Source organism: Carassius auratus, chromosome 28 (genome assembly GCF_003368295.1).
Source record: "Carassius auratus strain Wakin chromosome 28, ASM336829v1, whole genome shotgun sequence".
Lineage (NCBI taxonomy): Eukaryota > Metazoa > Chordata > Actinopteri > Cypriniformes > Cyprinidae > Carassius > Carassius auratus.
The window spans coordinates 2,017,198-2,089,286 of NC_039270.1; the positions used below are offsets into that span (position 1 = coordinate 2,017,198).

Sequence of the window (72,089 nt, forward strand, 5' to 3'; positions counted from 1 at the left end):
TTTGAATAGCTGCCTATGAGGGTCAAATTGACCCGCTAACATCACAAACGTAATAGTAATTTTGCTTGTATATGTCAAAAAACACCAGCATGTTGAAACTTTGCATGCATGTCCATGATGATAAATGAGAAAAAGTCACAAAATATCAAGAAAAGGAAAAAGGTTTAAATATTATTTCAGGTAGCTTGAAAAAATAAATGATAGGGAATTTTTACCATCTGTGGCTGACAAAATATTTTTCTGTATTGAAATAAGTGTGGAAATCCTCATTTTTTTAGCTTCATAAAGAAGTAAAAAAAAATAAATAAATAAAGAAATGTTACTATTTTGGGTCAGTACAGTGGCCTTAAGAGTGTTAAAATACGCGGGTGAAATTGACCGGCAAACATCACAAACGTAATAGTAATTTTGTTTGCATATGTCAAAAAACCTCAGCATGTTGAAACTTTACATGCAAAGCTAGTCAGTAAAGGAAATATAACTCAGAGAGCAGATTCTAAATGAGTTCAGTGATTCAGGTCAAACAATGATTTCATTAAAACATAATCGTCATCACCCAATGACTTTTGCTCTTGGCTTGTCTGTCTCTTATAACTCTGCTATACCAGCCAAACAAAATGTAAAATTTAAAAGAGTCTAGGGTCAAGATCCCAACTAAAGCAAACACTGACCACTATAATGGTGACACACAAATTGTTATTTTCTCGTTTGGTTATTCTGCTTGTTAATATCAGGTGTCTTCAAAAATGGTCAATCATGACTCGGTTAATCACCTAATTATCTCATTAACTTCAACACTGCTTCAGTGTTACTTTTAACACTGCTTCAGAGTTTATATGAGTCCACACTCAGTGTTAACACTGGAGATTTGCTGTGTATATTATAAAAAATAAAAATAAGGTACAGGTAGCCTCTGATTGTGGTTTAATATGTACAAGATAAACCTGACAGGGTTATACATAGCATGTAAAACCATGAAGGAGGAGTGCTGGCACTGACCTGAAGCTCTGAGGAATCTGAGCAATCTCATAACAAACAGACCAGCAGCAGCAGAATGGAGACGCACTTCTGCATTCTCTTCATGTGGGGTGAGAGATTTCTCCATAAGATACAAATCATCCATTAGTAAATAATGTTTAAAATAATTTGTGTTCATCTAGACGTTTTCTTACATTTACATTAAGTTAGAGCGGGGCTGAACGGCTTGTGTTCTGCAGCCAGAGCTTACTGAACTGTTTCGTAATGCTGCTGTTTGTGTGTTATCCTGACTATGATCAGTGTCAAACAAACACTGCGCATCCCGGCCTTTGTGTGAGTAATGCAGCTGTTCTGTTATTAAACCGTTCACTTCAGCTGGAGAGATTCTAGCTCTCAAATTCACTTGTGAAATCTCTTTCAGTTTTGACATCACTCAGAACAGAACAGTTTATTCATGCACTGGGTCTCTCTCTTGCAGCATGTTGATGATTGTGATTGTTTCATTAGTTTAATATCAGACTGCAGATGAATGATGCTGATGTCTGTCTGTGCACATCTCTAGATAGACAGAATGACTGATTCTCTGAAACCAGAATGAATTTCTAGGCTGGTTTGTTTAGCTTAGCAGATGTCAAAAAAACTACAACAGACAGTCCAGACTGCAGAGAAGATTATCGGCTAAGGTTTTAGTTTAGGGAACACTGAAAACCCATTCATTACTAACTCTTAATTAGTGAATTGTGTTCTCTAAAGGTTTTCTGAGTATTGTTGCTCCTGCTCGCCCTTCAGGAACTGAACACACCCAGAATAAGAAAAGAGGTCAGGGCTGCCTCACGAGCGGGGCTTTTCCTCTTTGATCGGCTTCCGGACACTGAGAACCAGAACAGCCAAAAACAACAGTTTCTTTCCTCAAACCATCAACCTCACCAACAGCTACATGCCCTCGTTTTCTCCTCATTGTGTGAATGAACACTATCTGCAAAACCAAACTCAGTGTTAATATGTAATAAAACACTACACCTCTTATTCCCTCAGAGGAACGACTCTATAAAGTTGCTGGGTTAAATATAACCCAGCACTGGGTTAAAAAGGGACCAACCCAGCGGTTGGGTTATTTTGAACAGAGGTGGGTAGTCCAGGGGCCAAAGAGTAAAAGTCCTGACATTTTTTTTGCTCCACTCAGGAACTCGGCAGCTGATTTAGCCTGGGGAAGGAACCAAATCATTCCTTCCAAGTCACAAACGGGCCTCGTTGTGAATCGTTAGAAATTTTCCGGTTCTGGTTCCACCTAATGGTTCCGGTTCTGATTCCGGTTCCATTAAAATCATTAAACAATTATTAAGAATTAGTGGTAAGGAAAAATGCACAATACTCAACTACTCAATGCTCAATACTGTTGTATTACTTACTGTCAACTTAATTGAAAGGTTGGCAATGTCAAACTGCAACATATATTACAGTGTAAAGATCTTCATAAGTGGGGTGGGGTATTTTTAGAAATGTTCTGGTTCGGCTTCTGGTTTCATTTAAATGAACTATGTTTTTTACTATTTTACCTTCACTGAATGTAGCGTTGCTGGAAGGGGGTAAGTAATGTTGAGTAATGCTAGTCCATCAATCAGCATGTGTTTCAAAGTTGATGTTTTTTACATTATCAATAACGTTTCGCTTTTCAAGCAGGAATAAGCTTGTTGGCCAAATAGTCCCTTGAGGGCTGAGACACTTGTTAATTTCCCTTAATTAATGAAATATAAACCGTTAGACTTATAAACATGTATACACACTCTCCATAAAGTCACTATGTTACAAATAATAACGCAGTCAGGAGATGGTGTGATGCAATGAGTGGTTTCCACATTTTTTAACATTTTTAAATGCATTAAAATAAATATTATCTATCACTTTGTTTATCACTCTTGAAATGACCTGTACACTAAATAATCTAACCCTCATACTTGCATAACAATAGCAGTCTATTTATTTAGTGGTCCAAGTTGAAGCCAGTATGTATATTAATGACAATATGGGACAAATATAATGTCATTTAGTGGCGGCAGGTGCTGCGGGCTGCTGTTAGATGTACAGTCAGACAAAACGATGTGCACAGTTTCTCTTTGTTAACACACCCAATTCAGATAATCAGCTCATTAGAAATGAACTCCGTGCATGAACAGTGTTCCAATTGTTCATTGCTCCCTACTCCCTGAGCAGGGGAAATCTGTTGAAGTTTACCTCACATCGAAACATTCATTCATGATTTGTGCTGTGCAGCGTCTTTAAACATGGACAACTGTGACATACCTCTGTAAATCAATACAATTTAAATTCAGGTCTTGTACACTTCAATGCATTTTGATTGGAACATATAGCTATGTACACTTCGAACTGGAATCATGGCTGAATATCCTGTGATCTCAACTTCGCAGGCCACTTATGTTCGAATAGAACAAATGTCTGAAGCGCAGACATTTGTGCAGAGCAGTGGGGCGCGAGGACTGCAATTGAGAACCGCTGCTTTATGAGAAACTAGAACACCGGCACAAGGCTGCTTACAGCGCTTGGTCACGTGTTGCACCAGAACCGTTTTCGGACAGAGTTAAGTTAAACTTGTATATATCAATCAGTGGTACTATTTAGAGATCAGTGATGCGCACACGCTTTAGACACTTTGTTTTTACTCCGTCCATGTAATAAATGCACATCCTTGAATAAGCCATGTTGTAAGCGTTTTCATCCCGTAAGAAAACCATTTGCCTAAAGGAAAACGCTTAATATGGCGTAATGCATTAGTGTGTTTTAAAAAGCCTAAAATAAATTTTTAACAAAGCATTCTATTTACAGACAAGTAGGCTATGGGAGGCAAATGCTTAATGCGTAGGCTAATTAAATGCATTTCATTCATATTCTAGGCCCATATCTGCTTGTCTCTGAATGGAATGCTTTATTAATTTGTTAACTGAATCTATTTAAAACACTATTTTAATGCATTTAAGCCATGTACTTTCACGTTGAGCGTTTTAGAGTTTGATCAGAGTGATTCATTTGTAAAAAGGACTGGTCCAGAAGATTAAACCTCATGTACCTACGCCTATGAAAGATTATCAAACCAATCAGAGTAATTGGCGTGGAGAGACCGGATATAAGCCGGAGCACGACAGAGAGAGAGACAAGCTGGGACCTCGTGGGCGATACTGGGAGTGACAACGACCAGAAGTCTGAGTTATTTGAGTTATTTGAGTAGTATTGTGCAAGGGCACGCTGATCGCACTTGATGCGCATTATTGTTTATTGTTTTATAATTAAAATGAGAGTCCATCAAGCCGACCCGTCTTCTTCCCTCTTTATAATAACCGTGTCGAATCTCATCACAATATATATAGTGAATTAATAAAATAATAATACACATAAAAAAAAACTACTGTACTATTTGGACACACTCAAACATCAAGAACCAGTATACGAATCTCAACAATGGTGATGATCAACAGAATGCTTCATGATGCAATGCATGCTGGGTTCATGTCTGAAAGCCTGAGCTGATATAGCTTTTATTTTTTTCTTCAATATTGACACATTAAGGAGGCATTTGCTTAATAGACTATAGAAATGTTTGCTGTGAAACAAACTACTTTGAATTATTAAAAGAGTCAAGAGACTAATTAAACGCACACAAGACGCCACCATGATGTTGATTGTTAACAGCAGATGTTCATCACTAATGTGCAATCATCATTTAATTAATCACTTAATTATCTCATTAACTTTAACTCTTTGAGGACTAGTGATTTGACTTCAGACTTCATTTGTGACTTGAAAGGAATGACTTTGCTCAGTAGTGGAGCAAAAATATGTCAGGACTTTTAGGGGGCTTTCACACTGGCAGTTTAGTGTGGAACAGGGCACAGTTTGCTAATGTGAACGCTGTCATCAGACCCTGGTGCGCACTGGGGTACCGAACCAGAGACTACCTGGAGAAGGTGGTCTGAGTTCGGTTGCTCTCGAACTGTGGTGCCGTTCTCCTGAATGTGCAAGCAACACAGACTCGGGTGCGCACTTGTTCAGGAAGTAAAGTATCCTGCCCATGCGTAACACTGTCAATATCATTGTTTCCTCAAACAAGAGAGAGCCGAGGTTGATTCCACACAATCCTCAGTCAAAATTAAATAAATTAAAATTAAATAATTACAATTAATTACTATGCTGTGCATAATAGCACCGAAATAACTAAAAAAATTACTATGCTCAGTCGCGTTGTGTCCTCCATGCGTTTTCCGTGTGCGTTTGCGATGACGTAAGGTGACTGCAAACACACCTGGGTTTGATAAAACTATTGAGTGTGAAAGCAGTCCAATGCTACGGGCGGCGCCGGGAACAATAGTGCTCGGACCACAGCAAACGAGCCCAGTGTAAAAGCCCTCTTATATTCTTTGGCCCTCGGACTACCCTCCTCTGGTCAAAATAACCCAACTGCTGGGTTATATTTATGAGGTTATTTATCAAACAGAGATTTTTGTTTGAGTCTCCTGCTTCTCACACTTGTCTCCTGAGAAAAAAAATCTAACACTCTCCGAATGATCTCCTTTAAAGCTTTAGAAGACATTTCATTTTCATCATCATCATCATCATCACACAGTGCTCAGACTTTTCTCCTACACTTGTCACATTTGACTCCTCTTTATTTTCAGAGGTGATCTCAACAACTTTACAAAGCGTACACCAAGTCAAGTGCTTGATATCTAATAAATGATGTAAAAACAACCCATAAAATCAGAGTTTAAGGCTGTATTAAGATGTGAAATTATGCAGAAATAAAGTTATGTTACTCACTTATGTTACTGTCAATTGTTGACACAGTAAGAGAATAGAGCTGTACAGGTTACAGTGCACAACATCTGTTGTTAGAAACAGTAATGTACCCAATGACTTTATCAAAACTGACTCACAGAATTCTTAAAATCACAATAAATGTCTTATGAATTAATCTTTCACTAATTGGATTATTAACACATCATATGATCGAAATGTTTGAGCTTGTATTGAGACATTTGGCTTGGTGCACACTTTGTAAAATGGTTGACACAGTCTTCTGTCTTTCTGTCACTGTCTTCGGTGAGTGTTGTGTTTCTTTGGTGCCATGTGCTTTGTCCTGTCTCTTTTCTTACCCCGCCTATCTTGTTACCTCATTATTGTTTCAGTTGCTACACCCGTGCTTCTCCCTTGCTCCCGGACTCGTTTACCTTAACTCCGCACACCTGTCTCTCAATCACACACACAGCTGTTGCTCATTGTCATGGACTATATATTCTCGTCTCACACACCACTCTGTCTGGCTGTATTATTCGTTGTTTGTCTATGCTGTGGTTCCTGGTTTTGTGTCTTCATGTCGGCTGCATCCACTTCCCAGTGTTTTGTTTGTTTTGTTTATAATTAATAAATAATAATACTGTGCTGTTACAACTTTATTAATTCTCAATAAGAGCTTCTCTAGATGTCCATAGAAATAGAGTTTTTTAAATGTTATATTTTCATTTGAAATCACCATCACGGAGAGCAGTGTATCCTTTTATAGTTGTCTTTGAAAAGAAATACGTAGCTTTGGAGCTGCTGTGACGCTGTACAAATGCTTGCAGTGTGAAAACCGTTTCAGCCTTGACTCCTGCTCTTGTTACTCTGTCTGTTTTTGGATAAGCCTTTAGGCTGTGATTTTTGCCCTGTTGTTATTGTCTGGACTGATAACCTGTGTATATGATTTGGGATTACCCATTGTCTTTGGATCTTCTACCATTGTGTCACTGTGCAGTTCATGATGGCTGCATACTGTACACATTGCTGGGTAATGAAGAGAAACTTAGTGTTAGCTTTAAACTGTTACTAGATTAAATATCGACATCGAGGCTCAACTGCTCCTCAGACAGCTTGAGTTTGAGTCTGACTGAAGGTACTTTCCGGTGAGTCAGTAAAGAGATCTCCCATGTTCCTCACACCACATTCTCAAGACCAGAAAGAATAATTTAGAAGAAGTCTCACAAGCGTCTCCTGATGTCTCAACAGTCTCTCTCTTGTTTCTCCAGCATCTCTTTCAGAGGCCTTCAACATCGACACTGAACATCCACTGAGATTTAACGGCACGCCGGAAGATTTCTTTGGTTACAGCGTTTATCAGACTGAGTTTGGAAACATGAAGCAGTGAGTCAGACACACGTTGGTTGCTAGGGTGTTCTATGTGGTTGCTAGGTGTTTCCTGATGGTCTTGAATGTCTGATTGGTTGTGTTTCTCAGGATCATTGTTGGAGCTCCATTGGAAGGAAACTCAACAGGGGAGATGTACAGCTGCACAGCAGATCTGCAGTCCTGCAAACGGCTGCAGCGTCCAGGTATCAGCATCACAGCCATCTCTCAGTGACTGCTCTGGACTTTCACTGCTTTACAGGTGCTGGTCATATAAGTAGAATAGCATCAAAAAGTTGATTTATTTCACTAATTCCATTCAAAAAGTGAAACTTATTTATTGTATTCATTCATTACACACAGACCAGTGGTCTCAAACTCAATTCCTGGAGGGCCACAGCTCTGTAGAGTTTAGCTCCAAATCACACCTGCTTGGAAGTTTCTAGTAATCCTGAAGACCTTGATTAGCTGGATCAGGTGTGTTTGATTAGGGTTGGAGCAAAACTGTGCAGAGCTGTGGCCATCCAGGAATTGAGTTTGAGACCAATGACACAGACTAAGGGTGTACTCACACTAGGCACGGTTGCCATGAACCGGGCCCGAGTACGATTGTCCCCCCTCCCCACTCCCCCTCTGGCCTGCACTCACATATAGGGTTTCAGCATTCGTGCCGGAGCACGCTTACGTCATTATGGTGCAATGGTTTCGGGATAAACAGGAAGAGCGGTGCTCTCTGAACACAATGGAGTGCATCGCTCTGTTTTCTTTGTGGATAATTTTGTGTCGTTTGGTCCACAGCCCTCTCACAGCCTGTTGTTAAACAGATGTGTCGCCTTAGTGGTGTGAAAATTTTCACGTAACCGTGCTGCTCGTATGAGGATGTTTGCAGCTGAGGTGCCAGCTGAAGTGCAGCAAGGACTTTGCAGTTTTTAATTTTTATGCGTTTTGCACCTCTACCGTAGATCAACAGCGACCCTTTCCCTGCCATGTTGGTTTTGGAGCGTCGCAAAACCGTGATGCAAAGCGTCCTTTTCCGTGCTCTGGCACGGTTAGCGCTCACACTGCATGCGAACCGCGACCGAGTCCAACCGAACCGTGCCCTGGCCCACCTCTTCCAAGTGGGCCAGGGCCGGCTAATCGAGCCGCGCCCGGGCACGGTTCGGAGCATTCACACTAGTCAAACGAACCGCGCTTTGGTGGTCAAACGCACTCGGGCACGGTTCAAACTGGCTAGTGTGAGTACACCCTAATATATTTCAAATGTTTATTTCCTTTAATTTTGAGGATTATAACGAACAACTAAGGAAAATCCCAAATTCAGTATCTCCGGAAATTACTTAAGACCAATAGAAAGAAAGGATTTTTAGAAATCTTGGCCAAATGAAAAGTATGAGCATGTACAGCACTCAATACTCAGTTGGGGCTCCTTTTGTCTGAATTACTGCAGCAATGCGGCGTGGCATACAGAACTGAATACTGAATACTGAATACTGAATTTGGGATTTTCCTTAGTTGTCAGTTATGATTATCAAAATTAAAAGAAATAAACATTTGAAATGTATCATTCTGTGTGTAATGACTGAATATAATATACAAGTTTTACTTTTTGAATAGAATTAGAGAAATAAATCTACTTTTTGATGATATTCTAATTATATGACCAGCACCTGTATACTGAGCCTCTCTCCCTCTCTCTCTCTCCCTCTCTCTCTCTCCCTCTCTCTCTCTCTCTCTCTCTCTCTCTCTCTCAACAGGTTCAGAGAGCGTCCGCTTCTTCGGCATGTCTGCTGCTGTGTCTTCTGCTGCTCTCACTGTAAGTTCAGAGTCTCTGACAGTCAGACCTCCTTCATGAAATGCTAATGATGTGTGTCTCTTTCTCAGAGCTGCAGTCCGTATGTTCCTCATGAGTGTGATGGAAACTCGTATCTGAACGGTGTTTGTTATCAGTTCAACAGCAGCTTACAGATTGTCTCTAACTTCACCGCCGCTTACCAAGGTCTGAAGAGTCTCACACAATCCAAGGCTTCATTCAGTTTAACCATCTCAGACTCTAACACTGTAAACCCTGTGTTGCTTTATTTCATTTCTATCTATTAGATCTATTAGTTGATAACTGAATTAAAGATTAAATGCATGATATTGTTATACTTGTTATATTAGAAGTAACAGCAGAGTTTGTGTATGTTGTGGTGTTTCTGCAGAATGCACCAATAGAGAAGTCAATCTGGTGTTTCTCTTTGATGGATCCAGCAGTATGAAATTCCACGAGTTTGAAATGAACAAAAATTTTATTAAAGAAGTTATGAGAAAACTTTCTAACTCATCCATAAAGGTAAAATAATACATCAGCTAATAATGTGAAATACCACCAAAAATCTGATCACTAACCAGCAGAATCAGCATGTGAATGTCCATATTATAAACATGTGTAATGAGGTGTGAACATTACGTCTAATGATGATAATGTTGTTGTTGTTTGTTGTCAGTTTGCTGCTGCTCAGTTTTCAGGAGATGTACGAATTGTGTTTGACTTCAACGATTATCAGAACGGCTCCGCGGAAGAGAAACTCATGAGAGAGAAACACATGAAATCTCTTTCAAATACACATAAAGGAATCAACTACATTCTGTGAGTGAAATCTTCATATGATTATGAGCATTTACTGAATTAAACTTGAAGAGTTTTTAATTGTTGCCATCAAAAATTTTTTTTTATATATATTTCTCTGTCAAATACTGTTGCTGAAGTTGTAATTTTGTCATCCTTTAAATTAAAAGTAAAAAAAAATTATAATTTTCATGCAGACACATTGACCCTGAGGCTGAAATCTGTTCATATGTTATGATTTATGATTTATTATGTCATCAGAAAGAATCTGCTGAATAGCGTGTCGTCTGGAGCCGATCCCTACGCTCAGAAAGTTCTGGTGATCATCACAGATGGAGATCCCAGTGATAACAATGATGATTATGATTATATCCTCAAGAGATGTGATGAGCAGAATATCCTCCGTTACGTCATCGGGGTGCGTTTCTCTAAAGCTCGAGCATGTCATTTATTCTGTATGTTCAGATAGTTTGGTGATTTTGTGTCTCTAGTCACAGAAATGACACACTATACACTGTTTTTCAGGTGGGAATTGTTCATTTCACTCAACTCACTCAGATGGCATCAGAACCAAAACAGAACAACACATTATTAATTCGAAACTACACTCGACTCGAAGGAATTCTTGACAACCTGCAAGAAAAGATCCACAATATTGAAGGTACGATGTTCATGTACAGAAAATGGACAGTAAATAAAAGTTTTAAATAGAAGCAGCTAATGAAGAGTCCACAGATGATTGTAAGATTTGTTCTTTTGTGTTTCGGGGTTGATAGAAGCTCACAGAAGAAGTAGACAGAGAGATTTATCACAGAGTGGATTCAGTGTCGTCTACCAGGAGGTGAGAGATATGAATAATATAAAGGACATTTTAACTATTTATTTTTTTGTTGATTCAAGATCTCCAGAGCTATAGTTTGTGAGCCTCTGGCGGTTCTTGAGGGGACTGCAGGGGGTTTGTGAGAACTGTGAACATGAATTTGCCATTTGCAGTCGTGAAACATCAGTTTCAGCAGCAGTTCTCTCCACAGTTTTGAAAATGCTCAGAAAGTGGTTTTTGTTGAGTTAAAACCATGAACCATGAGCCAGTTGAAAATCAGTACAAATACGTGAGGATTCAAATCATTTGAGATATTATAAGATGATATAAAAGAGGCACTTATGGTTGCTCAGAAGAACATTGATGCTAGTCAGCTCAGCAACATCTGACCGAGTTGTACATTCAAAAGACGAAAGGTGATAACACTGAGTTGGTTGACCAATTTCTGCTGGTCAAAAAGGTGAACGTGGGAAGAGAAAACTGGCAGACAGGTGGGAGTCCATGCCCAAGGTAGTTGCGCTGAACCCACTGTCACATTTACCGCATACATAGCACCAAAACAGATCAGGATAAAACTGTTCACCGCAACTTGCTGTTACAAGCAAATTTCCTTCCACTTGAGTTTGAAGAACCTGAATCATCTGAGGATAGTGGTGGATGGCAGTAAAAGTGTGTCAATGGATGTTGTTGGTCCTGCATCTGATTTGTGTTCTTTGTCTGAGCATGTCGTCAGTTGGGTAGAAAAGACCGCAGTTACTGACGACCCTCAGCAGAGGTTGTCCTGCAGATCTGAAAGTGTTGAATCATTGAACAGAGTCCCTGAGTCAACCGGACAGGAACAATTTGGTTCAAGGAATGATTGTACCAAGGAGAAAAGCAGTGTAAGCAGTCCAGATGAAGAATTCTCGCGGTTCTGTTTCTGAAATAGTCTGATGGAGAACATGGCTCAATATATCAAAACTCCTGAAACCAGTTGATGGGGTTGTGAGATACTTATTGAGATGAGAATGTATTGTATTAAAACATTTGTTTTTGTCATTTTGAGTTCTAGAATACAGCACACATGAGTCAATGTATTTCAGTTTGTTGTTGTTCCAGATCAGAGATGAAGTTTCATCAGAGATGAATGGTTTGACTGGTATGTATAATTAACTGACAATTTAAATAGCTTTCTTTACTTTCCTATATAGTATTCTATATATATATATATATATATATATATATATATATATATATATATATATATATATATATATATATATATGCTCTTTAACTGCTATAAATTGTTTCATAATAAGAAAGGGTTAGGGAACGCCACAAAATTTAAAGGTCCCATGACATGATTTTTTTTTACATTTAATATGAGTATCCCTAGCCTGTCTATGATCCCCCAGTGGCTATAAATTTTGATAGATGTAAACCAAGCACAGGCAGACTTTTACGATACTGATTCGACAGCACCGCCTCAAACAGTGAGTAACAGTGTTCATTAATGCCTGATCTGTGATCAGTGATTTCTGATGCGTAGCTAATTATTCAAGTTCACACACAGACTTCCTTTCTAAATCGTTTAATACTGTTTATGCATCAGCGAATCAAGCCAGTGAATAAACAATCAACTTCATGTTGTTTCTCTTAGTAGCATGAAACAAATCTGTTATTTAAATTGTGATTTAACTACAGAGAGCGATTTAAAGAAGCTCCCTTTATATTGTTCCGAGCTGTCAAACACACATCGCGAGTATATCTGCACACTTACCCAAACTGCCGTTATAATCAATGATGCTGTTATGCTGCACAGCGAAGCTCTTACTGTATTCATGTCGATATTGTGTTTGCTGTTAGTTGTGGTGAAAGCATTTTGTGAGAGAAAACATGTTGCAATGACAAGATCACCGCATTCACTCGATAAACAGACTCTGTCTATTCAATGCTCATCACTGCAGCCTTTCATGTGATAGGAAAAGATAAAAAAATAATGCTTTAATCAACACTTCCACAATTCGTTAATCTCGACAGTTGTAATAGTAAAAAAAAACTACCAAAAGTATTTGAGAGGGGTTCACAATCTCACAGCAGACACGCCCCTTCAAACAGAGCATTCAAGTCAGAGGGCTAAAATCATGATATAAAAACGCCTTTTATTTCTAAATTTTAAATTTAAAAATCATACTAACAATATGCAGTAGGTGGCCATCCAAAATGCCGGTTCATCTGTAAAGTGCATTTGCAGCTTTGAACCGCTGAGTGGTGCTTTAACCACAAGTTATTAAACAAGCGCATCAAAGCACATTTTCGCAAATAGAAGTCAGTTTTGCCTTATCTATGTGTTACATTTGACGGCTGCAGTCGGGGAAAATGAAAGAAAAACACTATATTTAATATATTTAATATATTCACAAATGAAAGTTTGGTACTTATGAAGTTATGTGCATTTATTAGAACAAATTCAAGCAGGATAAGCAGTTCCTGAGCCTGAGATTATATTTTCTCTAAGCTACATAGTATTAAACCATATTTTAGATTTGACACATTTAAAAGGTATGCAGTATTATTTATATTATATTAATTATGTGTTATATTATTCAAAAGAAATTGTGGTTTACTTTGCATCGGATCATTAAAAGTGGTATTTTAGTGAGCTAGGCTACATGGATTAATATGCAAAATGTAAATATTTTCATATATTAGGCCTATCGCTGGCGCCGATACAGGATGGCTGCCTCTGTGACGTGCTCTGCAGTTGTTTTTGTGTTTTTTGTTAGTTTATCCTGTCTTTGCCTAGCATCAGTTGCCTAGCATCCATCTGGCAAATCTCCGCTCTCTACCCAACAAACGGACGAACTGCTTCTGCTTTCCCGGAGAAATAAGGATTTTTCACACTCTGCTGCTCTGTGTTTCATGGAAACTTGGCTGAATGACGCCATACCGGACAGCGCGCTCCATCTGCCGGGCTTTCAACTGTTCAGAGCGGACCGGGACGCAGAATCAATGGGAAAATCGCGCGGCAGTGGGACGTGCTTTTACATCAATGAACAGTGGTGTACAGATGTAACTGTGTTAAAGAAGATGTGCTGCTCAAATCTCGAAACACTCTTCATTAACTGCAAGCCGTTCTATTCGCCGCGGGAGTTTCACTCATTCAATCTGGTGAGTGTTTACATCCATCCTCAAGCGCATGTGAGCTCAGCTTTACAGAAACTCGCTGATCAGATCACAGAGAGAGAACAACCACACCCGGACTCCATTTTAATCATTCTTGAGGACTTTAATAAAGCCAGTCTCTCCCGTGAACTGCCAAAATACAGACAGCACATCACATGTCCCACAAGAGAACGTAATATATTGGATCACTGTTATACCACAATAAAGGATGCATATCACTCTGTTCCAGGAGCAGCTTTGGGACGTTCTGATCACCTTCTGGTTCATCTTATACCGTCCTACAGGCAGAAACTAAAATCAGCTAAACCTGTATCAAGGACTGTAAAAAGATGGACTAATGAAGCAGAGCAGGATTTACAATCTTGATTAACTACAGGCCTATTAGCATATTGCCTATTGTATCAAAAATTCTTGAGAATGCCATCATAGAACAGCTAACCGATCACGAGACTGTAATAATTTGTTGCACCCCATGCAGTTCGGATTTAGACGTAACCATTCCACAGACGCAGCCTGCTGCTATTTGATAGAAAACATAAAGGGCGACTTGGACAAGGGGGGCACGGTGGGTGCTGTGTTTCTGGACTTGCGAAAGTCTTGGATTCGGTTCCAAACCCCCTTCCCTGCCGGAATGAGGGTCTTCTACCGGATGGAGTATGCATGTACAATTCGGCTATAGAAGCGGTGCGAGACATGGCTGAGAGGGGATTACCTTTTGCCATAGTCAAGCAGCCGGAGACGCTGATGGAGAAAATCCAGAAGATGACGTGGTCTACAAGCGATCGAAGAGGAAGAAGCAGTTACAGAAGAGAGAACGTAGGAGACGAGCAGATCAGTCAGTAGTAGAGAAACTCCAACAATTCAGACATGAATCCGCGGGAGAAGGTTAATCCTTCGACATGAACGCAAAATGCCAGAAGATCATGAGTTCATTGTATGGACTGATTTTTGTCTTCCTATTCAATACACTTTGGATAAGTGTCTGTTCCACCGGTTTCTATTTGTTAATAATTTTTATTTTTCGTAAAGAGAACCAAGATCCGTCTGTTAATGTCTGTTAAATTAAGAAGATATAGTAAAAGAATAACAGGAATTGAGTGCAATTTTGAAATGGAGACCAATAAACAGAAACTGAGAAGTAAGAAAAGTAAAGATTCAAATAGCTCTTATAAAAGAGACACATTTAAGCGAAACTGAGCATTTAAAACCTAAACAAGGGGGGTTTAATTATCTATTTTCAGCTTCTTATAAATCTGGACCTAGACGGGGGGGTTGCGATTCTTAGATCAAGTATCTTACGATCATTTGTCAGAAAAGAAAGATAAAGAAAGTAGATATTTCCTCATTAAAGGGAGGATAAATGGGTTTTTAGTAACTATACTTAACATCTACACCCCTCCGGGTAGTAAATGGTCATTTTTCCAGCAAATATTTAATATGGTATCTACAGAATCTGAGGGCATACTTATAAGTGCAGGAGATATGAATATTCATTTGTCAAAATTGGACTATTCAGGGAAAAATCATGTTAAGAGAAAGTGGTATCATTGATATTTGGAGAAATTTTTATACAACTGGAAAAGATTATACACATTTTTCAGCTTCACATTAAACATGTGCTCTCCAAATTAAACATTGGGCTCTCCAAAAGGAGATTCCCCCATCCTGGAGGGAAGCTACAATAAAAATAATTCCTAAAGATGCAAAAGATAAATTAGAGTGTAAAAACCATCGTACAATTTCTGTTTTAAACATAGATTATAAAATATACACATCGATTTTGGGTAAAAGACTGGAGACTGTATTGCCTAACCTTATTCAATTATACCAAACAGGGTTTATTTGTCAGAGACAGACACAAGATACCATTAGATGAACATTGCACAACTTATGGCATATATAGCATCACAAGATAAATTCTGTGGGATTAGATGCTGAAAAAGCGTTGGATACAGTTAGATGTCTGTACCTTTTTTTAAGGTATTAGAAAAGTTTGGCTTTCATAGCACTATTGCTATGATTAGATGCTGAAAAAGCATTTGATACATTTAGATGGCTGTACCTTTATAGGGTATTAGAAAAGTTTGGCTTTCATAGCACTATTATTAAAGCATTCCAGGGACTATACAATAAATCTACAGCAAGAATCAAAGTTAATGGAAACCTTTCACAAGCCTTTATCTTAGAAAGACCTTGTAGGCAGAGATGTCAATGTTCCCCTCTTTTGTTTGCTTTATTTTTAGAACCTTTAAGCCAATATATAAAACAAAATACAAATATTAAGGGACTAGACATAAATGGTGATGAACAGAAATGATCATTTTTCACAGATGAAATATTAGTTTATTTAGGTCAACCAAACAAATCATTAGAAGTCTTGATGGAAACATTAACTATGTTTGGAGATTTATCAAGCTATAAATTAAATGTCAAAAAAAAAACAGATCTTAACTTTAATTGCCAAATATCTAGTTTAGGGGTTTATCTAGTTTAGGGGTTCAAATACCCAAAGATATCAGAAGACTATTTGATGTGAATTACAAACCACTGTATTCTACAATCATATCAGATTTGGCTAGATGGATGAGTATACTTCAACAATTTTTGTATCTTTTCCATTCTCTTCCAATAGAGCTAAGCAAACAAAACTTTATTGAATGGGATAGATTGATATCACGATTTATATGGCAAGGAAAAAAAATAAGAATAAAATTTAGGACACTACAATTACAGAAAGAAAAAGGAGGTCTTGCCTTGCCGTGCTTAGAGGAATAGTATCGTGCAGCTCAAGTACGACCTTTATTATGTCTATGCAATCCAGATTTTAAAGCCAGGTGGAAAGAAATAGAAAATGCTAACCTGAAAAGACCTCCAATCCAAGCTACAGTATAATGGCAGATGGACACTTGAATAAAATGAATATACATGAATTTAAACCGTGGACAACTAACTTATTAAATAATTGGCAAGATACAAAAAAAAAATATATATATATAATTTGATAGATTTGATATCAATCTTGAGATGGCCTGCCTATGTTTCAACATTTGCTCCAAATACTGTAGACGATAGCTTTAAAGCTTGGACTAAACGAGGCCTCACAGCATACTGTACGTTTTTACATAAAGGGCAAGTATTGTATTTTGAGGCACTCGAACACAAACAACTGTTGTGTCATAAGGATTTCCATAAGTACTTACAAATAAGACACAAACTTAATAATATTATAAGGGAACATAATGACAAGGAAAATAATAAAAATATTTATTGCAATACATAAAACGGGGGGCATGACAAAAATAGTTACAAAATTTTATAAAAGTCTACAAAACCAAAAATGAGAAAATACCCAATATATTAAAAATAAATGGGCAATGGAAGGAAATCTGAATATCCTAGAGAAAGATTGGGAAAGTTTTCTTAAATCACAGAGAATTTGGTTGGAAAAATATCACTAGATTTTTCCTCACCCCTGAGCAGCAGAGATACCAAAGCAAAAATGCAACCTGCTGGAGATTGTGCTGCTCAAATCAAGCCAACCATAGCCATATATTCTGGGAATGCCCTAAAGTTCAGAAATATTGGCAGGAAATCCATAAGAGCTTAGAGAGTATTTTCATTTAGTTTCTTAACTCTATACTTTGGTCTTAGAAGTCTTAAATCAGAAGACAAATCTGATGAATACTTAATGAGAATTATGTTGGTAGCTGGCAAAAAGGTTATAACCAGAAAATGGTTGCAACCTGAAACACCAGAAATTAGCTGTTGTGAAATTGGCTGGAAACTGTGAAAGAAATTTACACAGTGGAGAGATTAACAATGATTCTTCGGCTACAGTCTGAGAAATTTGTCAAGATATGGGGAAAATTGATAGAGATATATTCGCCAACTAAGAGAGTATAGAGATTAAGATATTTTAAGGGAAGAAGGCAAAAATATTATTGAATAAAAAGAGAAACAAAAGATATAAGGAATAAAAAGGCAATGGTAGGAAAAAAAATACCCACATTGGGAATGAGAGTACTTCTGGAGTAAAGTGTATTGTCCTCAAGGAGTTTTTTTATTATTATTTATTAGGTTTTATCTTTCTTTTTTTTTTTAGGAAAAATAATTTGATCAAATTCTTTGCAAAACTGATCAGATCAGGTACCCAAACTACTGGCAGGGTAATAAATATAGAACTATATAGTTGATTTAATCACAAACGGCTGTAATAATGTGTTGGCTGAAATTGGCTTGTTACTAACTGAATTGGTACAACAAATTATGTCTCTTATGTTCCTTTTATGTGTATTTTATTACTGTCTCCTACAATAAAAAAAATGCTAAGGAATAGATCTTCAATGAACTGCAAAAAAACTGAATGTAGTTAATTGTTAGTCAGTGCTTTAAAAGCGGAGCTGGTTGAGAGACACTCATGGCTTGTGCTGAACGTGATGCGAATTGTTGACTGCCAAGAGCATAAAACCAATAGAATGAATGAAATCTTTGGAAACCTGTCACAGTCTTGCCATTGCCTTAAGCGTGGGACACACTGCAGGAGTTTTGATCGTTTCAGATGAAAGATTGGAATCGTGAAACAATTATGGCGATCTCTGTAATCCTGGCTCATAATCGATGGTCATGTGTCTTACAGTGAGAGAGGTTCAAAGACGGCCATTGTCAGGGTCTTAATGGTCAGCAATTTTAATGTAGATAATATGCTTGTTTTTAAGGACTTTTTTTTGTTTATGATACAATCTAATAACTAACACTTGGTCTCTGATGTTAAATCTGATACTGCTGTAAAAATGATTTGAGAGATGATGTGGTTTATTTTCTGCTAAAAATCAAGCCAAAGCTCAAAGAGCTGTCACTAACCTCAAACAAGTGCTGCGTGAAAACCGCTGAATCAAGATAAATCTGTGCACACTGGCTCCTGGAAATGTATTAAAACAGCCAATCAGATCAGAACTGCTGTTTTCAGATGTCTGTTTAATGTAGGCTGTGTAAAATGCTAATGGTTGGTGTTCTTTATCTGCTGTGACTGAAACTGAGACTGCAGTGTTTGTTTCAGGACTCTGTGATCATGGGTTCAGTCGGATTGAATGACTGGCGTGGAGCTCTGTATGAATTGACGGGATCAGGATCTGAATTCAGACAGACAGAGATCCTTGGTCCAGCTTTAAATAAAGACTCGTACATGGGTATGTTGGAGTTTTTGTTTGTCCTTTTGTGATGTGAAGAGTGTGTGTGTGTTTTAATGATGGTGCTGGTGTTCAGGTTTCTCTACTGTGCTGGGGATGAGACACGGCGTCTCTCTTCTGTTCTCTGGAGCACCGCGGGCTGAACACAGGGGTCTTGTGACCCTCTTCACCAAGAATAAAAGCACATGGACAGTGACGAGCAACATCAATGGAGAACAAGTCAGTGAAAAACCCTCAGACACAATATTATCTCTCTCCACTGGTGAGATCAGGGGCTCCCAAACCTACAGTCCACTGAGAAGATCAGCAGACCCTTTAAACACACACTATAAAAAGTATTATTTACTCAATTTTTTGGTGAAACATTTTTACACTCAAAAAAATTGAGTTAATTTTAAAACTGTGAAATCAGTGAAATATACTGTTTAAATTGAGTAAATGTCAGTAAAAAAATTAAGTAAATCTGAATAACTGAATTACTTTATATATAATTAATTTTATTTCTCATATAATCAAAATCATAAAACACCACAACTGTAATTCCATGTCAAATAAACAAAAAATATTGAGTAGATATAATTGAAATATTAGATTAAATTTAACCAAACAAATGTGCTATATTTACTAAATGTAAAAGTGAATTTAACTTAATATTGGACTATAAATTATCAAAATGTTGCATTCACTTTTTGTTTTACACTATTTACCCTTTACAATGAATATAATAAAACAAAATAAAAGAAACACATTTTTAATTAAACATTTATTTGTCAATTAAACATTAGACAAAATCTAAAATCAACAGACAGTTGAAGGTTGCCATTGACTTCAATAGTAGGAAAAATATATATATATACTATGAAAAATCAATGACAACCTTCAACTGTCTTTTAAAATATCTTATGAGTTCAACAGAAGAAAGAAACTCGTACAGGTTTGGGACAACTTGAGGGAGAGTACATTATGACAACATCTTCTGTTTGGGTGAAATATCCCATGCATACGTGACTCCCAAAAGATAGCAGCAGGCTCTGCTGAGATTCCCAAGATTGCTGAGGACAGTGATGCCCTGAATCACAACTCCTACATCGCTGACTGCCCCATCATTGTCCCAAAGGATGTCGATTTTTATGACCTCCTCTGCCAACTCTGCTTGTACGAAGACGGGTAGATCAGCTGAATCCTACAGGCAAATTGCATTAAAATTATGATGTAATATAATTATAAATAAACTAAATAATATATGTACATTTTACAGAAATTACCTGTTGGATTTTTATGATTTTTTTTTAACATGACCCACTCAAAATATCACTTAAATGATTTCAAAAGATTTTATTAAGTTAATATAGCTCTTTATTTTTGTGAAATTTACTAAGCCACTGAATATTTTTTTACAGTGCACACACACACTCATGAGATTTAGTGTTCCACCAAATTAACCAAATAAATTATTTGTATTCTGTACATATAAACAAATTTTGATTTTGATGGCTGCAACAAACTCCCAAAAAGTTGGGACAGAGGCATGTTTAACACTGAGCCACATCAACATTCCTTATAATTACAATGTTTAAGTTTTGGGGAATTGAAAATACTAATTGTTTAAGTTTTGCAAGCAAAAATTTTTCCCAATCTTGCTTGATACAAGACTTCAGAAACTCAGCAGTCTGTGATAGTCATGGTGTGATTCTCCTTTTCTTTACTGGTCATACCCTTTCAGTAGGAGACAGATCTGTGCTGCAGATCTTGATGGCAGTATCTCTATAAAATCCCAATATATGCGCCCATGTCAATGGTACCTTCACACATATTGCAGTCACCCATGCAGTTTGCTATTGCGTCTATCACTGGTGAAAGTCTGGATGATGTCTTTGAGACTGAGAACTTGATGTCAGTCTTTCCTGGTGGACTCATCTGAGCACATTACACACTTTTTGACTATCAAAGATGAGCTCTGGCCAAGAGAAGCCTGCGTCATCACTGCATACAGCTGATGTATTGCTTTCTCCTTGAGTAACAGAGACTCAAGTCATTTCTTGATGCAGCAGCAGACTGTGTTAAGTGACAGCGGTTTTCTCAAGTGCTCCTGAGTCCATTGCTGTGTCTGAAATCGCTCACTCATTCACTCATTCACTAATCCCTATATAGTGTATGGCAGTTGAGTTCACTATACCAGGAAGGAGTGAACAAATAAATAAGTGAACGGATTCGGACAGTGACGTATAGCCTACACTGAGCGTGAGACTTGGAGCTGTTGCAAAAACATTGCCATATGTATTTTAATATTACATGTACCTAATTTTTGAAAATAATACTAATAGCAATAATACTCAAAATTACTTTATATTGCAGTTATACATACCTCCGCGTCAGCTTTGTGGTTTCATCGATGGTATATAATTTTTATTTTTATTTTGTAATGCTTTTATGTTCATAACCATTAAAGGATATTAAAATAACTTACACACATAAACACGTTCATAATTATGTATTTATTATTTTTAGTATCTTGACACTCGCTCAAGCAGCGTTTTGAGCTCAGATAAGATGGTTGTAGAGCGTCCTCAGGCGATCGTTAATTTTACATCAGAATACATACCTGTTTTTAACAAAAAAATTGAAATTATCCACCAAATTATCATCATTTTTGTAAGTTAACAACCATGCCACCTCAGTAAATTAGTCAAATATTAAACTGAGTTATTGATTACATAACATATTTCTATATAAATAATGTAGGAAAAACATTAAAACAGAAATAATAAAGATGTAAACGTCATCTCTCATTCAAACTCGCTCGCTCCCGCTCACGCTTCCAGCTCGACGCTACTCCGCATTGGATTGTGGGAAATAGTGCTTCAGCGAGTGTACATCGGTTGTGCACTCGAAATCAGAATGAATTGTGGGTAAAAAGTAGTGGACAAATGTAGGGAATGAAGCAGTTCACTCAGAATTCGGACACGCTACAAAATGGCTGACACCCCATATAGTGCACTATATAGTGGATAGGGAGCGGTTTCGGACACAGCACATGTGGCTATATTTCACAGGACAGCATGACGGTTTCTTATGCAATGCCATCTAAGGGGTCAAAGGTCAAGCACAATCACCTAAGGTTTCCTGTCTTGCTCCACACAGACTGAGATTTAACTGGATTCCCCTAATCTTTTTACAGTATTAATAACAATATTAAATTGGTGAAATATCTAAATGCTTTGCTATTTTCCATTAAGAAATGTGAAATGTTGATATTCAATAACCTTTTAACATTTATTTAGCCTCATTTTAGTTTGTCAGTGAAAACATTGGAAATCTTTTCATTTTTTGCCAATTAAATAAGTTAAAGAGAATTAACAAATCTAAAATTCTTGATTTCACTGCGTTTTACAAAATGTCCTAACTTTTTCTTATTCTGGGTTGTAAGTTTTTAAAGACCTCTTCAGTTTCTAGCCAGTATAATGTGACGTTGTGTTTGTGAAGCAGAAGAACATGAAGTTTTCATTTCTTCTATAAAAATCAGGCTATAAAAGCATGTGCTAGAATGCAGTTTCTGTTCATTTTGATTGATTTCTGGCATCAGATTGGCTCATATTTCGGAGCGTCTCTGAGTCTGTTGGATGTGGACTCGGATGGAAACTCAGATTTCCTGCTGGTTGGAGCTCCATTATTTTACCAGTCTCAGCCAAAGGCTGAAGGGAGGCTGTACGTCTACACTTTATCAGACCAGGTACACACAGATTCATGACTATTATTATGATCTTAATGAACAAGCTTCTGCCTGTAACTGGAAGGCTGCTAGTCGTCACCAGTGTGTTACTCCATTGGGATTGCTGTTGTAATAGGTTCCTATGACATGAAAGTTGTGGAAATTGTTCTAGTGCTGTTGAAGACATATGCTGTTCACTTTTTCAGAAGTATTTTCAGAAGACACTGAATGTGAGCCAGTCAAGCACATGTAGATTTGCTACATCTGTGGCTTCACTAAAGGACCTGAATGGAGACAGTCTGTCAGATGTGGCAGTCGGGGCGCCGCTGGAGAATGAAGGCGTTGTCTACATCTACCTGGGTGATGGGACGCATGGCATAAACCCTGAACACACTCCTCAGGTGAGAGTTTGCTGTGCTTCCATCAATCCCAAATGCTGTGTTTGTGATTACGCTTAACTCAGAAACCCAGACGGGCCGGACGTTCACAGATAAACAAACCTGCATAATGATGAGCCACTTTGACACAGTAGATCTTTGTGTGTGTGTGTGTGTGTGTGTGTGTGTGTGCAGCGGATCCCAGCACGGTCAGTTCTCCCGGGTCTGCAGCAATTTGGAGTGTCTCTGTCTGGTCAGATGGACATGAATGATGATAATCTGACAGATATCGTGATCGGAGCACAAGGAGGGATCGTCCTGCTCAAGTAAGTCATTTCACAACACATTTAGAAATAATGTAAATATTCTCTAACCATCTCAACACAGGATCATCTGTGGGATAGACATCAGTGAGCAGTTCTTAAAGTACAGGTCCTTCTCAAAAAAATAGCATATTGTGATAAAAGTTCATTATTTTCCACAATGTAATGATAAAAATTAAACTTTCATATATTTTAGATTCATTGCACACCAACTGAAATATTTCAGGTCTTTTATTGTTTTAATACTGATGATTTTGGCATACAGCTCAAGGAAAACCCAAAATGCCTGTCTCAAAAAATTAGCATATTTCATCAACCAATAAAAGAAAAGTGTTTTTAATACAAAAAAAGTCAACCTTTAAATAATTATGTTCAGTTATGCACTCAATACTTGGTCGGGAATCCTTTTGCAGAAATGACTGCTTCAATGCGGCGTGGCATGGAGGCAATCAGCCTGTGGCACTGCTGAGGTGTTATGGAGGCCCAGGATGCTTCGATAGCGACCTTAAGCTCATCCAGAGTGTTGGGTCTTGCGTCTCTCAACTTTCTCTTCACAATATCCCACAGATTCTCTATGGGGTTCAGGTCAGGAGAGTTGGCAGGCCAATTGAGCACAGTAATACCATGGTCAGTAAACCATTTACCAGTGGTTTTGGCAATGTGAGCAGGTGCCAGGTCGTGCTGAAAAACGAAATCTTCATCTCCATAAAGCTTTTCAGCAGATGGAAGCATGAAGTGCTCCAAAATCTCCTGATAGCTAGCTGCATTGACCCTGCCCTTGATAAAACACAGAGGACCAACACCAGCAGCTGACATGGCACCCCAGACCATCACTGACTGTGGGTACTTGACACTGGACTTCAGGCATTTTGGCATTTCCTTCTCCCCAGTCTTCCTCCAGACTCTGGCACCTTGATTTCCGAATGACATGCAAAATTTGCTTTCATCTGAAAAAAGTACTTTGGACCACTGAGCAACAGTCCAGTGCTGCTTCTCTGTAGCACATTTCCTGCACACGCCTGTGCACGGTGGCTCTGGATGTTTCTACTCCAGACTCAGTCCACTGCTTCTGCAGGTCCCCCAAGGTCTGGAATCGGTCCTTCTCCACAATCTTCCTCAGGGTCCGGTCACCTCTTTTCATTGTGCAGCGTTTTTTGCCACACTTTTTCCTTCCCACAGACTTCCCACTGAGGTGCCTTGATACAGCACTCTGGGAACAGCATATTCGTTCAGAAATTTCTTTCTGTGTCTTACCCTCTCGCTTGAGGGTGTCAATGATGGCCTTCTGGACAGCGGTCGGCAGTCTTACCCATGATTGCGGTTTTGAGTAATGAACCAGGCTGGGAGTTTTTAAAAGCCTCAGGAATCTTTTGCAGGTGTTTAGAGTTAGTTAGTTGATTCAGATGATTAGGTTAATAGCTCGTTTAAAGAACCTTTTCATTATATGCTAATTTTTTGAGATAGGAATTTTGTGTTTTCATGAGCTGTATGCCAAAATCATCAGTATTAAAACAATAAAAGACCTGAAATATTTCATTTGGTGTGCATTGAATCTAAAATATATGAAAGTTTAATTTTTATCATTACATTATGGAAAATAATGAATTTCTAATCACAATATGCAAATTTTTTTAGAAGGACCTGTAATCTTTACTTTGTAGAATAAAAGAGAATAAAGTAAAATATATTAGGTGTTAGCCTTGTCAGTCTGACTGTCTAGTAGTATGAGCTTTTTACTTTTTTATTTCTTCTCAGGGCTCTGCCTGTGATGTCTGTATCTGCGAAGCTCAGTTTCAATCCAAAGGAAATTAGTCTGAACAACTTTGAATGTCCGGGTGACAACACATTTAATGCATTTAATCTCACGTCATGTTTCACGGTGACCGAGAGAACCAGCAGCAAAGGTAACATCAATGAAGTTTCAGAGAGTCTCTGTCACATGAAGAATATGTCTTACCCCCTCATGTCTCTAAGGATCTCTGGAGAAGAATCTGAATGTTTCTCTGAATCTGAATGTGGATGTGGTACGAGGAATGAGTCGAGGATTCTTCAATTCAATGAATTCGTCGTCCAGTTCTTTGCAGCAGTTTGTTCTGCTGGATTCTGGGATTTCCTGTTCCAATTTCTCCATCTTCATGCTGGTACGTGTGGTCTATCACAACTTCAGCCAGTCACAGCAGCCTCGGTCTGACATTGAATGTTGTGTTTCTTTCAGCACTGTGTTGCAGACACAGTATCTCCTCTGAAGATACAAATTAATTTCTCACAAACTGAGAAGTTGTCTGGAAACCCGGTGGCTGTTCTCGACATCAACAGCAGGACGGAGGAGCATGTCGAGGTGACATCTCAATTTAACACATCTTCACACATCTCAGTTTAAACTTTATAGGCTTGATTGACATAGTGATGGGAGAAATACAAGTGCATCTCAATAAATTTGAATGTTTTGGAAGAGTTCATTTATTTCAGTAATTCAATTAAAATTTTAAAACTTGTGTATTAAATCAATTCAAATCAGGTTCTTTTTTAAATTGTGATGATTTTGGCTAACATCTAACAAAAACCTCACCAATTCACTATCTCAACAAATTAGAATATTGTGACATGCCAATCAACTCAACTCAACTTCACAAGGAATGTACTGAGGCTGGGGTCAAAGCATCAAGAGCCACCACACACAGACGTGTCAATGAATTTGCTGAACCACCGACAATGTCAGAGGTGTCTTATCTGGGTTAAGGAGAAGAACTGGACTGTTGTCCAGTGGTCCAATTTGCTCTTTTCAGATGAAAGAAAGTTTTGTATTTCATTTGGAAACCAAGGTCCTAGAGTCTAGAGGAAGGGTGGAGAATTTCATAGCCAATGGTGCTTGAATTCCAGTGTAAAGTTTCCACAGTCTGTGTTGATTTGGGGTGCAATGTCATCTGCTGGTGTTGGTCCATTGTGTTTTTTTTTCTTCTTTTACTTTTTAAGAGTCACTGCACCCATTTTACAATACATTTCGGAGCAATTCATGCTTCCTTCTGCTGACCTGCTTTTTGAAGATGCTGACTTCATTTTTTAGCAGGATTTGGCACCTGCCCAAACTGCCAAAAGTTGGTTAAATGACCATGCTGTTGGTGTGCTTGACTGGCCAGCAAACTCAGTAGACCTGAACCCCAGAGAGAACCTGTGGGGTATTGTCAAGAGGATGAGAAACAAGAGTCCAGAGTGAGAAATCAGACCAAACATACATAAAGACACCCTTTACAAGCCAATTACAATTTTTTTATGAAAGTAAGCTAATAAATATAATATACAAATACCATTAAACATTTAGTGTCTGTATGTGTTATTTTATTTAAGTCATGACTGAGGTTGTGACAGATATATTTACTTCCATATTTAAATGGATTATCAAAAAAGTAAAAAAGTGTAGGTCAGGCAATTGCTTGAGTGCACGGGTTGTTGTTTCTCTGGTGGCATTTCTGAAAGTGATTTGCAGTCAACTAAGGAATGGGTGTGTTTTAAGTGACTACACGATTAATTACATGTACATTATTAAATGTAATGTGTTTTTGGCAGAAGCTTTTATCCAAAGCCACTTACAAATCAGGAGAATAATAGAAGCAGTCATATCAACAAGGCTACTGGCAACAAGTGCAAACTAATGGATAGAGGTGTGACGTGAGTTTTATTTTTGGCTCATTGAAGACCACTCTTGCTGCTGCATTCTGGATCAGTTGTAGAGGCTTGATAATACATGCAGGATGTCCTGCAGGGAGAGCATTACAATAGTCAAGTCAGGAGAGAACAAGCTTGGACAAGGAGTTGTGCGGTTTCTCTGATAAGATAGGGTCTAATCACCCTAATTTTGTATAAGGCAAATCTTCAGGACCGGGCTGCAGCAATATGATCTGTGATAGCTTAGCTTTCACTAGGGGAGGGATAAGTGCAGAACAATAATGGGCAGTGTGTGAAAGGAAGTCTAAAGCTTATAAAGCATGTCTTTTGATTGTGCTGTGTGTGTGACAGGTCTCAGGTGCATGGTGTGATTGTTATCAGGTGACTAGATTGGTGCAGTGGAGCATGGGAAATGTAGTACAGGGTGTACTGTGTAATATGAGAGTCTGTGTTGTGGATAATGACCTCTCGTGGTGAATTAACGGAAGTTAAAATACCATCATGACTGAATCATATGCACCAGTTGTGCAGATGCAATGATCTAACCATGAGGTCGTATGCCATGCATCACTGATATACGTGTAACTTTTAATGTAGTTTCATAACTAAGGTTCGGGAGAAGCACGTCAGATACTTAGCCTAATTAGCACAGGTGGAACCACTCAAGATAATCAACCTTAGGGTATAAATACAGCTGAATTAGCCTACCTGTCTCCATTGATGGTTTATCAGCATGCTGGTTTGCTTCGTCTATCACCTTACCACAGACCCAATTTTTGTACCAACGAAGAGAGCTACACCGGGGATTTATAAGACCTGCTGCTTTTGCTGGACCCGCGATCTTTCCTACCCAGCTAAACACGGCCGTTGAGCAGCATTAAGCGTCATCGTGACCGCTGCTCTCCTCGCCAAGCCACACGTCATGACCAATAGACCCTGCAAGCACCGAGCTCGCCTCGCTCGACACAATGATCATACTGCCCGAGAACGAGCTCTCCTCGAGCTGGAATCCAACCAGCCTGGGCCGCACCCAAGTTCTTACCGCAGCAAGCCTCTCTCATTTTCCGCAGCGGCTCAGCCTTTCACCCCGGCGTTCCGGCCGAGTGGCAGTTTGAGGCCGCTTCCTCTAGCGGCGCAGACCGCACGACGTTAACCAATACATTTTCAGGCGAAGACGCTAAAAGCAGGTTTTTCTTCTTCATTAGATTTTTACGGCCATTGGCATCCAAAGTGTTGCATCTAAAAGCAGGTTCGCGGCTAAAGTTTGTTAAATGACATCCTGACGCAGTTCCATCTTCTACTAGTGTTTGTGGTGGTTTTGGCAAACCAGCATAAAGATGCACTATCGCCACCTGCTGATCTGCACATAGATTTGGACTACAGATACAAACGTAGTTCCATTGGATGATGATGCCACTTTTAACCCTCTCAAGGCAGGCGTTGCAGATTTGCAACAGTAAAGTAACTAAAAACCTTATTACTCCTAAAAGAACTAAAAACTTTACTAAAGGTTACTACAGTTACTAAGTTACTAAAACTTAATTTGAGCCTGAGAGGGTTAACCATGAAGCAAAGGCATTATTTCCAGAGTCATCCACATTGAAATGTCCAAGACATTACATTTGCCTTACCGCGCATGTTTAAACCTCACTGAAATGATACAGACATAAGTTCCATGATAAAAAAAAAAATGCCTGAAAGCACCATAAGTCGCTGGATAAAACCGTCGGCTAAATGCTTAATTTAATTTAAAAATTGTATTTCCATGCAAGTTTTCTGGCAGGACCAAATTATTTAGGGACCTATTTCTCCATTCACAGGCATGATCACTCAAAATTCATCTAAAACGCATCTGCCCTCGTGTTTTGACGCAGGATAGCAGAATCAGAATCAGAATCAGAAAGGGCTTTATTGCCAAGTATGCTTGCGCATACAAGGAATTTGTTGTAGTGACATAAGCTTCCAGTACACAGAGACAACAACACACAGACAAAAAAAAAGTAGGCAAATAAATAAGTGTATAAACAATTGTGCTATAAATTATAATGGAATAGGATTGAATAAGATGCAGGGATGTACTAGGATGGAGGGGTAACAAATAAATATAAGGATATTGCACTTTTTTTTTTTTTTTGCATAAGCATAAGTGGGGAACATTTAACTGTTCATGAGGTAGATTGCCTGGGGGAAGAAACTGTTCTTGTGCCTTGCTGTTCTGGTGTTTGCGGCTCTGAGGCCGGCCAGATGGCAAAAGTTCAAAGATGGGGTGACTTGGATGTGAGGGATCCAGAGTGATTTTATGAGCCCTTTTCCTCACTCTGGATTTACAGTTCTTGAAGGGTGGGCAGGGGAGCACCAATAATCCTTTCAGCAGTCCGAACAGTTCTCTGTAATCTTCTGATGTCTGATTTTGTTGTTGAACCAAACCAGACAGTTATTGAAGTACAGAGGACAGACTCAAAGACGGCCGAGTAGAACTGTTTCAGCAGCTCCTGTGGCAGGTTAAACTTCCTCAGCTGGCGAAGGAAATACAACCTTTGCTGGGCCTTTTTCACAATGGAGTCAATGTGATTGTCCCACTTCAGGTCCTGAGAGATGGTGGTTCCCAGGAATCTGAATGACTCCACTGCAGTCTCAGTGCTGTTCATGATGGTGAGTGGGGAAAGTGCAGGGGGGTTTCTCCTAAAGTCCACGATCATCTCCACTGTTTTGAGTGTGTTCAGCTCCAGGTTGTTAAGACTGCACCAGACAGCCAGCTGCTCAACCTCTTTTTTGTAAGCAGACTCATCACTGTCCTGGATGAGGCAGATGACTGTAGTGTCATCTGCAAACTTCAGGAGCTTGACAGAGGGGTCTTTAGAGGTGCAGTCGTTGGTGTACAGGGAGAAGAGCAGAGGGGAGAGAACACATCCCTGAGGGGCACCAGTGTTGGTGGAGCAGCTGTTTGATGTGAATTTCCCCAGTCTCACTAACTGTTGCCTGTCTGTCAGAAAGCTGGTGATCCACTGACAGATAGAGCTAGGAACAGAGAGCTGGGTCAGTTTGGTCTGGAGGGCTGTTGGGATGATGGTGTTCAAAGCCGAACTAAAGTCCACAAACAGGATCCTCACATAAGTCCCTGTTTTGTCCAGATGTTGCAGGATGAAGTGCAATCCCATGTTGATTGCCATCATCCATGGACCTGTTTGCTCGTTAAGCAAACTGCAGGGGGTCCAGTAAGGGTCCAGTGATGTCCTTCAGATAACCCAGAACCAGTTTTTCAAACGACTTCATGACGACAGATGTTAGAGCCACAGGCCTGTAGTCGTTAAGTCCTGTTATCTTGGGTTTCTTTGGAATGGGGATTATGGTGGAGCGTTTGAAGCAGGAAGGCACTTCACACAACTCCAGGGATCTGTTGAAGATCTGTGAAAAGATGGGGGCCAGCTGGTCAGCACAGATTTTCAGACAGGCTGGTGTAACGCCATCTGGGCCTGGTGCTTTTCTTCTTTTGTTCTTCTTAAAGACCTGGCGCACATCGTCTTCACAGATTTAAAGAGCAGGAGGTGTGGAGAGGGGGATTGAAGGAGGTTTTAATGGTTGTGTAGGGAGATGGTCAGAATGGGTATTGGGGGTTTCAAATCTGCAATAAAACTCATTCAGGTCGTTAGCAAGTCGTTGATTAGCCTCAGTGCAAGGGGATGGTGTCTTGTAGTTTGTGATGGCTCTTAGACCTCTCCACACTGAAGTTGAGTCGTTGGAAGTAAACTGGTCTTCCAACTTTTTAGCGTAGGTCTTTTTAGCCGCTCTGATCTCTTTGTTCAGTGTGTTCCTGGCCTGATTGTACAATACCCTGTCCCCATTTCTGTAGGCATCCTCTTTGGCCTGACAAAGATGTCTGAGTTTTACTGTAAACTATGGCTTATCATTGTTGAATGTTAAATAAGTCCTGGTAGGAATGCATACATCCTCACAGAAACTAATATAAGATGTTACGGTCTCTGTGAGTTCGTCCAGATCGGTGGTAGCAGCTTCAAAAACACTCCAATCAGTGAGGTCAAAACAAGATTGTAAATCCTGCTCTGTTTCGCTGGTCCATCTCTTCACAGTCTTTACTACAGGTTTAGCAGATTTAAGTTTTTGCTTGTAGGACGGTATAAGATGAATCAGACAGTGATCAGAATGTCCCAAAACTGCTCGTGGAACAGAGTGATATGCATCCTTTATTGTTGTGTAACAGTGATCCAGTATATTACTGTCTCTGGTGGGACATGTAACATGCTGTCTGTATTTTGGCAGTTAACAGGAGAGATTGGCTTTATTAAAGTCCCCGAGAATGATTAAAACAGAGTCCGGGTGTTGTTGTTCTGTCTCTGTGATCTGGTCTGCGAGTTTCTGTAAAGCAAGGCTCACATGCGCTTGAGGATGGATGTAAACACTGACCAGAATGAACGAGTGAAACTCCCGCGGCGAATAGAACGGATTGCAGTTGACAAACTGCATTTCTAGATCAGGACAGCACATCTTCTTTAACACAGTTACATCTCTACACCAGCGTTCATTGATGTAAAAGCATGTCCCGCCGCGCGACTTCCCTGTTGATTCTGATTCGCGATCCGCTCTAAACAGCTGAAAGCCTGACAGATGGAGCGCGCTGTCTGGTATGGCGTCATTCAGCCAGGTTTCCGTGAAACACAGAGCAGCAGAGTGTGAGAAATCCTTATTTGTCCGAGAGAGCAGAAGGAGTTCGTCTGTTTTGTTGGGTAGAGAGCGGAGATTTGCCAGATGGATGCTAGGCAACGGCTTTCGAAATCCGCGCTTCCTGAGTCTGACGAGCGCTCCCGCTCGCTTCCCCCGTCTGCGCGTCCTGAAGCGTTTGATCAGCGCCGCCGCTCCTCCGATAACAACGTTCAGTAAAACGTCTGAATAATTTAAATCCGGTAAAAGATCTTGTGGTGTGTTCTGCCGAATGTTCAGCAGTTCATCCCTGGTGAAACTGATCGTGTTTGTTAAAAAAAACAGGAAAAACGAACAAAAACAGCACAAACACTGGAGAGCCAAGCACTGAAGCAGCCATGCGCGGCGCCATCGAGTACAAAAGTGGGAGTAAAATTACTGTCGCCTTTTCAGGACCGTAATACGAAAAACAGGAAAGTAAATATCTTTAGATGCCACTTGGAAGTGAATAGCACATAACTGCTATTAACCCATTTGCTTGCAAGCATCGCCAACGGCCCCAGTTTATTATCGTTTCACTTCCACAGCACGCTAAACATCACTCTCTTACTTGATCTGGATAAACCGTACATCAATTGAAAGTCTAAAGACTCTGGCTTCGATATTTGACCAATATTTCGATAAAACATCTTTTCAGTGACAGTTATTTAGTAAATTATGTCAGAAAAACGATTCCTATTCCTGAACGGTAAACGACGAAGTGTCAGCTCATGGACAAACGTTGATAATGTATCTAGTCAGAAAGAATCATGATCAGAAACATTTTTATTTTATTTTATTATTATGTAATTTCTGTCTCCATGCCAAAAATGGGGGGGTGACTGGTACGTTACTGCTATAATCATGTCTTTCGGTACAGTGTCTTACAAGACTAAACATGCTTCATCGTTTCCAAAAGCCTCTGTTTCCACAGTCCATACTACAATGTGAAAACAGCCTTCCAAACGTATCCGCCCTGGAGACTGCCTAAGAGCCCGGAGGCCAAATGAGAGCAAAGATGCTTTTCCAACAGTAACATAATAATATGGACAAGGCTTGAGGAATTGTCAAATCAGGCAACCTATTGCTAAGCTGGTAACACAGTAAGCTACCCATTCATTTTTAGCTTGCCCCATCAAATGTTACTAACCCTTTTTACTCTTCCTGCAGCCAGCATCTACAACAGCCGAAGCAAGTAGCCTTTCCTGTACCTCCTCACTGCCGCAGCAGTGTCTGCTCCCGCAGGAGCCTTTCCCGTATCTCCCCACTGCCGCAGCAGTATCTGCTCCCGCAGGAGCCTTTTCTGTATCTCCCCACTGCCACAGCAGCTGTACCTCCTCACTGCCGCAGCAGTGTCCGCTCCTGCAGGAGCCTTTCTCTTATCTCCCCACTGCAGCAGCAGTGTCTGCTCCCACAGGAGCCTTTCCCGTATCTCCCCACTGCCGCAGCAGTATCTGCTCCCGCAGGAGCCTTTTCTGTATCTCCCCACTGCCACAGCAGCTGTACCTCCTCACTGCCGCAGCAGTGTCCGCTCCTGCAGGAGCCTTTCTCTTATCTCCCCACTGCAGCAGCAGTGTCTGCTCCCACAGGAGCCTTTCCCGTACCTCCTCACTGCCGCAGCAGTGTCTGCTCCCGCAGGAGCCTTTTCCGTACCTCCCCACTACCGCAGCAGTGTCTGCTCCCGCAGGAGCCTTTCCCGTATCTCCCCACTACCGCAGCAGTGTCTGCTCCCGCAAGAGCCTTTTCCGTATCTCCCCACTGCCGCAGCAGTGTCTGCTCCCGCAGGAGCCTTTCCTGTACCTCCTCACTGCCGCAGCAGTGTCCGCTCCCGCAGGAGCCTTTCCCGTATCTCCCCACTTCCACAGCAGTGTATGCTCCCACAGGAGCCTTTCCTGTTTCTCCCCACTGCCACAGCAGCACCTGCTCCCGCAGGAGTATATATAAAAAAAAAAGAAAAAAGAAATTGGTCTCACAGCAAGAACTTTCCCAGTAGAGCTCTTATGTTTTCTCTTTTGTCCAGTGAGCATTGGGTCTCACAGCGGACGCAGTGTGAGAAAATCTCCCAGTCAAGCTCTCATTTTCCTCTTTCCTGTTTTCTCTTTCTGTGCAGCGAGCAGTTGGTCTCACAGTGGACGCAGCGAAAACTTTCCCGATAGAGCACTTATGTTTTCTCTTCCGTCTAGCAAGCATTGGGTCTCACAGCGGATGCAGTGTGAGAAAATCTCCTGGTCAAGCTCTCATTTTCTCCCTTTCCTGTTTTCTCTTTCTGTCCAGCGAGCATTTGGTCTCACAGCGGACACAGCGAGAACTTTCCCGGTAGAGCACTTACATTTTCTCTTTCGTCCAGCGAGCATTGGGTCTCACAGCGGAAGCAGTGTGAGAAAATCTCCCGGTCAAGCTCTCATTTTCTCTCTTTCCTGTTTCCTCTTTCTTTCCAGCGAGCATTTGGTCTCACAGCGGACGCAGTGAGAACTTTCCCGGTAGAGCACTTACCTTTTCTCTTCCGTCCAGCGAGCATTGGGTCTCACAGCGGATGCAGTGTGAGAAAATCTCCCAGTCAAGCTCTCATTTTCCTCTTTCCTGTTTTCTCTTTCTCTCCAGCGAGCATTTGGTCTCACAGCGGACGCAGTGAGAACTTTCCCGGTAGAGCACTTACCTTTTCTCTCCCGTCCAGCGAGCATTGGGTCTCACAGCAGACGCAGTATGAGAAAATCTCCCTGTCAAGCTCTCATTTTCCTTTTTCCCGTTTTCTCTTTCTAGTTCTAGTTCTAGTTCTTTTATTTATAAAGCACATTTAAAACAATCACATGACTGACCAAAGTGCTGTACAACATACTGATCATAGATAAAATAAAATATGCTACATTACACAACAGTTAATATGCAAATGCTTCAGAAAACAAGTGAGTTTTCGGAAGCAATTTACAAACCGATAAAGATGGAACAGCTCTAAGAGATGCTGGCAAGCTGTTCACAATCTAGGGCCCATCACCCATCTCCTCTACGTTTCAGCCTTGTAGAGGGAACCAATAGTAGGTTTTGATTACTAGACCTCAAATCTCTGGAAGGGTTGTAAGGGTGCAGCAATTCGGATAGGTAATGTGGAGCGAGATTATGCAAACATTTATAAACAAATAAGAGTATTTTAAAATGTATCCTAGAGTTAACAGGAAGCCAATGAAGTGCTCGCAGAAGGGGGGTGGCAGAATCATATTTTTCTTTAAATTTGGCTGCTGCGTTTTGGACCAATTGTAAACAAGCTACTTGGGACTTTGAGATGACATAATAGAAAGAGTTGCAGTAGTCCAATCGAGAAGTGATAAACGCATGAACAGCTATCTCAAGAGTTTTTTTCCGGCAGACAACAACTGGCAACAACTGAGGAGACATGTTTCTCAAGAGTGAGCCGACTGTCTAAAAATACACCAAGGTTCTTAACACACTTTGACTCAAAAACTACCAGGTTGTCCAAGATTGAGTTGTTAAATTTAGAATTGTCAGATGGACTAAAAACAATGACCTCAGTCTTTTAAGAGTCATTTAAGGTTAAAAAGTTACTGGCTAACCAATGCTTTACCTCATCAAGACATGTAAGAAGTGAATTTATGGCTGAAGGATTGTTTCTTTTAATGGGCAGATAGATCTGTGTGTCATCAGCATAAAAATGGAATGACACACCATGCCTTCTCAGAATCGAACCTAAGGGAAGCATGTAGAGGGAAAAAAGCAGAGGTGCTAAAATGGATCCCTGAGGAAGTCCAAAATTAAGAGGTGCGGCAGAAGAGGCAAAATTGCCAATTTTGACTGAAAAATATAGATCCGTTAAATAGGATTTAAACCAATTCAAGACTGAGCCTTTTAGCCCCACACAATATTCTAATCTAGACAGGAGCAACTGATGATCAATAGTGTCAAATGCAGCAGTCAAGTCTAAAAGGATTGAAATCACGGGGTCACCTGTATCAGTAGCAACTAAGATGTCGTTTAACACTTTCAGCAGAGCTGACTCGGTGTAGTGGAAAGGCCTAAAGCCGGACTGAAAGAATTCTGAGATTTGGTTAGTACTTAGAAAAGATCTTTTCCAGTGCCTTAGAAATAAAAGGGACCACAGAGATTGGACGGTAGTTATTTAAAACAGACATGTCTAAGGAAGGCTTCTGTAGCAAAGGAGTAACGGAGGCCAATTTCATGCATGCGGGAACCGAACCAGTTGATAAGCATTTGTTAAACAGGGAAAGTAAGGCAGGGCCAACTGATCCCATCAACAATTTAAAATACCGGGGGTGAATTACGTCATGAGGACAGAACGAAACTTTGAGGGAGTTAATAATTTCAGAGAGAAATTGTAAAGAAATGGGATCAAAGGACTCCCATATAGACGATGACTGGAGAATCTCATCATAAACAGGAACAATAGCCGTGTTTCCACTATCGAGCTAGGACCGGGCGTGCTAGTGCGTGCCAGGGCCAGTCGCGTTTCCACTGTCACTTCCGGGGCTTGATCGTGCCTCGCCGGGGCTTCCTCGGGGCCAACGGCCAGGTTTTTTCGGCCCGACGAAATCCTTGGGCCAAAGCGGGCCAACTGGGGCTAGAGGAGGGGTTATGAACAAAGGCGGAGTTTCTCCGTGTCTGGAGAGCGTGAGCGCGGATCATTTCAGAAAGACAACAACTTTAACACCAGCATTAAAGACGTTTTAAAATAAGTTGAGCTTAAAACTCACTCTTAGTAAGCAGCAAGTGTTTGACATAACTTGATCCGATGTGGATTATAATCATTAAACAAGGCAGAAATATTTATAAGTGATGTAAAAGACTATGCACGCTAAACATTAACATTACCATAGTAAACATGGTAAAAATGACCGCCTGGATAAATCAGACGTCAGCTTCTTATTCTCTAATTGTGTATTTATTAAGTAACATTTTATCTGTCGTCTTGTATCGTGAGTTTAGCTCCACGTTGCATATCATCAAAATATAATAATGATTTTTGTTCGGGAGCTTTTATAAATATGGAGAGTCTGTGCTGAGGATCATTTCAGAAAGATAACAGCTATAACACCAGCATTAAACACTTTTTTTTAAATAAGTCGAGCTCAAAACTCTCTTTCAGTCAGCAGCGAGTGTTTGAAATAACTTGATCTGATGTGGATTATAATCACTAAACAAGGCTGAAATATTTATAAGCAATGAAAAAGATATGCACGCTAAACTTGTTACCATAGTAAACATGGTAAAATATGACGCTTGAAGAAATCAGACGTCAGCTCAACAGTCGTGTATTTATTAAGTAACTTAATATTATCTGTCACAAGCCTCATCTCGAGAGTTTATCTCACGTTGCCTATCATAAAAGAATATAGCCTAATACTGGTTTTTGTTCGGGAGCTTACAAAAATAGAGATATTATCATTCATTCTAAATGTGACGGCTACTGTGGTTAATAAACAGAAACAGACTCGACTGAACAAGCAGGCTATTTTCATGAGCGTTAAAAATAAATAAATAAAATAGACATAAGTGTATTTATGTGTGAATAATTTGAGTCCTGATAAATTAAATCAATATGATCAATGTATATAAATATGATCTATAGTTAAAACATCGATGCTTTTGAATTTGAATATATAACAAAGCATTCAAACAAACTGCCACTTTTATCATGTTCGTTTTGTGATCGCACATGTTCCAGTGACTTATTTCTTAGTTTTCTGATAACTTCTCTTTGTTGGTGAAATTTTGAGGTTGCATGGCGCTGTTCTGAGAGGCGTGTAAACAGCGTGTTTTAGTGACGTGCAGCGGTGCTTCAAGCTCCACTGTGGAAACCCTGCGCTATTCTGGCCTCGGTGCTACTGGCCCGGGCTATGAGCCCCGCCCGGCCCGCTTTAAGCCCTGGCTCGCACTGGCCCGACAGTGGAAATGCGGCTAATGAAGGTGGTTAGTACCTGGGATCTTAATTTAATAATCTTTTCAGAAAAGAAACTCAAAAATCTTTCACATAATTCATTTGAGGAATTTGGTATACCATTGACAGATGGATTTAAGAGAGCATTTATGACCGAAAACAAAACTTTTGGTTGATTATTATTGTTTAGAATCAGATTAGAGAAATATGCTGCTTTTGCAGTCTCGAGAGCAGACTGGTAGGACTGAAGAGCAGACTTAAATACCTTGTCTGAAGATTGAAATCTATCCTTTTTCCATTTTCGCTCTGTTTTCCTGCACGTCTGTCTTAGAGAACGAATTTCGGGAGTTAGCCACCTTTCAGATTTAGTTTTTGGTTTAAAAACTTTAAGAGGAGCAGTTTCATTTAGAATGTCCATCCATACCTTATTTAGCAGGTCGAAATGTTGGTCGACATTCAGATCAGCAAGTGAAATGTCCAAGGACAATTTTGAGCTCAGTTCATTAAAAAGCAAGTTAAAATCTAGGTGAAACCGAGAGGAATAAGACCGAGACAACTTGACAACATCACACAGAGCAGGTAGATTTGGCAGTGACAAAGAGAATAAAATAGGCTTGTGGTCAGAGATCACTGCATCAGAAAGCTCAAGTTCAGAAACAGAAAGCCTATAATTGAGCACTAGGTCCAAAGTGTGCCCTTGTATATGAGTGGGCTCATTTATCCACTGAGTGAGGTTAAAAAAATCAATAAGACTTAAAAGCTCCTTAGAAAGGTAACTGGATGGGCAACAGACATGAATATTAAAATCACGAACTAATATAAAACGGTCATAATTAGTAGTAATATACCCCATTAACTCTGTAAGTTCCATAATAAAATCTTTAACCAAATGTGGAGGGCGATACAACACAACTAACAGAATAGGACCGTTCCACTCAAAACTTAATAGCTGAGCTTCAAAACTAGAAAAAAGTTTTGCAACAAAATGCTTTTTTCTCTCGCTGTCAGAATATTTTAAAACAGTCACTAGGCCGCCCCCTCTACCATTTTGCCGGGGAGAGTTAAAAAACGAGCAATCGTTTGGAACCAGTTCAGAAAAAGGACTCAAATATCCAATAACATTAAAGGGTAACTAAACCCCTGGTCAGAGCCTGACTCCACCCACTGGCAATATTTTAATAATGCTGAAAATTGGGCAGAGCACAGCAGAGATAGAGGGGATGAACCGAGGGCAGGGCTGAGAGCTTTGCAACAGAGCGTTCATTGGAAGTAGAGGACTTTTCTCCCCCACCTTCACCTGAAGTGGAGGATGTCAAGGTGTCTGTGGACACAGGGCCAGGGACTAATCCATATCAATTCATGCCACTGGCTTAAACTGCAGTCTTAACTCCCGCACCGCGTCGTTTTTCAGCGCGAGCTGTATGGAGAAGCCCATTTTCACCTCCATTGCGTTGTAAAGGCAATCCCGCGTAAAATGCAGTTTGCACACTCCAGCTCTAGGCGGGAACTCGCGGTCTTCCAGGCCAAGTGCATGCAACCACTGGCACCTAATTTTAGAGTCTGCTGGAAAGCTATGCAGTCCAGCAGTGCTGTTGTAACCACCAACACTACACATACGTACCATCCTGACCACTGTACTAAATACAGATAAATCTACGCTACCTGAAGCTTTCCTAATTGATGCAATACTATGCTACTAACTAACTAACAACACTAACGTTACACTAACAACTATGCCAATTAACTATATAGGCTACACGAAATAATCTAAATAACTATCTAAATGCTATGCTAAATAGATGCTATAATAGTCTATCCTGGTCGTTTTCAATACTCTCAATTCCAACTGACTCACTCCAGTAATTTTGACGGAACAAGATGGTTTTATACTGTGAAGGGCGTGGTAGCTCGTACCAAGAGGCATTGTGAGCTGGAAACTGCTTACGTCACCTGCCAACGCTTGCGTCACTTGCCACCGCAAACAGAAAAGAGATAAAACATCCATTATGGCACATTCCATTTCTTTTGCAACTGTTTACTTTCACTTAAGACATAACCAACCATTTTTCGAAAATACTTTTGAGGTGACAATTTTGTATGTATTTTTCATTTCAAGAGCAAAGACTCAAGACAAAACTCAGTTCGGTGTTTAAGGCCTGTAGACGGAGACACATCTCTCTGCATACAAACTGCACTCACCGAAAAGCGTGTGGGGGCTGAATGAACATTTTCATGTCTTTTTGTCTTTGTATTTTTAAACTGGTGAGGTGTATTTGCATGTTCAGGCATGGGAAGAAATGAAGAAGAACTTGGTTTGGTGTTTACGCGGCTCTCTGTGCGCACGCACCGAACTAAACCACAAACTCTCAGTTGAGTTTTTCCGCATCTTCTGTTTGAATGTTTAAAGTGGAAAGGCTTAAAACATGTGCAATTGATAAGCTTTCGCTTTTTCACATAGGCTGTCTTTTTACGCTTGCCTCAGGCCTCCTCCCCTCTCTCAACGCCGTTTTACTAAAGATATGCTCCTCGCCTATTTTTAAAGATAAGAGTGTGATCTCAAATATGCTCTAGAACCGCTCTCGCGATACTTTGTTGTCATTCACCGATCAATCTTGGCAGCGCTGCTTCAAGTTGAACACACCTATTGGGTTTGTGGTGGTAGTGTTGTGCACACTAGGGGAACGTATATCCACAATTTGTCATTGATATTGTGATATGACACTTTTTTATCATGTAAAAATGTATACCAATATTATTGTGGATGGTATGATATGGCACACACTGGCAGAAATCATTAATGTTCTTAATGAAACAACATAATTCAGCATAAATGAGTCTGAGTGAGGAATATCAGAAGACCAATTTCTGACTGTTGATGAGGAGGAGCTGGGGATGGAGGAAGGTAATTACCTCCTGAGAAAGAGATAAAGTTCATGAGTAATACTGAATACACCTTATATAGGGATAATGTGATAGGTGTTGTATTTCCTATAGGTAGACGTGGATCAGCTGAGAGCCAGCGGATTTATGCTTGAATGATGCCACCTGCCAGAACTAATGCTACGTTTTATTTTTGTCTCTTAAAGTTCTGTAAAAGTTTCTCTTTTGTTGATCAAGGTGCCGTTTCAATGGAGATGTAATTCAAACAACAGCTGTGTGGCGGATCTGAAGCTGAACTTCAGTTTTATGTGAGAAAAAACTGATAAATAAATTACAAATTATTGTAATATGAAATATGATTGTATATCCATCTGAATATTGGCATTCTTCATCAGGTTTTGCTTGAAATGAGGGTTGAAATATTGTTCCGCAGGAACGACACATTAGTGGTGAAGAATCAAGCTTATTTCACGGTCCTTGTATCGCTGGCAAACCCAGGCGACGACTCCTTCAACACCAGCATAGTTCTGCATTACCCAGAAGGCCTCTCGCTCGCTAAATTTGATGCTATTAAGGTACAGCTGTCTGCATGTCAAACTAAAGACTTATGTAGTAAAACCATCTAATCATCCTAAAAACAAGTTTGTCCTTAAATCAGTTTAGTTTTGAAGCATTTCTGATATTCAGTCAAGATGAGCTGATTTTGAATAGATGTAGCAGGAACAGCAATGTAACAGCAATATCGCAGAAATCAGAAAGGTTTAAATAAAAAAATATATATTTTAATACTATTTTCATTTAAAAATCAATGTTTGTCAACTGAGACATGTTTGAAAGGTTTTTTGTTGTTAATGCATCTCCCGTGCTGAATTTTAGTAAATTTCTCTTCCTGTCAATTCAGTTCAGCTTCCTGTGGGGCGTGGCCAATTCAAATTCCAAAAGGAAGCCAATTCTGCACTAAAATAGCGCTATTAAGATATTTGTCAAATAATAAAAAAATATCAAATTAAAGGCAGATTTTCTGAAAACTTTCTCTGAAATTCTAATTATATTGTAATAGATCTGCTACACTGCTGCTGCTGGGGTAGAGCAGGTACCAAGACTTAGTTCTGCTAATACATTTAAGACATGCTGCTGTGAGCATGTAGGAAATTCTGCTGCTGCACTTTTAACATATGATATAACTCACATATAATACATGAAATTACCCTGTAGCAGATCTATACAGGTGGAGCTGAGGAAGGTGGAGGGTTTCTGAAGCACTCAACCCAAGTATTTGAATGTTGTGCAGCAAGCTCATTGGCTGCTGATGCAAAAGAAACCAGTCAGCTGCAAAATGTGAAAAATCATGTGATTATATCAGATTAAGCTAGAACCTAGCAGACTGCACCATGTAGAGTTTCATGGAAGAACTTTGAATAAATTGTGTGTTTGTGTTGAATAAACAGCCGAGTCTGACTCGAATCAGCTGTGGTGATGAAGACAGCGGTGCTACGAACAGAACATCCTGCAGCATCAATCTACCAGTGTACCGCAGCGGCACCACAGTAAGACAGAATCACACACACAGATTCTTTTCTTTTCATACACATTTTCTGCATATTATTGCTATAGGTGTTAAAATTGTGGCAAAATGAACAGAATATATCTTTACTACATATATCTACTACATCCCATGAACCCATGACCTTGGTGTTGTTACCAACATTTGGTTTCTACTGTATTCTAGACTCAGTTTCTGGGAACCTTCCGTGTGACAAAATGGGATAACGATTGGTCTGACCGGTTGGAGATGATGATCACTGCCAACAGGTGAATCAGGTTCATTAACTAATTTGTTGTTAGGACTCTGTCATACTTCCGCAGATATCTGGGCTGACCATATGTCATGAAGGTTAAGAAGAATGACTTTATTGCAGTTCATGTTCATCTGTGAGTAAATTCTATATTTGTTCACAGTGATAACAATGGTAACATGAGTGATACGGTGGTGAGGAAGAGCGTCCCGGTGCAGTTCTCCGTTGATCTGGCGATCAGTCTGTGAGTCACATTTATCAAAAACATCTGTCCATCTTGATCTGCTCTTCACCTCTGTATGACGGAAATCACAACACAAGACATTTGATATAGAACTAAAATCTAAATGTCTTGCTCTGTTCTGTCCATAACTTACTTACTTTCTCCTGTAGATTCTGTTTTAATGACTTCATTAGACAGTCCCTCCAGAAAAACGCGGACTTTTTTTTTAGATTGTTGCGGGCAAAAATCCTTGATTTTGCGCCAGGTTTTCTTAAAAATGCGATGGAATATGCGGGATATTTTTGCAATCTTATGCGATGAAATTGCGGGAACTTGCAAAAACTGCGGTTTGATGAAAAAGAGAAAAAAAGGTGACCCCCCCCCCCAACACTCTGTTCTCACTAGGCTAGTCTTATGACTTCCTATGATAAGCAAGCATACTAAATCACAGAATAATTAAGTTCTACCTGGCACAGCCAGTGACCTCCAGGAAAGTCTGGATGACATCCACGAATAGAGTGGCGACGGCTGGAGAGACAGCAGACAGCTCGGAAAGACGGCAACCGGGGGCAGGGAGGGCTAGCCCCCCGACCTGCAGCTCCTGAGAGGGAGCACCCACAACAAGCTACGAAGAACCCCACAGAAATATACCCCCAGGGATACCCGAGAGGGGGGGAGAATGAGCATCCCAATCGGACGGAATTACCGGTAACGACCCAAGCAAATGTACAACGGATTACGAGCGCAGTCTGTATTTGCGGCAAGGTCTGCAAAAACCTGAAGGGCCTGAAGATCCACCAGGCAAAGATGGCCTGCCTCAGGAGGGATCAAGTGAAGCTACGCTCAGGTACGGCAGCTGGGGCAGCATTTACTGTCACACCGGCTGCTGAACCTGGTGAGACGGAGGAGGAGCCGGGTCCGGAATCTCCCCACAGTACCCGGAACCTCCATGCCACACAAATTCCCCCACCAAGCAGGAAATCGGAACACCGTGCGGTGAAGTGGCCTGCCGCAAACAATAAGGAGTGGCTTAAGCTGGACGAGGATGTAGACAAGTGCCTTGAATCCATCTCAAGGGGCAGTGTCGACCAGAAGCTCCAGACCATGTGTACCATCATAATGAACATGGGAGCAGAGCGGTTTGGTGTCGAGGAAAGAAGAGGAGGTAGGAATCCAGCGAAGCTCAACCGGCGAGAAGCCAAGATCAGTCAGCTGAGACAAGAACTAAAATCCCTGAGACGTCAGTTCAAGATGGCCAAGGAAGAAGAAAGGGCTGCCTTGTCAGAACTCACAAACATCATAAGGAAGAGACTCATCTCACTGAGGAGAGCGGAACGGCACCGAAGGAAGGGCAAGGAAAGGGCTCAGAAACGTAGTGCTTTCATTGGCAATCCCTTCAGCTTAATCAAGAAACTACTGGGCCAGAAGCAAAGTGGCCACCTCGCTTGCCCGGTAGAGGAGATCGACAACCATCTCCACGCCACTTTTAGTGACACCTTGAGGGACCATGACCTTGAACCTTGCAGGGATTTGGTGGCGCCACCTGAACCAGGGATCCAATTCGACAGCGCTGAACCCACACTGAAAGAGGTGGAAGAAGCCGTTAGAGCGGCAAGATCCAGCTCCGCTCCCGGTCCCAGCGGGGTCCCCTATAAGGTCTACAAGCAGTGCCCGCAGCTCCTCAGACGTCTCTGGAAGATCCTGAAGGTGATCTGGCGGAGAGGGAAAGTAGCTGCACAATGGAGGTACGCTGAGGGAGTCTGGATCCCGAAGGAGGAGAGCTCTTGCAACATTGATCAGTTTCGCATCATCTCGCTGCTCAGTGTTGAACGCAAGATTTTTTTCAAAATCGTGTCCCAACGTCTGTCAGACTTCCTCCTGAAGAACTCCTACATTGACACCTCAGTCCAGAAGGGAGGAGTCCCAGGAGTACCTGGATGTCTGGAGCACACAGGGGTGGTGACACAGCTGATCCGGGAGGCTAAAGAGAGCAAAGGAGATCTGGCAACTCTCTGGCTTGACCTGGCCAATGCCTACGGGTCTATTCCACACAAGCTCGTTGAAACCGCACTGTTTCACCATGTTCCTATCAAGATCCGCAACCTCATCATGGACTATTACTACAACTTCAGCGCACGAGTCTCTTCAGGCCAAGTAACATCCTCATGGCATCAACTTGAAAAGGGGATAATCACTGGCTGCACAATCTCTGTATCTCTCTTCTCACTGGCCATGAACATGATTGTCAAGTCGGCCGAGGTGGAATGCAGAGGGCCCAAGTCAAAATCTGGGACCCGTCAGCCCCCCATAAGAGCCTTCGTGGACGACTTAACAGTGATGACAACATCTGTTCCAGGGTGCAGGTGGCTTCTCCAGGGGCTGGAACGGCTCATCTCCTGGGCAAGGATGAGCTTCAAGCCTGCCAAGTCCAGGTCTCTGGTCCTAAGGAAGGGTAAAGTGTCCGACCGTTTCCGCTTTGCCCTGGGAGAGACCATGATTCCATCAGTGACTGAAAAACCAGTCAAGAGCTTGGGGAAGTTCTTTGATAGCTCCCTGAAGGACTCAGCTGCCATAAAACAAACCAAGTGCGACCTGACTACCTGGCTCACTGCGATTGACAGATGTGGTCTCCCCGGAAAATTCAAAACCTGGATCTACCAGCACGGAGTCTTGCCAAGAATACTCTGGCCCCTATTAGTCTACGAGGTACCAACATCAACAGTCGAGGTTCTAGAGAAGTCTATCAGCCAGTTCCTCAGAAAATGGCTGGGGCTCCCTCGGTCCTTGAGCAGCATTGCCCTTTACGGCCATTCCACCAAGTTGCATCTTCCTTTGAGTGGACTATCAGAGGAGTTCAAAGTCACCCGCTCCAGAGAGGTATTGATGTACAGGGACTCCAAAGACACAAAAGTCGCAGCAGCAGGAATCCTCGTGAAGACCGGGAGAAAGTGGCAGGCGCAAGAAGCCGTCACTAAAGCTGAGGCACGACTAAGGCACAAAACGCTGGTGGGCTCCGTGGCAATGGGACGAGCAGGTCTTGGTTGTTTTCCCAAGCCACGTTATGATCTGGCTCATGGAAAAGAGAGGCGTAAACTGATTCAGGACGAGATACGAGCAGAGGTGGAGGAAGAACGCTACACCAAAATGGCCAGCATGTCCAAACAAGGAGCGTGGACCAGGTGGGAACATGCAGATCCACGCAGAATAACCTGGGCAGAGCTCTGGAAAGCAGAGCCATTTCGGATCAAGTTTCTTGTCCAATCCGTCTATGACGTCCTCCCAAGCCCAGCTAACCTGCACACCTGGGGCCTGGCAGACACTCCTGAGTGCAAGCTGTGCAAGAAGAGGGGCACACTGGAGCACATTTTGAGCAGCTGCTCAAGAGCGCTAGGGGAAGGGCGGTACCGCTGGCGCCACGACCAGGTGCTAAAAGCTTTGGCGGACTCCATCTACACAGCGATCCAGCTCAGCAAGACCCAGGTAGCCCCCAAACAAACAATCACCTTCATTAGAGCTGGGCAGATGGAACAATTCCACCGGCCTAGCTCTACGGTGGGGCTCCTCTCCACTGCTCGTGATTGGCAGCTTCAGGTCGACCTTGGAAGACAGCTTAAGTTCCCAGGCAACATCACAGCCACTTCTCTCCGCCCAGACATGGTGCTAACATCTGAGTCTACCAAGCAAGTGGTTATCCTGGAACTAACTGTCCCCTGGGAAGACCGTATTGAGGAGGCCCACGAGCGTAAGAGGGCTAAATACGCAGGGCTCAGCTCGGAGTGTCGGAACAATGGCTGGAAAACTCGCTGCGAGCCAGTCGAGGTCGGGTGCCGAGGCTTCGCTGGCCACTCACTGATGCGAACCCTCAAACTCCTTGGAGTGAAAGGACTGCAATTGAAAAAAGCCACCACAAACATCTTAGAGGCCGCAGAGAGGGCTTCTCGGTGGCTGTGGATCCGTAGGGGGGATCCGTGGAGCAACCTGCCACTTGGACACAAGCCGGGGACTGATCACCCCCGGTTGGGTCGCCCGGGTGAGGGTGTATGAAGATTAAAGACCCGAAACACCCTATGACCCCGGGTTTTTCACTGATGACGTGTCCAAGTAGCACCAGAAGGTGTATTCAAACTCAAGTTCTCATTCGGTTTTATTTCAGACCTTAATTAACACATGGCCCAAACTTACAAAACATTGAGTCAAACAAGTTCTCTAGCTTTACAAAAGGAATATTCAACTAACTTTACTTCAGTAAAAATGAATACAAATAAAATATACAAATGTTGTTTTACAGGAATTGCAAAGTGCAATCTTTTATTGCAACGTAAATTATTTTACATACTACTAATATACTTACAACTGTAAGGTTTTGGTAGCCTACTATTCTGTAACAAAAAAGTACAATCTTACAACTGTAGAGATGCATCAACTTCTGAATTAAACTACAACAGTCCACTCTGAAAATGAAAGCTAACTGCTTAGTCTAAAACTGGCCTATCATTCACCATCCTCATCCCTCTCTCAAAATAATTTGCCCCCACTGTCATGTAACACACCGGGTAACTGCTTCGCGTTAACCTTGAGGTTAACCTTAACTGCTTAACCTTGATGTCTTTTGCGCTTATTTTTGTTGGCAGATGAGAATGATTTGCGTCCTTCATCCTGGTTTCACCGCGGGCTTCACAGATGATGTTCACGTCGCGCAATTACGTCACTTCATAAGGTTCCCATTGGAAAAATAATGGCAATTTACTTGTGTGAAGTAAACGCAACATTTTTCAACTTTCTGCTAAGATATATGTGACTTTTTTGCAACGAAAATTATTATTATTATGAAATCATGCTACCTCCGCAAATTTTGCTTCCTGAAATTGGGATTTTATGCGGCGAAAGTGCGGCATATTTGAAAAAATGCAACCCCCGCATAAATATGTGGCCCTTGGCTGAATATGCATAAAATCACGTGGTCGCATAATCGCGTTTTTCTGGAGGGACTGATTAGAGAGACGACCAGCATTATTACCAGCAGTCAACAAACTATGACAATAACATGATAAAAATGATAGATGGAGAAAGTGACTAAACAAAATGTTATTGTCTGTTTGTCAGAGTGGCTGAAGACTCTGTGACGTATCTGAACTTCTCTCTGGAGGACAGAGGTCCAAAACCTCTCAACATCAGCTACAAGGTTTTTTTTAACTGGTTCATTGTAATAAAGAGTGTATCTTCACAATAATTATTTGAAATAAAGTAAAAATCAGAAACAGGCTTCAGATTTCACCAGAATTTACAGATTAACTAATTTACAGATGTGACTCAAAGTGATTTGGAACGATCAGATTACTGTGTATCTGTGTGTTTGCAGGTGGAGAATCTGGGTGTTAAAGGTCTGCCGGTGTCGGTCACGCTCACCCTGCTCTGTCAGACTACCCATGTGATTTTAAGACCTCATAGCTTCAGCATGCAGGAGGTGCATCACTCGCTCATCAGCTCATACCATCAAATCATCATGTATTTGTTGAAAAAACCTCTTCTGTTCTTCTCTTCAGAACTCGCTGCAGTGCAACTTCAAGCCAGAACAGCAGGTAAGAGGTCATATATGTGTATTCTGTGACTGCTTGTCATTGGATGTTGATGAAGATAGTATAAAAGAACCTGAGACAGATGTTGCTAGTTGAAGGTCATTCACACTAAAAACAATAATAATAACTGTGATGACAATTACAACAATGATACCTGTAACGAGAACTGTATTGGCATCAAAATGTTATATCTATAGTTATAGTCCTCCTCCTTAGTGTGAGTGGCCTTAAATAGATGCATTAGCAGTGCATAGTTTTGGAGCGCTATTGTAACAGGAGTTGCAAAAACAACCAAAGCATGTTTAAATGATTTACAGTAGAAGTATAGCTTAAATTGATTGCATTTTTTTTTTATTGAAAAGCAGCATATATTGATCTAATCAGAAGCAGAGAAGCAATATTGGGTATAGAATATAGAATATAAATAGTGCTTCATTAATTAACTGTGTTATTATTTAAATGCGTTAAGGATTGTAAAACTAATCGCATGCATTAATGTGTAAACTATGACATCGCAACTTGAAACAGACAATAAGACGCATTTCAATAAGCAGATCTTTTGTTCATATCAAAGATGATGTTCTTCAGTCAGTCAACAAGAGGGCAGCAGTGTGACCTCTGACTCTTTAAAAGGTCAAATTATTGACGTGTGCTGTTACATTCATGTTTATTGCCTCCTTTTCATCACTGTTTAACTGATTTCCGCTTTAACTCTGGTTTATTGCACTCGGTTTTTTGTTGATGTTTCAGGACAGTAACTGCGGGAAGTTTGAGTGTCATCCGTTTCTTCTGCAGAAATCTTCAGTAGCTCACTTCAACCTGATGGCACATGCAGCTCTACAAAATGTCAAGGAATTCAAGAGTGTAGGTGTTAAACACACATCTGAACTACAGCACAGTCACAAACACGTGAAACACAGACCTGAACTACAGGATCGCAAAAACACACACCTGAACTACAGGACCGCACAAACACACACCTGAACTACAGGACCGCACAAACACACACCTGAACTACAGGACCGCACAAACACACACCTGAACTACAGGACCGCACAAACACAAACCTGAACTACAGGACCGCACAAACACACACCTGAACTACAGGACCGCACAAACACACACCTGAACTACAGGACCGCACACACACCTGAACTACAGGACCGCACAAACACACACCTGAACTACAGCACAGTCACAAACCTGAACTACAGCACAGTCACAAACACGTGAAATACACACCTGAACTACAGGACTGCACAAACACATACCTGAACTACAGGATCGCACAAACACACACCTGAACTACAGGACCGCACAAACACAAACCTGAACTACAGGATCGCACAAACACAAACCTGAACTACAGGATCGCACAAACACACACCTGAACTACAGGACCGCACAAACACACTCCTGAACTACAGGACCGCACAAACACACACTTGAACTACAGCACAGTCACAAACCTGAACTACAGCACAGTCACAAACACGTGAAATACACACCTGAACTACAGGACTGCACAAACACATACCTGAACTACAGGATCGCACAAACACACACCTGAACTACAGGGCCGCACAAACACACACCTGGACTACAGCACAGTCACAAACACACACCTGAACTACAGCACAGTCACAAACACGTGAAACACACACTTGAACTACAGGATCGCACAAACACACACCTGAACTACAGGACCGCACAAACACACACCTGAACTACAGCACAGTCACAAACACACACCTGAACTACAGGACCGCACAAACACACACCTGAACTACAGGACCGCACAAACACACACCTGAACTAAAGGACCGCACAAACACACAGCTGAACTACAGGACTGCACAAACACACACCTCAACTACAGCACAGTTACAAACACGTGAAACACACTCCTGAACTACAGGACCGCACAGACACACACCTGAACTACAAGACCGCACGAACACATACCTGAACTACAGGGCCGCACAAACACACACCTTAACTACAGGACCGCACAAACACACACCTGAACTACAGCACAGTCACAAACACACACCTGAACTACAGCACAGTCACAAACACGTGAAACACACACCTGAACTACAGGACTGCACAAACACATACCTGAACTACAGGATCGCACAAACACACACCTGAACTACAGGGCCGCACAAACACACACCTGGACTACAGCACAGTCACAAACACACACCTGAACTACAGCACAGTCACAAACACGTGAAACACACACTTGAACTACAGGATCGCACAAACACACACCTGAACTACAGGACCGCACAAACACACACCTGAACTACAGCACAGTCACAAACACACACCTGAACTACAGCACAGTCACAAACACGTGAAACACACACCTGAACTACAGGACCGCACAAACACACACCTGAACTACAGCACAGTCACAAACACATACCTGAACTACAGCACAGTCACAAACACGTGAAACACACACCTGAACTACAGGACCGCACAAACACACACCTGAACTACAGGACCGCACAAACACACACCTGAACTAAAGGATCGCACAAACACACAGCTGAACTACAGGACTGCACAAACACACACCTCAACTACAGCACAGTTACAAACACGTGAAACACACTCCTGAACTACAGGACCGCACAGACACACACCTGAACTACAAGACCGCACGAACACATACCTGAACTACAGGACCGCACAAACACACACCTGAACTTCAGGACTGCACAAACACACATCTGAACTACAGGGCCGCACAAACACACACCTTAACTACAGGACCGCACAAACACACAGCTGAACTACAGGACCGCACAAACACACACCTGAACTACAGCACAAAAATATATATATTTTAAAAACCTTATTAGAATAATATATTGCCTTATTTATTACTTATATTAATGCTTCATTATAAACATATATATAAAACCGACAGCTGAGATTATCCACTTGCTTATCCTCAGACATACCCAGGTATACCACATTACCAGCTTTTTAGAATGCCCCTCTGAACTACAGCACAGCACAATCACAAACAGACACACACATGCTGTCATTCGCCTGACAGAAACAGTCCCAAACGGAGGGTGTTTAAGAGTTTTAAAGATTAAAATTGATGCAGATCCCAAACTGTTTCTTCTGCTGTAGAAATACTCCTTCTACGAGTTCAGGATGGATTACGTGTTCAACATCAGCGCTGAGCTCAAATTCAACACAAGCCACCACAAGCAGATGTCAAACAAGCAGGTGAATCAGAGATGAACCAATAATAAGCCGCTGTTATCTCAAGTTTGCTGCAGACACATCTGAGATCTACATGTTTATAATACCATATAATATTACAATTTACAGTAGAAAATATTTCTTCCATTTCTGCAGGATGATCCCCACAGATCCCAGGTACCTGCCATCTAATTTCTTAAGTAATTCATTCATCTTTTACATCTTCAGCATAAATGTGTACATTTTAAAAGCGACTTTATATATTATTCATTAAGTATGAAAATGTTACTAGTGCCAGTGGTTGTGATGATTTTCCTCAGACTGCAGTGAAGGTGGAGTTTGTTGTTCCTCCCAGTCGAATGCTGATTGTTGGCACTGGTGTAGTGGGCGGGTTTATCTTCCTCATCATATTGATCCTTCTGCTGAAAGTAAGAACCAATCAAGTCACCTTGCAGTTGATCTCATCATACACCTCTCAGATTCTCAATCCAATTTGTGTGTGTGTGTAGTGTGTGTTTTTTACAGTAAAGTCCCCCGAAGTTTATGAAAATAGGATGGTGGTTCTACTCAAATTCATCAATAAAGAAAACTGACGTCTGAGTCAGTGTTTTGAAGGAGGGCTCAAAACTGAAGTTCCTTTTTTATGTTAATGATTTTTAATGGTCCAGGTTTATGACCAGGTTTTCTTCATTTTCAGTGTGTTCAGTATGTTTAGTTTAATGATGTTCTTTCCAGTGTCTTTGTAGTTTATTTATAATATCCTAAGTTACATACATTTTATGGTGTTTTTTTTCCATTAAACAGTTTTTGTCTTGACTGAATCTTTTTTTTAAGCTTCATGGTTTTTTTTCTCTCAAATTTCAAATAAAAGTATTCTGTGAGAAACATTCATACTGAGTATTAGTGTTCATTTTAAGACAATAAATAAATAATCACTGTATAAATCTGTAATATAAAAATAAGCTAATTATAAGTATGCTATGGGTAAACGCATTTGTAAATGAGTGTAGAGGCTTTCAAGTTTATAAAAAAATAGTCAAGTTAGTTGCAGAAGTATGTCTTTTTTGAATAGGGATGACACCTAAAACATGGTGGCAGCGTGAACACTTTTAGATTGTTTGTTTCCCTGCTGGAAAAACCAGCACAGACCAGCATAGATGGTCATACCAGCTAGACCAGCATATGTTGTGTTTTGGCATAGGTTTGCTGGTGACCAGCATGGGATGCAGATGTGCTGGTATGCTTGCTGTATGCATCTATTAAATGCATCCCATGCTGGTCACACCAGCACCAACATTGGATGCTGGTCACACACATTGGAAACTATGCTGGTCAACAGTATATAGATGTTAAGGATGGTAGTCTGTTCACCAGGGTGGAATGCTGGACAGCTACATTGAATTTTGGTATGATGAAAATCGTGAAAATACTAGCTTACATTAATACATGTAACAAGTTCATTTAATAATAACAAGTAAACATTAATACAATAATAACAACTATTTAACAAAAAACAACACTCATTTGGCTCAACAAGCAAATTACAATGAAACACACTAACAAATTTTTTCCTTAATTAAGTGCTCACTATTGGGTTCCATTTGCGCCAAAAATGATAAATTATGTTGATGTGTATTCTCTCTGTTTATCATTTTGTTCGGTCACCCTTACTGTTTTGGCAATCCTGGGAAGAACTCGAACACATCATCGAACACTTCACTGCTGCTGCTGCTGCTGCTCTCTGTCTTCACTGGGAAGTACTCGAGCACATCCTCAAACACTTCACTGCTGCTGCTGCTGCTCTCCGTCTTCACTGGGAAGTACTCGAACACATCCTCGAACACTTCACTGCTGCTGCTGCTGCTCTCCGTCTTCACTAGGAAGTACTCGAACACATCCTCGAACACTTCACTGCGGCTGCTGCTCTCCGTCTTCACTAGGAAGTACTCGAACACATCCTCAAACACTTCACTGCTGCTGCTGCTGCTCTCCGTCTTCACTGGGAAGTACTCGAACACATCCTCAAACACTTCACTGCTGCTGCTGCTGCTCTCCGTCTTCACTGGGAAGTACTCGAACACATCCTCAAACACTTCACTGCTGCTGCTGCTGCTCTCCGTCTTCACTAGGAAGTACTCGAACACATCCTCGAACACTTCACTGCTGCTGCTGCTCTCCGTCTTCACTAGGAAGTACTCGAACACATCCTCGAACACTTCACTGCGGCTGCTGCTCTCCGTCTTCACTAGGAAGTACTCGAACACATCCTCAAACACTTCACTGCTGCTGCTCTCCGTCTTCACTAGGAAGTACTCGAACACATCCTCAAACACTTCACTGATGCTGCTGCTGCTCTCCGTCTTCACTAGGAAGTACTCGAACACATCCTCGAACACTTCACTGCTGCTGCTGCTTTCCGTCTTGACTAGGAAGTACTCGAACACATCCTCAAACACTTCCCTGCTGCTGCTGCTGCTCTCCGTCTTCACTGCTAAGTACTTGAACACATCCTCAAACACTTCACTGCTGCTGCTGCTGCTCTCCGTCTTCACTAGGAAGTACTCGAACACATCCTCGAACACTTCACTGCGGCTGCTGCTCTCCGTCTTCACTAGGAAGTACTCAAACATATCCTTGAACACTTCACTGCTACTGCTGCTCTCTGTCTTCACTAGGAAGTACTCGAACATATCCTCGAACACTTCACTGCTGCTGCTCTCCGTCTTCACTGGGAAGTACTCGAACACATCCTCGAACACTTCACTGCTGCTGCTGCTGCTCTCCGTCTTCACAAGGAAGTACTCAAAGGTGTATTCGAACACTTCACTGCTACTGCTCTCTGTCTTCACTAGGAAGTACTCAAACACATCCTCGAACACTTCACTGCTGCTGCTGCTCTCCGTCTTCACTAGGAAGTACTCAAACACATCCTCGAACATTTCACTGCTGCTGCCGCTCTCCGTCTTCACTAGGAAGTACTCAAAGGTGTCTTCAAACGCTTCACTGCTGCTCTCCGTCTTCACAAGGAAGTACTCAAAGGTGTATTCGAACACTTCACTGCTACTGCTCTCTGTCTTCACTAGGAAGTACTCAAACACATCCTCGAACACTTCACTGCTGCTGCTGCTCTCCGTCTTCACTAGGAAGTACTCAAACACATTCTCGAACATTTCACTGCTGCTGCCGCTCTCCGTCTTCACTAGGAAGTACTCAAAGGTGTCTTCAAACGCTTCACTGCTGCTCCCCGTCTTCACAAGGAAGTACTCAAAGGTGATGAACATAATTAACAGCAATTATTATGTGATGCAATCACACTTGGAGCAATCTTTGTTAGTTCTGTTTGAAGATTCAGGGTTAGCATCATCTGGGTCCTCCTAGGGTCAGCATCATCTCTTTTTTGAAAAATCACTTTTAAGTTATGACTACAAAGGTATATCTTAATTATAGTTTCAAATACTAACTGAAATTTACCCAAAAGAGAGAGCAGTGGGAGATGGCGATCTGCAGGTATGAACCGACGACCACCAACTGCCAACAGCAAAGCCCCAAAAATCAAAAACCTGCAGTTTATGCTCAGTCAACTTTTTGGACCTTTTTGGATTTTTTCTGTAGTTATTTATTTATTTTTAAATTTAAAGCTCCAATATGGAGGAATTTTTTAATATAATTTCAGAAAATAACTTGCACAGTGTGATATATTTCCTCCAGTTGTTTACTTACAATATCTCAAAAGTCTCCAAAGATTTTTTATTTCAGAGAAATTCCGATTTTAAATAACTGGCCGTCCCAGAAAAGAAATGTCACCTCTCAGTGACGCAATGTCCGCTCTATACCTTTTTTCCGGTGTAGACCATGTGATGTTCCACCACACCGGAATATCACATGGTCAAATGCGGAAGTGGTGGTTATGTTATAGCCGCGCGTATGGGTTGGTTGTCGTTGTTATGGATCACGATTACTCTTTGGCGAGTATTGAAGTGCCAGTAAAACGTAAGCGTCCATATTCGGATACACGCAGACTGTGTGACAAACGGAGGAATAAAACCAGGATAAATATCGGCCAGGCGTTTACGAGATGGAGAGAGCTGCGCGAAAATCTTGGAGTTGACAGAGACTCTGCTCTGGCGAGTGTATTGATAGACAGGTAAGCAAATCAATTATTTATTTTGTTATTGTACAAGTAACGTAATAGTTACAGTAAAGATGATTTTAATAGATGTGAATTACACCACATGCCTGTACATTCTGTCACTGTAGCATTTTTTTTATCAATAACGTTACCTGTGAGAAAATAACAACGTGGCAAATGGACTGTTTCAGTTTCAATAATAGCACTTATAAACAAAGTTATATTGCTCTTTGTACTAAGGTAAGGATTTTTATCACGTGTGGTGACCGAGATTATGGCAGTACTATTAAATACAATCGGATATGTGTTTTTAGTCATTACTTGCAAATTTTCGTTCAAATTTACTTTTAGAACGATTGGTTTGAGCACATTAAACAACACGGCATTAACCATAAACACATAACACTGCACAACATTAACCCAACAAATCATTTAACAAATAGCTGTGAGTTGTAACGGGATAATATATGTAACGGAGGCCAGCGAGTAGTGCTGTGCAGGTAAACCTCACTCCCCAATCTCAAGAGCCGCACTAGCAACAGATGCTAGTGGCTGTAGCCATTTAGCCTCCTTGTTAGTGCGTCTGCCTCCCATGCCGAAGACCTGGTTTCGAGCCCCACTCGGTGCGAGTGCGAGGAGCGGTAGAGAGGGGTTACATATAGTATAACATTTCACGTTCCTTGTAGTTCACTAATTATGATGACAATCATATGATAATACGATCATATATACAGGTAATACGAAAACAAATAAATTACCTCATCTGTGATCATGATTCACTAGCTAGGACCACGCCACAAACCAGCTATGCAACTGGGGAAGAGTAGAAAGAGGATGAAGGGGTCGAGGGAATGGGATGATGGTCAGGTTGATCAGGGCATCTTGAATTGATGGCTCAGGGTGGGGGTACCGTCTCTAGCATATATTTAGGCCAGACAATGAGGACCCCCTGATACAACCTGATAGAAATATAATGTGGGATAAGGTTGGCTGAATGGATGAGAAAGGGAGGGAAGGGAGAGAACAAGACTAGCAGAGCGGTGTGAGATGGAGGTTTGGAAGTCAGGTGATTGTTTGAGGCGTGGCCCTGCTCCCGAACTTTAGTTAACCTCACTTAACTCCATTTCGTTTATCCAATTTAGATACATTGCTATTGTAAAAACGACATCTCCCATCGTCACCTGCTTCATAGCGTCATCAAGCTTCGCCTTTGTTATTGTTGGAAACATAAGTATAATAAAAACGCTGTCAAATGAACTTTTTTTTGCTCTTTTTGACCACATGGTCAAGATGGTGTAAAACATGGCAAATAAAAGTTTCTGGGGTCAGAGTTGTATTGAAAAATGTGTCCATTTGTCTCTGTGAGTTGTTTACATCAAAAGTTATGCCACTTTATATCATATTTAGATTTTTCGGGTTTGGTGCAAAGGGTTAAAAATAAAGCATTTTGGACATTATTTCAGCTTGGTACCGCATTTATTCTCAAAATAGACACTTGAATGATAAAGAAATAACAGGTTGTGAAAAAAAAAATCACCCTATGCCCTTGAGAAAATGAAAAAATAGTTGATCCTTTACACATCTTTGGCCATTTTTTGCTATTTCTGTCCAGAAATAAAGTCAATATGTTGTCAAATGTCAAAAACAACCATTCCATTAAAATCCTGGGGTCAGAATTGTATGGGAAAATGTGTTCATTTGTCTCTGTATGTTGTTTACTTCTAATGTTATGCCACTTTCCATTTAAATTTTTTTGATTTTTCGGGTTCCGGTCGGGTGCAGCAAAGAGCTAAAAAGAACCCTTTGGGACATTATTTCAGCTTGGTACCTGGCAGATTATGAAAATAGACACTTTAAGGATTTAAAAAAAATCAGGTGCCTGATTCAGGATTTGTGACTTGCTTGATTAAAGTATGAAAATGACTGCTGGAACCACACTTTACGTGCATAGATCAGTAAATGATCATCACTTTAATTAATTAATTAATTTCCTTAAATTACAGTATTAAATTAAAGAATGTTTGTGCATACGAAAATACATTTGTTTTAATTTTTTACAGTTAATGTTAATGTTTACAGTTTTCCCTGATTGTTTTTTTTCTTTAATGCATGCAGATATGATGAATATCTGAAATCCAAGAAACACTGCAGCAATCTACAGCAGCCATCCACGTCACAGTTCGTTGCGCCCCAGACTACTACATATCCACTCAACCACCCTCGACAAAAAGCCATTACAGAAGCAATAGTATCTTATATGATCATTAATTGCAACATGCCCCGTCTGAACAAATATGTGATCAGTATAAAATCAAACAAAATATTGATCATGTAATTGCACCAAATTGACAATGCACCAAATAAGAAGAAGGCATTCACCACATATTTTCCCAGTTCAGCTGAAGCAGATGAGGATGATGATGACTGCCTCGATGATGCAGAACTTTGGAATGCCCTTCCAGTGGATGAGGAGGAGAGGCTGAATGAGACCTTGATCTCCAAAAGTCAGCATAGACTACAGTGCTTTGCGCACACACTACAATTGGTTATTGGTGATGGTCTTAAAGAGACCAGGGCTGTCTGTTCAGCTTTGGCCAAAGCGTCGCAGATCAGTTCTCTGCTCCAGACAAGTACATCTTTTAAGGAGGAATTTGAATCGAATAAGAATAAATGGATCGACCTTTTTCAATGGACAGAGTGATTCCACTGAGAGTGAGTTTACCATCGACAGGGATTCGAGTGCACACGCTTCGACTTCTTTTTTGGACAGACGAGCCCCTCCACAGAGATTACAAAGAAGAAATGTCGAAGAGGTTCAAGAACCTCAAAGAAGTTAACGACCGTGGACTTGCAGCTACTCAAAGAGACGGTAATTAATATTTCTGAAAAGAAACTTTCTGATGATCAAACTGTGGTTTTATCCAAAGGACTATCCACATTTTTTTGGTCTAAAAGTGGATCAGTTTAAATGTTTTAGACAGATGAAACTATGGTATTTTTTCTACAAATCAGAATCGGGTTTATCTACGCCACCTTTTAGACCTAAAAGTAATTTTTGCCCTAATGTGTCTAACCACACTATTCATACTTTTTGTCATTTAGTTGACCAAGAGGTGATGGAAGCTTGTTCTTCTAGTAATAACATTTCTCATAATCTTTCATTAAATGAGAAAAAAGCTTTGACCGAATTGATAAGTGACCCAAGCATCATTATAAAACCTGCTGATAAAGGAGGGGCTATTGTAATCCAAGATACGAAAAAATACCAACATGAAATTCTTTCACAATTACAGAATATTAAGTTTTATAAAAAACTTCCCAGTGATCCTACCAATACTTATCAATCTGAGATAGTCATTTTTAACAAATGCTAAAACAGAAGGTTGGATATCTCAATCGGAGTTTAATTTTTTGTTTGGTCAACACCCGATTAGACCTGTTTTTTATACTCTTCCTAAAATTTATAAGAGACTTATTGACCCTCCAGGTCGTCCGATTGTGGCACAGACTAATTCCCATGAAAAAGTACTTATTGCCCTTAGACATTATCTTTCGTTACGTGAGGACTCTAGTCCACCATCAGACTTTATCATCGAGATGGCTTCATACCTTTTGAAATATAATTATTTTAGTTTTGATAAGGATTTTTTTATTCAGATAAGTGGGACAGCAATGGGCTCGAATTTTGCCCCTAACTATGCCAATCTATTTATGTTTTTTTTTTTAAGAGAGTTATGTATTGAATACAGAAAATAATCCTTTCTATTCAAAGATCATCAAATGGTATAGATACATTGATTATATTTTCTGTGTCTTTTTGGGTGATCACGATGAGGCTCGAGAATTTGTGACATATTTGAATAGCTTGGTTTGACGACTTGGACTTCAGAAATTAATCCGTCTAGAGTACACTTCCTTGATATGTGGATACAGAAGAACGAGGGCAGTTTTACTACAACTATGTTTACAAAAGAGACCGATCGTAACACACTTTTACTCGCTACCAGTTTTCATCCGACTTAAAAAAAAAAAAAAAGGACTGCCTAAGAGTCAGTTCTATAGACTGAGGAGGATTTGTTATTCTGATTCCGACATTGAGAAATCGAGAATCATGAAAAATAAATTTTTGAACAGAGGTTACCCTTTAGATTGGGATTTAATACAGCTTTTAAAAAGACGCGGTCTGAATTGCTAAAAAAGAAGACAAGAAAAACAAGAAAGTATTCTTTTGCTTGTATTACAACATATTCACCTAAGTCTTAAATGATAAAATCATTTTTTTTAAAACACTGGCATTTGTTGTCTTCTGATTCGGAGCTGAGCGACATCTTTAGACATCCTCCTTTGATTGTACACAAACGTGCTAGGAATTTAAAAGACAGCTTGGTACATGCTTGTTTTCAGAGCGTTAGCCCTCGTGCATCTCAGAGTTTACTTAGTCCTATACAGAAGGGCAATTATCGTTGTGGGAATTGTGCTCAGTATAACAATACTTTTAAAACATAATTTTTTTGTCATCCTAGAACTGGCAAAAAATATAGCATCAAATCTGTGATGACTTGTGTTTCCACTCATGTTGTGTATTTGATCCGTTGTCCTTGTGGTATAGGCTATGTGGAAAAACCGTCACGTCAATTGAAATTGAAATTGAAATTAGTGAACATAAGAGTTCAATCAGAAGAAAAGATATAAATTATCCAGTTGCGGCACACTTTTTAACTTTGAATCACGATGTAACCTCTTTATGCTTTTGTGGGATTGAGAAAGTAACTTTGCCACCTAGAGGTGGAGACATTGAATTACTTCTACAGAGACGTGAACTGTTTTGTATTTACACCCTTCAAACTTTATCACCTATGGGTATGAACGATGAAGCATTATTAAATATAATGTTATAGTCATGCAATTGTTTTGAATGAGGTGTTGTTTTTTACTGTGTATTTACAATGAGTTTGAGGGACTATGGAGCCTGACTACCTGTTTAGAATTACAATTTGATGCTGTTTGATGACGATGTGTGATAGTGTTTTTTTTTTGTTTTCTTTGGATGAATTTGTTAACCTATGGGGGATCTTGATTGTTGTAACTATTTATGATGTGGTGCTAATTATGTTTTCCGAATGAGCTTAATTCTGTGCAGATGGAGCTCTGTTAATTGGTCATGTGTTTATCTTAAAAGAGATGAATTTAAACATTTGTATACTCCTGAGGAAGGTCGTGTGACCGAAACGTTGGTGTGATTTAAATTTAAATTTGCAAGTTAAGATAGTGTGCGGGAGTTCCTTATATAAGGAGGAATTTGAGAAAGAATTTGGCAAGGTGGAGTTCCTGCTTCTGTTGTTACTCAATGGAATTCGACTTTCCGACAGCTGAAGTCCTTGCTTAGCTGTGACTACCAAACTTTGTGCAAGGTCTTGGATGATAGGGGCATAGAGAGACTATGTTCACTCTAAGAGAGTGGGCTCAGATTAAATAACTGGTCAGCATTCTGAAGCCCTTTGCTGATGCCACTGATCTCACTCAGGGAGAGAAAGTTGTAAACATAAGTGTTGTGATTCCCTTTGTTCTGTCCCTCAACCATCACTTGGAAAACCAGAAAGAAGAAACCCAATACTTGGCCAACCTAATCCACTCTTTAAAGATCACTCCAAAGAAGATTCATAGGCATCTTTGTCGATGTAAAAATTTCTCAGCCAGAGACCAATGAAGGAATCCTGCCATTCTCTGATCCTGTTTATGTCAAAGCAGCTGTTCTTGATCCTGCCTTTGGGGTTATGTGGATCGAGCACGATGTATTGGTTGATGACAAGGTGAAGGAGCAGTTGAGTGCTTGCATACGAGGATGAGCGAGCATGGGTTTGGCTAGATGTATTTGGAGGTTATTGCGCACGTCTCGTTCTGCACATATATATATATATATATATATATATATATATATATATATATATGCATATATATAAACATCAGCATCAGCTATAGACAAACCCATATCGGTCGATCTCTACACACAAGTAATCTTATTCCTAAATGAGAATGTTTAAAGTAGGATCACAGCAAACATTAAATTCTGCGTTGGCACTGCTGCTGGCCCAGAGAGAGCAGTTATCATGTAGAAGTATTAAAATTGAAATACAGATACTGTTCAGTTGAAAAACTGTTACAATCATTCAAACCATCACAGAAATACTGAGATAAAAGTTTGAATTTTGGATATACACACTTGTGTCTGTGTGATTTAAAAGTAGCGATTTGCTTAAAGTTACTTACTCAAGTTACTTATAGTAATTTGATGCTCCGATAAAGTTTCTATAAGTTACAGTGACTGATTCATCCAGTAATGAAAACAAGTGAAGCCTTTATTCAATTTAAAATTAAATATTTTTAAAGAAGACTACAGCAATTAAAATTTTGTCCGAACATTTAGTAAATTACATGAAATAAATTTTAATTGTCTAATTAAAAAAAATCATGATTTTCAATGTATCCAGAATCATGCAGCTCTACAATATTGGGAAGGTTTATCTGTAATTTTACATTGCGTTTTAAACCTGATTCTCCAGGAGGTAGAGCATACCAATATGGACATGAAGAAGAGTAAATCAAAGGTCGAACAAGGTTGAACTCAATCAGCTTCCTTCGGAGTGAAATTCCCCATTGTTTTTGTTTTTTGAAAAGTTTTTTACTTTTCTTCGTAAATAAATCTTGTAGCAGAGTTACAGCAAGGGTTTTTCAGTGGTCGAAATCCATTTCTGAAATGTCCTTGATGTAACTCACTGGGCGCGTTCACACATGCAACCACACGCCAAACATTTAGCTGAGCAAGAAAGGGCAACGAAGTTACTTGCAAAATATGCTACACGGTATTAATATAAAGCAGTAGTGCAAGTACAATGAAATATCACTTGAGACACAAACATCCACAAGCAAATGAAAGGCGCTTCCCACAGCTGGTCACACACACGAGACATCTCTTTATTCCTGGGACATCTGTGCCATCGGTGAGGGTGTTTTCTGCTGCAGGCTGTGCTCCAGGCTAACCCCATGCTGAGAGGCTCTTTTATACCCAATCCTGTTGCAATTGACCTTAAAAATTGCTAATTTGTCCTCCAGCTGTTCCTTATATGTACATTTTATTGCTACCTGTCCCAACTTTTTTGCAATATGTAGCTCTCATGAAATCCAAAATGAGCCAATATTTGGCATGACATTTCAAAATGTCTCACTTTCAACATTTGATAATTAGGGCTGGAACAATTCCTAAAGTAACTAAAATACAAAAAATCATTGAGGCAAATTATGTGCCTCGAGGTTTCATTTAGTCCATTTACTATAACTACACACGGAACACAATGTTTCCCCAGGGACCATTATTATTGACACACAACCCAAAAACGCTAGACAATACCTGCTTCCCAGTGTGCGCACTATCCATCCTAAATGATATGTGATATTAGTAATTTTACTATATAGGGCAGATACGGTGGATAGTATGCACATTGGGATGCAGGAATATTTGAGACTGTAAATCAATAAGGTGGCTAGTTATGATGTCCCAAATTAGATCACAGGCATCCAGCACGGTTTTCCGGCCTTGACCCTTATGCTCCGAGATTGTTCCAGATTCTCGGAATCTTTGGATGATATGATGCACTGTAGATGATGATAACTTCAAACTTTTTGCAATTTCACCCTGAGAAATTCCTTTCTGATATTGCTCCACTATTTTTCACCGCAGCATTGGGGGAATTGGTGATCCTCTGCCCATCTTGACTTCTGAGAGACACTGCCACTCTGAGAGGCTCTTTTTATACCCAATAATGTTGCCAATTGAGCTAATAATTTGGAAATTGGTCCTCCAGATGTTCCTTATATGTACATTTAACTTCTCCGGTCATTATTGCTACCAGTCCCAAATTTTTGGGAATGTTTAGCTGTCATGAAATCCAAAATGAGCCAATATTTGGCATGACATTTCAAAATGTCTCACTTTCAACATTTGATATGCTATCTATATTCTATTGTGAATTAAATATAAGTTTGAGATTTGTAAATTATTCCATTCCTTATTTACTCACAATTTGTACAGTGTTCCTAACTGTTTTGGAACCAGGTTTTTGTACGTGTCACAAAATGGTTTTGGTGATTTATATTTCTACTCCCATTTAACTCAACTGTTGGCCACATTATTCTTGCACAAAATCCCTTTTTTTAATAAAAAAAAAAGAAGAGCTCAAATACTATTTCCACGGCTTTAAAGCTTTTGTCGTTCACGCATTCCTTCATAAAATGTATAGGCCCTAGTCCTAGACAGAAGTTTATATATCATTTTTGGGTTTATTGTTTGTTTTTGACAAACCTTAATTTATTTTTATTATTTCTTTGTTATGAAACTGTGATCTAAGATTTTTTTTTTACATTATACTTCACAATTAACTGTCTTTGCGTGTCTTTAATTTGTGTTCATTACAGCATTGAAAACAGCAGTGAGAAGTTCAAATGGGTGAAAGAAGACTATATCTCTATGATCATGAACTTAAATGCAGACAGTCGTATTGGCCACAGCTGCTTTGCTGGTGTCTTTGGCCAGTGAAGGAGATGGTGTTAAATTAGTAAAGTCTGCTGGGTCATTAGAAAAAGATCACCTGATACTTAAAGGGTTAGTTCGCCCAAAAATGAAAATTATGTCATTAATAACTCACCCTTATACTGTTTGAGTACATGAATTACTCCGGGATATTGGTTTGTTTCAACTCAGAGGGAGTGTCAGCCACATTAAAAAAGTTAACAGCTTAAGTCATTTGTGGATTAATGTGTATTAGAGATGCGAAACGTTTAAAACGATTCAGTTCGATTTGGTGAACTGAATGATTCGTTCGCGAACCGGAAATCCAGCTGCTTTGATTTGAACTCTTTCTCACAACAGACACGGAAGAGAAGACAATGCTGAATAAAGTCGTCGTTTTTGCTATTTTTGGACCAAAATGTATTTTCGATGCTTCAAAAAATTCCAACGGACCCTCTGATGTCACATGGACTACTTTGATGATGTTTTTCTTACCTTTCTGGACATGGACAGTATACCGTACACACAGCTTCAATGGAGGGACTGAGAGCTCTCGGACTAAATCTAAAATATCTTAAACTGTGTTCCGAAGATAAAAGGAGGCCTTACATGTTTGGAACGACATGAGGGTGAGTTATTAATGACATAATTTTCATTTTTAGGTGAACTAACCCTTTAAGGGTCACGTTTTTCTTTTCTTTTTTGCAGCTGTGATTGTGTTTACAGTGTGCAATATAACGTGTTCATGTTTCGCGTGTAAAAAAAAACAACAACAAAAAAAGAAATACTTTTTCAATTTTTCACACAATTCACTGATCTGTATACAGCTGTTTTCACTGTCATAAAAAAGGGCTGATGACTTCCTTGTTCTATAAAGTCCCTCCTTCAGAAATACGTAATGAGTTCTGATTGTGCCAGCGGTTCCTGTCTTGTGATTCGACAGCAGCTTAGCGCACGCTGCCCTCCTGGAAATACGATTGGGCTGGTTTTGGAGTAGTTTTGAGAAGCAAGTGGGCAGGATTTGTTTTCAAAACCTGGCAATCCTGATCTGAACGCACTTGGTGGAGATGTACTTCTAATCACAGAACGCTTTTACTGATGAGATGCGCATGAAAATCGCATTTGATTTTTTTGCACAGCCCTAACATCTAGTTAACAAAGCTAAACAGCATTGCCCTTTGTATAATAAGTTACAGAAACTGTTAAACGCACCAACTTAAATAATAAAATACACTTAAAAAAAGGTTTTAGTGATGTCATTAATGCAGGAAGCAGAGGGATGTAGTCCAAACTGGTCGTTCGTTGTAGGCGAATTCTGTTAAATAAAATATTTCGCTTGGCATTGAACTTTGAGCTTTAGAATTTTACAGATATTATTTATACTCTAAAGTTTAAAACATGGGATCACTAAGAACGGGACCTTTAAAGATATTGGAATTAGATTTTGTGAATTATTTTAAGTTAATCTACAAACAACATAAAAACCTACTGAAACACAAGACAAGGCTTTTCTCAAATAGACACTTCAGTGACAGAAGTTCATCTGTAGTATTAATGTAATGAACGGAAAAGATGACACTGTAACATCTAGCTATTTCTGATTTATCATGCATCTTAAAGCATTATGGGTAGAATCTCCCGTCAGTCTCTTCGGATCCATCAACACATTTTCACCGATGACCCAGAACCAACCCTAAACCCGGGATAGAGGGGTTGAGTGAATGTGGTCTGGACTGTGTGGATGAGGCTCATTGTGGCAGAGACGCTGTAGAAGGACAGAGTTCCTGCACTGGGATCCACATACACTCCTGTTCTATGACTGGACACTTTAGGGAGTTCAGTCTCAATGTTATTGTGTATGAATGAATATCTGGAGGGGGTGCAGATCAAACTCCAGGACTTAGCATTACGTCCAAACACACACTCCTTGCCCAATCCCTTCCTGCTGATGCTCTTATAGGACACTGATATAAACACATCACCACTCCACTCAATCTCCCAGTAACAGCGTCCACACACTCTCTCTCTACACAACACCTGAAACCACTGATCAAATCTGTCAGGATGATCAGGATACAGCTGCGCTTTGTCAGTGTTAGCAATCACTCGGTTCCTCTCAGACAGACAGAGGTGTTTATTTATTGTGTTCAGATCCAGAGTGAGCTGATGGGAATCTGATGGAGATAAAACAAATCAGAATAAGGTATTATGAAACTGTATAATCTTTTCATGTCTCTCAAGTCTTCACTTTCAGTATATCATCAGTGTCTCAGTACAGCTAAACCGATATCCTGAGCATTGTCATCAATTATGAAAATTATCTTTCACTTTTACAGGAAGAACATGAACACACTCCGTTAGTTTTCTGCTTGTTTTTTTAGTGACTTACATTGTAGGAAGTCGTTCCTGGTCTTCGGAGCAATGTTGGTTAATTTGACTGTGGAAATCAACAGACATGAACAGTGTGATTCATTATCCTGCATCCATTACAAAGACATTTCTTATATGAAGTTCTACGTGATACGAGGTGATGAACTAATTTCTGAGATCAGACAAATCTCCAGGACGTTACCTCTGTCAGAGATCTTTTTGATCTCTTCTGTGCAGAAATCCTCCAGTTTGTCTCTCAGCTGATGGACAGATTCTCTCAGGCCATCATAAGAGAAGAGAGGACTGGAAGGTTTGTCATTTACTTCTGTAGATTCAGGAGGTGATGAGAGAGACCGGAAACTCTACAGAAAACAGGAATAAAATGCTCTGGAAATTAATGTAATCTTGGTTTCCAGAGACAACAGGAACAAAAATTGGCTAAACTTAACACTATTGGGAAACTGTTTCTCTGAAATCCTGAAGCCTGATTTGATAAATGTGGGAACATCTGCATATTTACGTAAGTGACAGCATCGACTATGTAGTGCTCATTCATGTTATCTCAGGGTACCAAGGTTATATTAGTAATTCCCTTTTGATGCAGTTCAATCACATTGTGTCAATGGGGAACAAAATCCAATAGCACTGTACTACATCTGCAGAATGAAAAGTCATCCTGTGAGCCAAGCCTTAGGGTGTTCAAGGTGAGGGCCCTACTGTTTGTGTGGGCTAATAAGGGCGAAACAAACCTGGAATCAGTCAAACCTAGGCCATAAGACTGTGAGTCCTCAGGGCAAAAATGGCCCTAACATGCCCGACCACCAGCAGGGTCAAAGATAGTTTAAGCAGACAAAACCTGTTCTGCAAGGGCAGGGACATTCAGGTTAAAAAACCTAGCAAAGGTAGATGGCGAAGACCAGCCAGCTGCTGCACAGATATCACTAGAGCCCCTTTCACACTGCATGTTGGACCGGCAAATTGCCAGAACATTCCTGGGTCGCCTTCTGTGTGAAAGCAAACACGCCCCCGGGATTTAACCCGGGTCGGGGACCTAGTAACATTGCCGGGTTCAATCCTGGGACAAGCGCTGTGTGAACAAAAGCCAGATTTAATGGTGTGTCATAGTGATGATGCATGTTGTCAAGTGACTCTTTTACCGCCTGTTTTGAAGGAAGATCAATACTTGCGACCAAAAAATGTGCGCAAACTGTAAGGAAGCAGAGATCAGTTAGTTCCTCACTTTCCGCGCTGACGCCGAGATCGTCCGCTTGCTTCATTGAAAGTATAACGTGCCTAACGTTTTCGACTCGTACATTACACGTCACGCCCTGATGTCACGTGTCATTACAGGACCTTTATGAGTTGTGTGACAAAGCATGCACATATCCCGGGTAATCACTGGCAGTGTGAAAGTGCAAAATCTAGCGACCGGGGAACAATTGCCGGAACACTTTACCCGTGTATTTGCCGGAATCACAGTGTGAAAGGGGCTTCATGGAAACTCCACTGCACTAGGTCCTGGGGGAGGACCCTGGTGCAATGGGTTTTTATTCTAATTGGACATATTCCAGTCAGAACTATGGCATCAACTAGCCAGTGGGATAATCTTTGCATCTTAAGGGGCTGTTCACTTAAAATGCGTGGAATATGCTAGTCGCACCATTTTTTGATATCTTTTCCAAAACACTCTGGCGCTTGCGCACCGGAGGTATCCGCCATTTTTAAGCGATCATGACCTGCGCTCTCCTTGAAATAGTAGTTTCAGCATAGGATAAATTTGAAGCACTGAAAAATGCATTGCAACTGTGTCGCTTCTATTATGAGTGCACCTGCCATGCGTCTACATTTAAAATAACAAACTTGAGCATGCAAAAGATGTTAGAGCTGAGTAAGTGCACATGCTGCTCATCCTCCAAAGCAGGAAGAGCTGAGATGGTAATAATCTTTGAATGGAGTGGAAAGAACTTTAGGCACGTAGTTATTAGGCTGAGGACCACTGTGCATTCCCTAGGCCCACTCAAGGCAGAAATCACTCACCAAAAATTGCTTACAAATTGCACACTCACCTGATTGACATTGAAGCCAGCAGGAGGGCAGTCTTAAGTGAAAGGGGTCCCAATTATTTTACTGTAGTTGCTCAAATGGAGGGCTTTAATGGGCCCTGAGGACTATGGATAGAGACCAGATGGGAATGGTATGAGGGCAAGGCGGATTCATCTCCTGGCCCCCTACAAGACTAACTCATGCTTTCATTGCCATCCAGTCAGTAGAAAAGAATGTTTGCTATGATGGCCACCATGTATACTTTGAGCATGAAGGAGTGCTTCCCAGCAGCTCCTGTATAAAGGACAATATGTCACAAGTCTAAGGAAATATGGACCACTTGAGGGCATGAAGGCATTGAGTAGATTGTGATTTGGCCTCTGAAATGATTTTGATGATCCTTACGGGAAGTTGCAGAAGCTGCCCTGATGGGCTCATAAATGTACATAGCAAAAAGGCTTTACTTAATATTTTTGTCTTCAATGTCTTTTGTTTTTAGATCTTTTACTTGTATTAAGCAAAATGCAATTAATCTAGTTTTTTTTCTGTCCTCCAAGAAACAAGACTAAATATCTTACATAATTTTGCTTATCTAGAAAATACATCTTGATTTGAGAATCTTTAGATATTTTGACTAGAAACAACACAAAAAATACTAAGAAGCATTTTTTGCATTGTAGGCTTCCACGGAGCCTGACCGATCCTCAGCATCAAAAGCTGCCAATGACATCATCAGCAGCATCCTACTCGGATAAAGCAAAAGAGACCAGACCGCTCTCTCCTGACAAGGGGTGTAGACCCTAATCGGGTAATAGCATTGGGGAATTATCCTGGGAGGAACAAAACAGGCGAGTGTGAGGGGTGGGGCCAGTGGGGGAGATGAGACTCATGCTCTCGCAGTGAGAGCAGTCCGTCTTGTTGATCACTGCTTCAGCGTGGGTACAGCCCTGGCAAGTGACACATTGTGCTCGTGTGAGTTTCCCCATAGCATTAAGTTAATGAAATGTGAGTAAACCATATCAAAAGGGAACTGATCAGCCCCATACTCCACCCAATAACCTGTATAAATATCAAATGTGTGCAGTTCTTGTTGACTTCTCTTTAGTAGCTCACCTCAATCTGGCTCTTTCACAGCATCAGCTACATTTTTCTCATATTCATTTCATCACAGGAAGGCCACAATTTTCTGCTATGCTATATAATACCTTTGTAGTAAATAATTTGGATGGATTAACCTAAATGTTAATTTCACAAGTCAACAGATCAGTGGTAGGTTTGAGTAGATTTGCTAAGGAAAAGCTGTTCAAAGTAACTTATGATTTTTAAGAGGTTAGTGAAAGTTTCAAGGTAAGGTTTTGTTTGGTTTGAGCATGCTGAAGCATTGCTAATATACAGCATCACTTCCTGTTTTAGGACTTCACACTCAGATTCCTCAATGTTTTACAGGCAAGTGGTTATTAAATTAAAAATCAATTTGAACAGATTAAACACAGTGTCTCTACAACAGGGATAGGCAACTCCAGTCCTAGAGGGCCACTATCCTGCAGAGTTTAACTCCAACCCTAATTAAACACACCTGAACAAGGCAATCAGTGCTTTCGGGATTACTGGATAGATACAGGCAGGTGATTTTTTATGAGGGCTGAAGCTAAACTCTGCAGGATAGTGGCCCTCCAGAACCAGAGTTACCTATCCCTGCTCTACAACATGGTGGCAGCAACAACAATACTACAGCATTTTCCCACACAGTGACGTAGACATGTGGGGGCTTTAAAACTAAGGGTTTTAGGAGGGTTTTGGTTTTGGTCGAATCTTAACTTTTATAAAAAAATATCTCTTTGGATTTAAGACTTAAGTCTTTGCAACTGTAGGAACCTTATCTATGCACAAACAGCTTGAAACACTCCGAAGAGAGAGGAAAACTTGAAATCGAAATCGGATCATATGACCAATTTAAATATTTGTTAAAATGAAATATAAAATAAAAGGCACTAAAAAGATGACAGAACATCTTCAATTAAAAAAAAGTAAACAAATTAAAAAAAAAAAAAAAAAAAAAAAAAAAAAAAGTCCCACCAGGATCTGGCTCAAGTAGACTCTGATCCTGTTTTTCTAGACCTGTGTTACCTGCAGGAACTGAATGTGATCCTGTGTGTGTGAAAGCTGCTCCAGCTCAGCATCTCTCCTCCTCAGATCATTGATCTCCTGCTCCAGTCGCTCCAGTCGTCCTTCAGCTCGACTCACTGCAGTCTTTTCCTGATCTCTGATCAGCCGTATCAGCTCAGAGTGGCTTCTCTCTATGGAGCGGATTAGCTCAGAGAAAATCGTCTCACTGTCCTTGACTGCGGTCTGTGCAGAGCGCTGTTAGACACACATCACAATCACACAGTGAGCTTCAGAGGGCCTAAAAGATGAGAGTCCAGACTGAGACTAAGTCAAACTTCTCTTCCTCTCCAGACTCACCTTATGAGACTCTACACACTCTCTCAGCTGCTGGAGATCTTTCTCTCTCTGCTGGATTTTCTGCTGGAACATCTGCTGTGTCTCCTTAAGCTGTTTCTGAAGTACAAATTAATGACAGTAAATGTTGAATAATCATTTTTCCCATGAATCCAATAAAAGTGGGGTAGAGGGGTTTAGGAATATGGAGGGGACTGATCAGTTACCACCATCATACATAAATTAACATGAAGCATAAGGCCTGTTTAAGTATCAGAAACTATCACAGACATAGAGCTTTCACACTCAGTGTTTCTGCTGTGTAATGGAGCTGCAGCCCATGTTATAATCATCTGGATTCAGCCAGATTTACTGAAAATAGAAAATGTCTGTAATTGCATTTAACTTTATGATGTTTTTAAACAATGGATGAATACTTCATTAAAGTTTGCTTTAACAAAACACATTTAACCAATGAATGCCTCAAACATGTTTTCAATAATTTTTCAAAAGTTCCATGAACTATGTGAGCAACAAATAAACAAGTGTCAGCATTATTTCATCAGAGTCTAGTTTTAGGCTCATACCTGTATTTCTGTTCTCTGTGCTGCTGCTGACACAGTGTTGTGGGTTTTATGCTCATATTTCATACACAGCACACAAATGCATTGTTGGTCAGTGATACAGCACATTTCCAGCTGTTTCTCATGTTCACTGCAGATCATCTCCTGCAGTCGTCCAGTGGCTTCGGTCAAATTGTGTTTCTTTCCTTTAAAGAAACCCTCATGTTGTTCAAGGTGATTCTGACAGTAAGAGTTCAGACACAGCAGACAGGACTTGACGGCTTTGTATTTTCTTCCAGTACAGACGTCACACTGCACATCTCCAGCTCCAGCATAACAGTCAGCAGGAAGTTCAGTCTTCTTCAGTTTCTCCACCACTTCAGCCAGCATGGTGTTTCTAGCTAAAGCAGGTCTTGGACTGAAGGTCTGTCTGCACTGAGGACAGCTGTAGACTCTCTTCTGATCCTCATGATCCCAGTGACCTGTAATACAGCTCTTACAGTAACTGTGTCCACACTGGATTGTCACTGGATCCTTCAGGAGATCCAGACACACTGCACACACAAACTCATTCCTGTCCACTGAAATTCTGGATTCTGCCTTTTTACTGTATCAAAAGAGAGAGATATACAATTAAAATCACTCAAAAATTTAAATAGTCATTTACTAACTTATGTAG

General features: G+C 40.5%; 2 protein-coding genes across 3 annotated transcripts in view; one reads left to right on the forward strand and one right to left on the reverse strand.

Annotated features, from left to right (window-relative positions):
* Positions 1-7,021: 7,021 nt before the first annotated feature.
* On the forward strand, positions 7,022-52,116 carry LOC113046531 (integrin alpha-M-like; the record flags this gene model as incomplete). The annotated part of the gene is made up of 30 exons (XM_026207344.1): positions 7,022-7,164; positions 7,258-7,352; positions 8,901-8,959; positions 9,028-9,142; positions 9,348-9,478; positions 9,633-9,775; positions 10,016-10,172; positions 10,280-10,422; positions 10,541-10,595; positions 18,796-18,925; positions 19,002-19,144; positions 22,509-22,655; positions 22,841-23,035; positions 23,207-23,337; positions 25,090-25,238; positions 25,309-25,475; positions 25,550-25,672; positions 40,715-40,785; positions 40,911-41,052; positions 41,926-42,024; positions 42,207-42,289; positions 42,437-42,517; positions 47,600-47,678; positions 47,856-47,960; positions 48,040-48,075; positions 48,823-48,936; positions 51,229-51,327; positions 51,460-51,480; positions 51,624-51,731; positions 51,813-52,116. Coding segments are annotated over 30 exons (3,348 nt in total), but the record flags the coding sequence as incomplete, so codon positions are not given.
* Positions 52,117-65,581: 13,465 nt separating this feature from the next.
* Positions 65,582-72,089, reverse strand: part of LOC113047430 (ubiquitin carboxyl-terminal hydrolase 15-like) — a 23,525-nt gene continuing 17,017 nt past the window's right edge. Inside the window, exons 7-12 of one of the 2 annotated variants that reach the window (XM_026208788.1) lie at positions 71,435-72,017; positions 70,872-70,967; positions 70,536-70,769; positions 66,568-66,727; positions 66,385-66,432; positions 65,582-66,169 (exon numbers count right to left, since the gene is read on the reverse strand). In XM_026208788.1, the coding sequence (XP_026064573.1) occupies positions 65,655-66,169; positions 66,385-66,432; positions 66,568-66,727; positions 70,536-70,769; positions 70,872-70,967; positions 71,435-72,017 (1,636 nt within the window). In that variant the 3' untranslated portion in view covers positions 65,582-65,654. Of the gene's footprint in view, positions 66,170-66,384; positions 66,433-66,567; positions 66,728-70,535; positions 70,770-70,871; positions 70,968-71,434; positions 72,018-72,089 lie in introns of those variants that run through there. The other variant, XM_026208789.1, reaches the window with a different exon arrangement.